The sequence below is a fragment of the Lolium perenne genome, chromosome 4 (assembly GCF_019359855.2).
Source record: "Lolium perenne isolate Kyuss_39 chromosome 4, Kyuss_2.0, whole genome shotgun sequence".
Lineage (NCBI taxonomy): Eukaryota > Viridiplantae > Streptophyta > Magnoliopsida > Poales > Poaceae > Lolium > Lolium perenne.
In genome coordinates, this window is record NC_067247.2 from 197,013,650 (window position 1) to 197,085,738 (window position 72,089).

General features: G+C 44.7%; 2 protein-coding genes and 3 long non-coding RNA genes across 11 annotated transcripts; 1 reads left to right on the forward strand and 4 right to left on the reverse strand.

Moving 5' to 3' along the window:
- Window positions 1-5,320: 5,320 nt before the first annotated feature.
- Window positions 5,321-6,030, reverse strand: LOC127295224 (wheatwin-1). The gene has a single exon (XM_051325132.2). It carries the CDS (start codon window positions 5,919-5,921, stop codon window positions 5,487-5,489), a length of 435 nt encoding a protein of 144 aa, XP_051181092.1. The 5' UTR covers window positions 5,922-6,030; the 3' UTR covers window positions 5,321-5,486.
- Window positions 6,031-34,644: 28,614 nt separating this feature from the next.
- On the reverse strand, window positions 34,645-35,175 carry LOC127348897 (pathogenesis-related protein PR-4-like). The gene has a single exon (XM_051374759.2). It carries the CDS (start codon window positions 35,113-35,115, stop codon window positions 34,645-34,647), a length of 471 nt encoding a protein of 156 aa, XP_051230719.1. The 5' UTR covers window positions 35,116-35,175.
- Window positions 35,176-39,559: 4,384 nt separating this feature from the next.
- On the forward strand, window positions 39,560-42,017 carry LOC127295223 (uncharacterized). Its single transcript, XR_007847624.2, has 2 exons — window positions 39,560-39,698; window positions 41,410-42,017. It is a non-coding gene; the product is annotated as an uncharacterized lncRNA (long non-coding RNA).
- A 585-nt stretch (window positions 42,018-42,602) lies between these two features.
- On the reverse strand, window positions 42,603-44,297 carry LOC127295222 (uncharacterized). The gene is made up of 2 exons (XR_007847623.2): window positions 43,947-44,297; window positions 42,603-42,984 (listed from the first exon to the last, which is right to left on the reverse strand). It is a non-coding gene; the product is annotated as an uncharacterized lncRNA (long non-coding RNA).
- Window positions 44,298-59,651: 15,354 nt separating this feature from the next.
- Window positions 59,652-65,617, reverse strand: LOC127295220 (uncharacterized). Of its 7 annotated transcripts, none has more exons than XR_011743220.1 (10): window positions 64,909-65,617; window positions 64,627-64,788; window positions 64,141-64,375; window positions 63,110-63,278; window positions 62,298-62,360; window positions 62,138-62,213; window positions 61,977-62,068; window positions 61,830-61,886; window positions 60,055-61,067; window positions 59,652-59,961 (listed from the first exon to the last, which is right to left on the reverse strand). It is a non-coding gene; the product is annotated as an uncharacterized lncRNA (long non-coding RNA). The 7 variants fall into 7 exon arrangements; XR_011743219.1 differs by having other exon boundaries at window positions 63,084-63,278; XR_011743218.1 differs by having other exon boundaries at window positions 63,006-63,278.
- Between the last annotated feature and the right edge of the window lie 6,472 nt (window positions 65,618-72,089).

Sequence of the window (72,089 nt, forward strand, 5' to 3'; positions counted from 1 at the left end):
GAAAGGCACCTGCTGCAAAGGAGGTGGCACCAACATCTGCGGGATCTGCGTCGGAACGGGGATCGGCGTCGAGGATGAGGCCGCCACCGAAGGCACCGCAGCAGGGGCCTTTTTCTTCTTACGTTTGTTCTTGGAGGTTGACGGCACACCAACCTGCGCCGGCGAGGGTTGCTGCTGCAACAGAGGGTATGTAGGAGCCTGAAACTGACCAAAAGACGGTGCATACAACTGCTGCTGCTGCATACGGGGAAAGAGCTGCTGCTGCTGAAGAGCCGGGAAGTATGCCGGAGGACCAGGTTGTCCGGACGGCGGTTGAAGCGGCTGGAAACCCATGAAGCTCCCACCCTGTGGCATGGCACCAGGCTGCCCAGCACCGGCCGGCACAAACGCCCCAGCCATCCCAGAGTTTGCCAGGGGAAGACCTTGGGGTGGCATGGGCTGAGGAAGTTGAGGAAGAGGCTGCACCGGTCGCGGTTGCTGCGGGCGCGGCTGCGGTTGCAGAGCAGCAGCGGGTCCTCCCGACGGAGGGCGCGGTGGAGGCCCCGACATGGATACCGCTGAATGATCAGGGATCACGGCAGCGAAGGAACGCGGGAACGTGGTGGAAGCCGAAGACCAGGGAGCGGAGGTGGATGACGGCGCCAGACGACCAGGAGGCAGAGGCGGCGGCTGTCGAGATGAGTTGCTGAAGCTAGAGACCTTCGACTTAGGGCACGCCTCCGAGCGAAGGTGCCGGATCCGACGGCAGAGATGTTCCCAACCTCCAGACCTCCTGGCATGCATGGAGGCCCCACACGCATGATCAACGCGAGTTTGAACCTCCACAGATCCCGCCTCAGTCATCGGATCCGTTTCAACTGCCGGAGCCGACGAAGTCCTCTCGAGGGGGAAGGAGACCGGGAAGAAATCTCCAAGCACCGGCGGCGGCGTGATCCTTCGCCTCGGCAACGGACCATGCCATTGACCAACGCGCAGCTTCCTTGAAATCCTGAGGCCCGTCGGTGACGCTGAGAACGCCCGTCGCGCTGGCGCAGCCATCTCCTTCCGCACAGGAGCCAGCGGCGTAGATGATCTACCGCATGTCGAAACCACCTCCAACCCGCAGCGGGCTTTATCCGGCACATCCCTGCAATCAACGACAGAAAAACCATGCGTACCTTCGGGTGTGGAGTACGGAGCTTGCCAAACCAATGGCGTCTTCTCCCAAAACCTAGACCTTGGAGTAGGGTACCCGATCTCCGACCAGAAAACGGCAGCCAACTCCTCATCGGACCTGCTCGCATCAATCATGGCCACAGTCGCACCGCCCACCGTCGTCGGTTCAGCCAACACCTGGAACGCCGCCTCAAAGGGAACCTCCGAGGAGCAGGACTCCAAATCCGATTCCTCCTCACAGAGAGGAGAGAAGCGAGATCCGGGCGGCGACACATCCCCGATGACCGCTCCGGGTGCGAGCGTTAGACGCCGGCGACGCCCGCGTCTCCCATCCATCGACTCGACCTGACCTCACCTCGGAGCACGACCACACGAACGTACGTGCGTCCAATCCAAGTGTCGACGTTTCGTCTGATAGCACAATCTAGCTAGTCCTCTTCTTGGCAGAAAGCTGGAAGCAGCTCAAAGAGAATGTTCCCTCTTTGATTCATAAGATATGAAAATCACAGGAATAGGATAGGCATAGGAAGAAGAATGGATGGCAGGTGCAAAACTAGCCTCGTTCCCTATGCATAGGAACCAAATGACGAGGTTTGAGTTCATTTTGTTTTCCTATACTTTTTTGCTTGAAATTGGGATCTGAAGGAATACTTCATATGGTTTTCGCTTCCGCCATTCGTATGAATCAAAGGAGTGAACAGTGCTATCTTTGGAAAATTTTCTAACCCTCTACTTTTCCTTTGTATTTCCTCCAAATGAAGGAGCCTGACTTCTCTTAAGTGACTGTTCGTACGTAATTTCGTGATCGTCAGTTTTACTGTAAGTAATAGTTTGCACGCATTGCTTTTTTTCTTCTTCTATAGAGACCACTTCATTAAACTTATAAGTTAGTATTTTTTTTTTTTGACGAAAAGGCAGCCTGGCCTGCTTTTCATTGATATTAGAAAGAGAGTACAAGATGTACGAAGCGGACAAATAAAATAAGAAGAAGAGGAAAAGAAGTGAAACTCAGCGTAGCAAGAAAGCTACACAGGTACAAACGCTAAAAGGCTCGATCTAGCCAGGTTCTCTTGGTCTGTGCAGCAAGTCATGTGCCTTTGTTCTTCCTGCATCCCTCCAGTTTCTGGCCTCATCAATGATGTTGGCATGAACTCTGTTGAGAGGCGCAGCAGAGTTTTGAAAAATCCTGCTATTGCGCTCTTTCCAGATTGTCCACCACGTGAGCTGAACTAGGTTTAACCAGTGCTTCCTCCACTCCTGCGGCTGCGCCTGGGTAGAGCTTAGGAACCAGTCTTGCAAGCTAGAAGTGCTTATGCTGGGAGCTAAGCTTGCAGGCAATCCTGCTGTGTTTAGGATTTTTCTCCAAAGTCTGATGGTGACTGAGCAAGAGGCTAGGAGGTGCAGCGCTGTCTCAGGCTCACTGAGGCACATAACACAGGCAATATTGTGAGGCCAACCCTTCTTCATCAGACAATCAGATGTGTGGCACTTGCCAAGGATGGCAAGCCAGGAGAAAATCCTGCATTTGAGAGGCGCCTCGCAACTCCAGATAATGTCCTTGAAAGGCCGGCGCACCGCACCTTCGAATTGTATGGCATAAGCCGAGATGGCAGAGTATTGGCCGTCGCCGGTCAAACGCCAGACCACGGTGTCAGGGATGCCAACCTGTAGCTGGATGCTTGCAAGCTTGTCATGGATGAGGAGATATTGAGAAAGGGCCTCAGGCGTCAGGCCACGCTTGAAGTATTGTGTTGATAAAATTCATAAACCCAGCTCTTCCGCTGATTCAGACAACCCATAACACTCTTGTAATGAAACGGATATAATATTTTGGAGGGTGTGAGTCGACCAAGATTTATCTTAATTCTAGGTCACATGAAGTCATCACATGATTTATACAACCTGAGTTTTTTTTTGCACTACATGAACTATTTTTTTTTGTATTGTATGAACTATTTTTCTCAATTGCAATCCACTTGCAATTTGTAACGAGCATGAATCATAGTGAGTCAATCGAGCCCTAAACTTCCTTGGTCGTACGAGAACTAGCAAAACCATATTCTGAAGGCAACTGATTGAAACAAATATAGCTTTACCATTTCATATGATAAGTCCCTTTATTTTTGGATAGTATAAATGTGTATATACTATCCGAAAAAAACACAAATCATACTCTAGGCGTTAAAAGTTTGTTATATAAGAAAACTTCTGCTCGCTTGGGTTCCAACTTCCAACCGGAAGCGTCATATGCCTGTATTTCCGAACAGGGCCAATTTGTACGACACCACATAGAGCGGTGCTCTCGTGGTCTCATCGAGAGTTCGTTCGTCCAGGCTTATTCCACAAAGCTAGCTGATGTCGTCGCTCGATTGGCTGCAACGCGACGGATCGAGATCGACCTATCTAGGTCGAATTTCCACCGCAATTTAAGGTTGGACGGCATGCGCGATACACTGCCATGGAATTCCAGCAATATCCCAGAAGAAATTCAGCTGGTCTTGGCCTTCGATAGCGATGCATGGTTGCAATTCTTGACTCTTATGTCCCATGCACTGACGAAAAAGACGACGGTTCGGATAAGACATGCACGCAGCGCAGCTGGGAACGACTTCTTTGCGCATCTGCATTTCAATGTTGCACATGTAACAGCTTCTGGGCTTTTCCTCTGACCAAGAGGCAAATTAACTTCAATCGATCGTGGGCGTGTTTGGTTCTGGGCGTCCACTCCAAACACGTCCAACAGCCAACGGGGAAGAAAAATAGCCGGCTGGTTGATCGCGAGATCGAGGCGTCGGCCCGCACACACACGACACTCACAAGCAGTATGGCTGAGTAGGATCTGATCTCGTTGATCACTCACGCCACTAATTATCCTCTCGATTGGACGAATTGATTGTCCTTTGCACCCCCTTGATGTTTCAAATCCCATCATGTATTTTTCCTGATCCCTTTGGAGCCTCACTGTTGCCCAAGGTGCTTTGCCCGCCCCTCTTCTATCCTTTGCACATGTCGGCCGGTTCCATATTTCGTCAATCCACATATATCGTGTATGAACATGCATCACACATAAGGTTGCTATTCATTATAAGATAGTAAGTAAGCAAAAAACCAGCGATCCAAACACGACACCCACCACCGAGAAGCTCAAATCGTCAGATATGCCTACACGTGAGAGCAGGCCGAGGGCCACAAGGGGGGGGGGGGGGGGGGGGGTGGGGGGGGAAGGGGGGGGGGGGGGGGTTGAAAAAAATGCCGACAGGTGGGGGCTTATTCGTGGCATATTGCATAGTATATTGTTTTACAGTTTTCTTTTACGAGATCTGTTCATATATTTTGGGCCCTTAAATCACGTTTACCGTGCCCCTTATACGTGTTTTTAAGGGCTGATGTTTACGGGATCCGTTAGAGATCAGAGATGCTCTAAAGCTTTCTTTCAAGTTTTGGAAACCACTAGGCCTTGTGGAAAAGGACACATTTGGTTGATGTTTTGGACTGGGATTATTTTTGGATGATTTTTTATTGAAAGAACAAGGGCTATTTTTTTTGGGGGTGGTGGGGGGGGGGGGGGGGCAGTTCCCACGAGAGTCGTACAGAGAGTGCAATTTGGACTACGGGCTACCTCTGTTTGGTAGGCCGGCAGAGAAAGACTAGGGAAATCGGTTGGTTTATGATAAACGCCATCACTTCGGCCGGTACGAGTACGATCCATCATGCATCTATGAATGAAGCTACTACATCAACTCGGTTGATTAATTCGGAAATTCGTCTTGGCTCCCGGGAGCATTTGCTCCCGGATTTTTGGGGAGCAAATTTTGTTTTTCAAAACTTTTCAAAAAATTCCGAAAAAAATCATGCACGTACCTGACCATGGCACGCACCACCTTGTGAAATGTCGCTGCGAAATGTCATCGTATGCGTCCTTGGCAAAAATGACAAATTTCCAGATCTGAGATTCATATTTTTGGATCTCATTTCATGTCAGAAATTTGTCATTTTTGTCCAGGGCGCATACAATGACATTTTGCAACGAAATTTTACACGGTGGTGCGTGCCATGGTCAGGTACATGCATGATTTTTTTCGGATTTTTTTTGACAAGTTTTCAATTTATTTTAATTTTTCGAAAAAACCGGGAGCAAATGCTCCCGGGAGCCAAATCGCCGCTCTTGATTAATTCCACTTTATTATTGCGATCCATGCACTATACACGTATGCATTTCAACGATGCAGCAGCAGCATGTGCTAGCTTTTTATTTAACACAGTAGTATAGCTTGCTATTCTCTGCATAGGCAGCATAGCATTTGTTGGCACAGCAATCAAGCTGCTAGCGCCTAGCAGCCGACGAACTGGTAGTTGACGGTGAGGTGGCCCTTCTGGTAGCCCTGGCCGTCGGTGTCGATCTTGCTGAAGACGGTGTCCCAGTCCAAGTCCAGCCCGCCGTTGGCGCACTGGTCCACCACTCTCGCCGTGATCTGCGCCCCCGTCGCCGTGTTGGTCACACGGAGGCACCTCCCGCACGCCGCCTGACCGTGGGCACCCGCCGGCCCGCAGAAGGCCGTCCACCCGTACTGGGACCGCCACGACAGCGGCTTGCTCGCGTCCCAGGTGCTGCAGTAGGCGCTCACGGCGGGGGCGCCCAGGTCCCAGTTGTTCTGCGCAGGGCGGTAGTAGTGGTACGTCGCGCGCACGTTGTTCGCCTGCTGCGCCACCGCGGCGGCGGCGACGGCGCACAGCAGCGCCGCCACCAGCGCGAGACGTACGGCCATCGTCGGCGACGTAGTTTTCTAGCAGAGGATGATACCACGGAGGTCAGTGCCAACCTACACCCAGAAGCTTTGTGAGCTGGTGGACCTGGAATGCGAATTGCTCTTCGCCGAAACCATTTATATAGTGGCATCGAATGGCCGCAAAGTGTGACAAGTCCGGTGGACATGTTCTCTTGGACTCTTCCTTTGTCGAATACTACTAGTAGTATTGACAATTACTCCGTATGTAGAAGGAAATATCGGTACTTAGAATACCAAATCAATATTGTTGGATTGTAGGTGTGTGTGTGGTGGCTTCAGTTTTTTCATGTATACATTTGCCTAGCCCTTTGTTAATTAAAATAATAAATAGCCGTATGCATCTTTTCGATGCAGACCACTACAAGAACGTCCCTCTGTAGTCCGTACCAAACATCTCTACTACTTATAAAGACACGAAGTGCCGTTAGAAAATTACATCTGCACCGTACATCCAATTACATCATACGGGCACGATCTCTCCATTCTCCCCACCTCCTTCCTTCCGTCAGATGCGACATCATCGCCTCAAAGCGATCATACCCTTGAGCTCTACCGTAATGCAGTCAAAACTGACTCCGCTAATCTTGCTCTGTGATGCACGCCACTGCCCACGATCGGGCCGCCGCTGCATCCCATGCCCATGCCCACCGCGTCGTTCCTGCACCTTCACGCCCGCACTTCAGCTGGCCACGATTTCCATACCAGCCTCCGTGTCCCACATCTCTATGACTGCAGGTTGCCTCACACAAGAAACAAGGACGGCCGATGCGGCAAGCAACAGCGCCACCGTTTCCCCAAAAGGAGATGCAAAATCCGTCGCGGCCGCTCTGCAGAGGCACATCTTGATGTAACAGATCGAACCAATGGATCCTATAGCATCGTGAGTATACTTCGATCTGCAAGTAGAAACTTTGATTACTAAATCATGCACTAGCATCTTATTTCATTTGCAACGTTTGCCGTGCTGCCGATGATCCGATCCACCCACACACGACTGCTTGACTGCTGTTTAGTACGAATATGTTTATGCACTTCTTCAGTTTATACTGCGTTTGGGGCACCACAAAGAAAATGAGTTCTTATTCAGTATTGTAAATTAACAAAGGCACAACTCCACGGGTAGCACTTATTCTTTTTGGATGGAACCCGGATATTCATCTTGATGTGCCAATTGACTTCTCTATTAGCCATTTTCTACTGTACCACCTGAAGGCCATTTTTGATAGGCTAACCTGAAGACCATGATTTCCCCGCCAAAGCTACAATACTTGCAGGAGTTCCGAGGGCATTAGTAGGTCTGGAAGTTGAGGAAATCGAACAGGACTATTGACACATGATATTTAGAGTTCCCATGTCGCACGAATTCCTCTCTATATATTGTGTGGTATATATCTGAGCTTTCAAATCAGTCTAACAAATAGAAGATTCAGATCTTTTCTTCTTGGATGAGCTTTCCAAATTTGTAGGAGTAGCTAATTATTTCTCTTCATAGTGTTATCTCATCAACAATAGTGCAGTCCGGTACAATGATTTTCCAGTGGAATTCCACCATAGCATATATTTTATCTGCAACCATTTGCTGATGCAGGTACAATATCCAGTGTTAAATTATTTTTTCCTTTTTTTATTAGTTCAGCACCAAATTGTTCCTACTAATTAAATTGTGAAATGCTTAGGTTTAATTTATACTCCCTCCGCTTCAAAATAAGTGTCACAACTTTTTCTAAATATGGACTTATCTACACACTAAAACACGCCTAGATACATATCTAGACAAAGTTGCGACATTTATTTTAGACAGGATTTGCATGCCTGATTTAATATACTACATATTGCATTACATAATTCATGGGTAGAAAAAATTATTGTTGTGTCATCTTCCACTTCCAACTGGGCATATTCTCCATTGCAGGATATAAGCAACACCCAGTCCTTGGATGGATGAGATAGTTGTATTCTTCTTTGTGTCTTTTATTGCATCTATTTTGAAGTTAACGACACCTAGAGAGCTTTTACATTTCTCAACAGGTTTCATATTGTTGTAAATACTGAAGTTTGTAAGACCCTGATAGATTTTACATTCATCTGTTTTCTGTCTTTCCTATATTCTTTGAGAATGAATCTGGTGTCTCGCTAAGTTAGGAGAATGAATCTGCAGAAAGGGTAGTGTTTATGAAGTTTACCATTTTGTTAACCCAAGGTTACTGCATTTGTGCTGTATATTGCTCGGTTTATTCAGTTGATGAACCTGCTTGTTATATCCGGATTGAGTTTGGAGAATAAATACTAATATTGTCTCCTTTGCTCTTTTCGTTGTTCTGGGAGGGGACTTAAGTAGCAGGAAGCAATGTATTCGGAAATTCAATTATTCATGATAGTAGCAATAAGTAGTGGTTCACACATGAAGAAATTATTCAGGTAAATTTACCATCAGGCGAACAACAGTCTCTAAACTAGGAAGTACCTTTTTTTTTGAAAGGAAACTAGGATGTACTTATGCTACTGAAGCTGATCATTTATAGCTCGAAGAGATTTTTTGTTCATATAGTCATGTAGAAGAGTCTATTACTCTCCATTAACTGTGTATCTATGTTTGTGGATTGCGATTTCTGCTTTGCACGACTTCAAGTCTACTTAGAAAGATTGAGGTATTATTGTTGTTTCGAGAAGAATACACAAGTACTCTTTTTCAGAGTTTGTTTAACATGTTGTGCCAGTATGGTGTAGCAGAATCTCAATCTATGTATCTGCATGGTGTCTTGGTGTGACCTCGAGCACGCATCAAGTATGTATATAGTATCATTTTTTTGAGAGCATGTATATATGTATCTGTTGGTACCTTAGTGTCCATCCCCTGCACATCCCTAAGTACCTGGCTTTTGGATATTTCACGTTGCAAATTAAGTGGTTTTGTCATCCGTGATTTGGTAGAAAGCACAACCACGCAGCCTTATATAAAGTGGCTCTCATATGTGTGGATGTAGGGTCGGAGCTTCTCTGTCTATTTATGTTGGGAAATCTGTGAGCTTCCATGGGTTTCATCCTTGGATAAATCTGTTATCAAGAGGCAGACAACCTGGCCATATAGCTACATGTTTCAGAGTAGTACTCTATAATTTGGCACTTGGCATCATGATTTATTATTGGTGCTTCACACGATGCATGCCCACAAATAAATATGTGTGTACATGCGTACTGATCATAGGCCCGAGCTAAAACTAATTCAGATCAGTTTGACAAATCTGTGATATACCTTTTAACAGGTTGGTGTTGTGAGAAAAGAATATTCTATTTTGGGAGTACTCAGGACAGAGGATATCGATCAGCAGTTAACACCCATAAGTAAACGGTTTTTTCTCAGCCATACGCACCTCTACACGTACCGCTTCGCACCAGCCGCCAGGAAAGCGATCTAAAAGGCGATCGGGATCTCCGCCTCCTGCTGGCGGCGCCTCCGGGCCGCCCGCCTCCGTGGCCTCAGAGCCATGGTCGCGTGGTGGTTCCCGGTCCCTGCCGGCGGGAGGGCTCCATCCTCACGGTTTTTTTTGTGTTTTGCTAGGTTTTGCGTCTTCTTTGGAGAGATCAGGCGGCGGCTGCTCTCTGAAGATGGAATAAGGTTCCCCCCACCCAGCCTCCGCTCCAACGACGTCCCTAGCGATGTTGGAGGGGGTGTGGAGGTTTGTCTCTGGTGGATCTCGTCAGATCTGGCCAGTGTGTGTCTGCGGTGGATCCGGTTGGATCCGATCGTCGTTCGTCTCCGTTTGTGTGTCAGAAAATTAGAGGCTTCCGATCTATGCATCTCTTCATCGGCGGCGGTTGCTGTGCTGGTGCGCTGGTCCTCTGTGGCCGTAGCACGACGACTTCCCGACTGTCTTCTACAACAAGATTCGCCCGGCTCTGATCATGGAGGGGTGATGGCAGCGGCGCGCCTTCGGCTCGCTCTAGTGTCTGTAGTCGTCGCTAGGTGGTCTTCGGACCTAGATGTAATTCTTATTGCTTCTGGTGTTCTTTGTATCGCCTTGATTGTTGATGAATAGATTGGATGTTTTCTTCGCAAAAAAAAAAACACCCATAAGTAAACGTACCCCCAGCCTCCCGTACCCCCAGCCTCCCAGCCCTAGCCGCCGCCGCCGGTAGCGCCGCCGGGGCAAAGTCTCACGGGGCGTGGCGGCGGCGGGGGCCCTTCCTCGTCGACGCATGGTGGACGGCGGCCGGATCTCCCTCCCTCGAGCATGGCGGACGCGCGGATGGGATGGGCGGCGGCGGCCTGCGCTGCGCCCCCTTCTCCCGTCGGCTCTCCCCTGGTGGATCGGCCGGCGCGGTTGAGATGGGCGGCGGCGGCCTGCCTGCGCCCTCCTCCCGTCGGCTCTCCGCAGCACTCCGGCAGGGGCTGGTGGTGGGCGGCGGCCAGGCCCATGGCCTGCGCCATTTCCCCCCCGCCTCTCGCCGGTGAGTGGAGGCGATCTCGGGCTTCACCCGCGACACGAGGTCGCCCGGGGCAGCAGCCTTGGGTACGACGGTGGAGGTGGCCCTCTTCTTCGCCGGAGAGGGTCGGCCTGCGGTTGGTGGTGGTGGATCTATCGATCTATCACCGCGTTCCAGCGGCGAGATGGAGATGCATGGAAGCCGGCGACGGAGTCGCCGGTGGAGGGTTGGAGTGGCCAGCCCAGGATGGTCGCCGACGTGGGGGTCCGACCTGAATAAAGGCGGTGGTCCTAGGGTCTCTCTTGCGTGAAGAGGAAGACCTACCGGAGGCCTGGACTCGTGATCTAGCCGGAGTGTTGAGTTCCGGAAGGCTCCGCCGGCGAATGTAACAGTGCTTTTTGCCTGGAGTTTGCTGGATCGGTGGTATTCGGTCGTGCGCACCCATGCTTTTATTCCCGACCGATTGGTTCTGGAGGGAGCGGCGCGAAGCTCTTTTTCTGTGTTCACATCAAGTGACTATGGATCCATGATGAAAGTCGGAAGAAGAGAAGTTCATGAAGGCCGGAGGGAAGGACTAGCTAAGGGAGGTTCAAGTCTCCGCGCTGTTGAGGGACTTGCTTGGTGTTCCGGGCTTCACAACAGCGGTATAAAAGTGGGGGTGACAACACAGGTGAAGTTCAGAGTCCTACCTTTCAGGGTGAAAACCCAAGGTCTGACCTTAACTGGTTGTGCCTGGCAATGACCTTGTTGGAGGCATTGTTTTGAGAGCGGGGACTAACTTCAGGGTGAAAACCTAAGATCGTTGATCGGGCGACGACGGTGTTAGAGCACTGTTCCCTTCTTGGAGGCGTCATTTTTAGAGAGTCTGTATTTCAGGTGTTGTTTTGGCGGTGGATGTATTGCTGTTGTTAGGCCCGAGATACTGTAGCGGGACTTTTGTTTCTTAGTTTTCTTTTTCTTTTTTTGGCTGTGTGCATCCGTAGTGCCATTAGGGTGGTGCGTTGTTGCAGAGGCTGGGTGTAATTGGTATCTTTTTGATATTAATATATTCCCTTTATCGAAAAAGTAAACGTGATTTAGCGGCCATGAAATTGACTACGATGAAGTCTTCTGGCGCTCACTGTTGTTCCGTTCCATTACTAACCAAGAAACAGTCAGTCAACCATTTCAAGTGTAGCATCCTCTGTGTGGTTTAATTTCCTACGATTTAATTTGATGTTGCTGGAAGTTGCATGTTTGAGCCATTTCCATCTTGTGATACAACTGGTCATCTGGATAACTGTAAGGAGAAAAAAACTTGTTGGTTGTCCCCCTCCACGGTAGCTCCTAATTACCGCAAAGATCCATGTTATTCTCGGAGTTCTCTTGATCTCTCTCTTTGGCTATGCTACCACGCTGGAGCTTATAATTTTTATAACATCCTTTCAATTGTTAAAGTAGACCATTATGTATTAATCTCAAGAAACATTGTTTGTTCTACTTTTTCCATTATATTGAATTCATATTAACCGAAACGTGCATGGCACGTGCAAGCTTACTAGTTTTTTTAGACAGCACAAGACGTAGTAGCGTGCTTTTGCCCAGCGTATAGCTGCTTTGTATCGTCGCAGATTAAATTACGGCGGATAATTTCGCCGCGCTAGCTAGAAAGCACCACCGATGTTCGTATATGCCTTTATACATGAACTGGTGAAGTAATTATTCCACCACGTAAAACATGACATTGACTAGTCAAGCTTGTTTCATTGAAGGGCGAGCCCCACTCCAAGGCGAGCAGTTGCCATCCAATATTACCTTCCCTACATCATGTGTGCCGCAATTGAAACCTCCCCATCTTCCCGGCCGTTGGTGATTCTGTGGTCTAAGGGTGTGTTTGGCAGCCCGGACCAGCAGAGAATAGCAATCTACACTTATACAAGCTGACCCTAGCTAAGCTGAGATGGGATATTGTCACGTGTTTGGTAGCTCGGCTATGTTGAGATATGTTGAGTGTGTCCGTGTTTGGTTGTTGCATGGGGTGAGAGATGCTAAATAATTGCACAGAAGCCCCTAAATGCAAAAACGAAAGTCAAACAGGTTCCTGTACAGAGAAAATAAAAGCAATCGGAACCCTGTACAGAGAAAATAAAAGCAATCAGAACCCTGTATATAGAAATAAAAAGCAATCAAGTCCCTATACATAGAAAATAAAAGCAATCGGGTCCCTGCCGTTGCCGTGGCCGTGGCGGCGCCGGCCCTTGCCGTGGCCGTGACGGTGCTGCCCGTGGTTGTGGCCCTGCCGGAGTTCAACCTCGCCGCGGCCGTGGCCGTCGCATGGCGCAGGCCGGAGACGAGGCGGTTGCTGGCGTCGTGGTCGTCGTGTGGCGGCGCAGCCCGACGTCGGGAGGCGGCGGCGCCGGCGTGACTCGAGGAGGCGGTTGCTGGCAGAGCTCGTCCGTCGCGTGGCGGCGGATCCCAACATCGGGGAGGCGGGACTCGAGGAGGTGGTTGCTGGCGGAGCTCGTCCGTCGTGTGGCGGCGGATCCCGGCATCGGGGAGGCGGGACTCGAGGAGGAGGTTGCTGGCGCTCGTCCGTCGCGTGGCGGTGCAGGCCATCGGCGGGGAGGCGGTAGCTGGCGCGGTGGTTGTGGCATCGGGAAGGCGGCGACGCAGGTCGGGATCGTGGAGGATGTGCTAGGCGAGAGCGTAGCGGGGGGGGGGGGGGGGGATGAGGGCTGGGGGTGGTTGACCCCTGTTGGTCTTGGCCCAGGAGGTAGGCACGCGGGGGGATTTCCGGGCGAGGTGAGCCCTGCCCAACTGTGAAGCTCGATTTCCACTTCTCTACCGGGCAGGACTGAGGGGTCTTTTTCGCACGAGGTGGGCAGTGCCCAGTTGGCCCAAGCCGACCTACCAAACAAGGAAAATAGGAAAAAGCTGGGTTGAGATGAGAATCTCTGAGGTCAGCCGGTCTACCAAACACACCCTAAGTGACCGAATCGGGGCCTCCCAGTCTCTCCTCCACACGCGCCTCACGTAGTCACCATGGCCTCCGCCGCTAGTGCTTCTGGTCAGGTGTGCCAATGACAAAACAACCATGTGGTGATTGTGGCCAGGGAGGGCTCATTCGCGACCTCCAAACTCCTACGCGTCAAGAAACTCCCTAGTCTCTATGACACACCAAAATCGGTACCATGAGGATTCCAGCGATCCCGCCAAAATCCGCACGATGTCGATTCTGAGATGCCATCCTACACGACGCGCGTGACAAATTACACACGTGATACAAGAGGAATTACCACGAGCAGTAACATTACAACATGTTTATAATAGAGCCACAAGAAAAATATATATTACAACAACGACTCCAACGAGTCGAGAATACAAATATACAATACAAAGATCCAAATCATACAGAAGATCAAATACGTCCGAGTACGGACAAGATACAAATGATACTAAGAGTCCTCAAGAAAACCAGTAGCGTCCATAACCCTGCCCAGGCCAAGCCGGAAGGGTAACCTTGCTAACATCGTCATCTCAAACCTGTGAAAGTCGGGCCAAGGGTTTCCGACAAAAGGGGAGAAAACAAAAGGGAAAGAAATGCGAGAGCAAGTATCAAGGCACGTACTTGCGAGACTAGACCGGGTGTCCTCGCCGGTGGGCAATATATGTTGCCCAGCTATATGGTGGAGTTTAGCGACAACAAAGCTTGTACTAACTAATAGAGACACGCTACAACATTCGTCTAAACAAAGAAGGCGAGAGAGCGTAAAAGCTAACAGTTCCGCACTCTGCAAACATAATCCAACCGATGCATTCCCTCTTCGCAAATGAACTAACAAGAGCACTCACACTGTTGACAAGTTTTATTAGATATGGTTATAGTAATTCTATATTACTATGCAAGTTATTAGCAACACGTATAAGGTGTAACTTGTTCTATGATCGAGTTAAATAACTCCAAGTCATCCATAACTGTGGACACGACTTATCGATTAGATGTACACCATGGAGGGGTTGCCCAAAAGTAACCATACGCATGCTCGACCACACTGAGCGACAATGAAGTCTCACAACAAGATCCTTCCCAGTTCAAAAGGAAAGTCAAGGGGGGGCACCCAACTAAGCTACGCATGACGAAGTTCAACCGTACTCCAACGCGGATTCTGGGTTTGCGTCGGCGGCTAGGCGTGCAAACCACACGCTTCGCTAAACGTCCCGCAATGGTACAATACAGAATATAAACACCCGAAGACAATATGAAGTAAAACATGCCATAGGCAAATAAATCCAAGATTGTGGCCCCCTTTTCAACTGACTTGATAAAATGTAATAGGTGACGGGTCCCTGTAGTAATCCTCATGCACGTGTAGAGCGCTCAATCTCGGAGCAGATAACAAGAACTCGGGTCCTAGGGGACATTAGCGAAACAAAAATTCAATGCTTTTGCAAAGGGGCTCACAGATGCCACTGCTTAGCAATTTTTAGTTGTTAACATTAAAGTAAGGCATGAGTATCTCCAACAACTAATATAGCATGTGATTTTTTCCGATAAAGGGAATATACTAATATCAAAAGATACCAATTACACCCAGCCTCTACAACAACGCACCACCCTAATGGCACTACGGATGCACACAGCCAAAAAATAGAAAAAACTAAGAAACAAAAGTCCCGCTACAGTATCTCGAGCCTAACAACAACCTGAAATACATACTCTCCAAAAACGACGCCTTCAAAAAGGAAAAAATCCTCTAAAACCGTCGTCGCCCGATCAAAGATCTTAGGTTTTCATCCTGAAGATAGTCCCCGCTCTCAAAACAATGCCTCCAATAAGGTCATTGTCAGGCACAACCAGTCACTACAAGAGATGGGGGATTTGTTGACGAAAACCCTGGTGACAAAAATGCATACCGTCATGGATGTGTCCTTATAGGTGACGAATTCATCTTTCGTCAAGCATTTAAGGTAATGCTTGACGGTATGATTTCTCGTCAAGAAAAAATCGTCACCCATTACCCAAGCGGGAAGGGCTTCCATCGTGTCTGTTAATAGGTGACGAAATCAAAGATCGAGGTGACGAAATAATACTAAGTTACTTTATTAAATGTTATTAGTTTTATATATCATGCGTGACCCACTTGTCAGGAACATATTTAATTAAGTAAAAATTGTGGTTTGGAAGCATCGAACAAGGGCTTCGGCGTGACCGACGCGGAGTCTTACCGCTAAGGTAGATATGGAATTTTGATCTGGATCCGTAAGTAGTCTATTCTACATATTTATTTCAATGGTGTGATCTAGATGTTACGACATAATAATTCCCTTATTAATATTTATGTCGGCCGAGGGTGCCTCGTTTAAGTCGCGCCGCTAGCAGACACGGCCTATATAGGTGCTCTTGCTAACAGTCGAATCGACTAGGGTTCTCGTCGAGGTGAGAAGAATTCCGTGAAGGCTCCATTGTGGTGGCGGCGAGACGCATCATCGGTGAGTTCTCCTGATTGTTCGTTAGGTCTAGATTTTTTAATCAGTTGTCAAGATCTGTTCTGAAGAACGTTGGCATGTTCTTAACTGAATTGTAGGCAATGGATCGAAGTTGGATAACTGATGGCACCAAGAAGTTCACAGCAAAGTACATGGCAGGTGTTAGGGATTTCATCAAGTTTGCGCGAGAACACTTGGACAATACAGATGAACCAATCTTGTGCCCTTGCAAGGACTGCCTAAATCTGATACGTCAGATATAAAAACAATCGAGGATCACCGCAATTGTTCGTGTATGTCCATGACGTATACAAGATGGACTAGACATGGGGAAGATTTTAGTGATGACGAAGGGCGGGATAGAAACGATGATGGTGCGTATGATAGTGACAACGATGAAGAGGAAGACAATGGTGATTGTTATGTTGATGATTCGTCTAGTATGATCTATGAACCGCAGAAGTCCTGGAAATAAAGGTCCTGACTGCCAAATCAGTATGCTAATCTAATTGAGTCAGCGAAAAAGAACTTTATGAGGGATGCACCTCTTTCACTAGGTTGTCGTTCATCATTAAGCTCCTTCATGTCAAATCATACAGCCAGGATAACAAACAGAGGATTTGATCTCTTACTTCAGCTTTTACGTACAGCTTTGCCGGATGTGGACTTTCCCAAATCATATGCCGATGCTAAGAGTGTTCTTTCGATGTTGGGCTTGGTTATGAGACAATTCATGCATGCAAGTTTGATTGTTCTTTATTTTGGGGAGATCACAAGGACGATACGAACTGCCATGTTTGTGGATTATCAAGATATAGAGACCCTCTTGGAAAAAAGAAAATCCCTCACAAGGTGTTAAGGTACTTTCCTATAATTAAAAGGTTGCAGAGACTATTTGTTAAAAAGGAAATGTCGACACATACTAGATGGCACAAAGAGAAGAGGGTTGTTGAGCCCAATGTACTGAGGCACCCCGCTGATGGTGAGGCATGGAAGCACTTTGATGGCAAGTTTGATTGGTTTGCTAAAGATCCTCGTAACATAAGACTAGGTTTTGCCACAGACGGCTTGATCCTTTTGGAAGTATGAGTAATCCTTACAAGATGTGGCCTGTTTTTGTGATTCCTTACAACTTCCCACCATGGATGTGCATGGATCAATCGAATTACATGATGGCATTGCTAATCCCGGAAAGTATTCCCAGTGGAAAGATTTTCATGTATTTATGCAGCCACTGATAAAAGATATGATGCAGCTATGGAGTGGTGTGGAGACATTTGATGCATGCACAGAGGAATATTTCCCATTGCATGCTGCGTTTCTTTGGTCTATTCATGATTATCCTGGATATGCCACTATGTCAGGCCGAAGCACAAGATGATTTCATGCGTGTGTGCATTGCGATGAGAATCCTTGCGCTGAACCTTTGAAAAACAAAATTGGATATATTGGGCATCGGCGATTTCTTGATAAAAATCACCCATACAGGAACAGCAGACTTTTCAATGGTACAACTGAGACTAGAGATCCACCAAGGAAGTACACACCCAAAGAGGTAGCTGCGAAGGTAGAAATGGTTAAGGATTTTGAACATGGGAAAAATCCAATATGTAGAAAGCGGAAGCGTGCAAATCGTACCCGGTGAACCAACATGGCACCCGAAAGTCAGCTTACATCATCTACCGTATCGCGTAACTTAAGATAGCTCACAACTTAGATGTGATGCATATTGAGAAGAACATATGTGACAATATTGTTGGTACACTACTTGAACTTGAGGGCAGGAATAAGGACACTGTTAGTGCTAGAATTGATTTGAAGAAATTCAAAATGTGGAAGAAGTATTGGTTGAAGAAAATTGTGAAGGATGATGATGATGCGGCAAGAACTTATGCGAAGCCCCCGCACCGTGGACGCTTCGAAGGAACAGAAGAGACATTTGTGTAGGTATTTGGCAAACACTAGGTTCCCGCATGGTTATTGCGCAACTGGGGAAGATGTGTGAATATTGATGGTTGTAAGGTTACCGGTATGAAGACGCATGATTGCCACATACTTCTGCAACGAGTGTTGCCGGCTGGGCTCAAGGGAATTGCATCTAAGGAAATGTATGTGGCTATTGCAGAGCTAGGAAGATTTTTTAGGAGTGTGTGCCAAAACCCTGAAAGTTGATGTGCTGAATCGATTGAAGGTTGAAATTGTTGTGATCCTATGCAAACTTGAGAAGCTCTTCCCCCCAGCTTTTTTTGATGTAATGGTGCACTTAGCTATTCATCTTCCTGAGGAGGCTCTTTCGAGGGGTCCTGTTCATTATGGTTGGATGTATCCAGTTGAGAGAAGATTAGGTTATCTAAAGTCTACGGTCCGTAACAAAGCAAGGCCAGAAGGTTCTATCGCAGAGAGCTACATTGTTGATGAGTGTTTGATTTTTTGCTCTAGATTTTTCAAGGATGGCACAGAAACAAGATTTAACAAAGATGATAGGAACCAAGACATTCGGAGAAAACCTGATCCTGACGAGATGGAAGTATTTTCAGTTGGAGCTAAAGGTCTTGGGAAATCCATTTTGAAACATTTTGACAAGGAATTTGACAACATGGTTTGGTATGTGCTGAACAACTGTGACGATGTAGAACGTTATATCAAGTAAGTAGTTAGCTTCACTTTAATAACTACTTCTCAATGTTGCGTATATAATTGTCCTGTATTTCATATGTGTTTTTTCTATGTTTCAAGAATTCCGACAAGAATTGGGAGGTAGGGGTGTGCGTGACATCGAGGAGACGGTTCAGAGAGAGTTTGCAGGTTGGTTTGCAAACCATGTGAGACAGCTTGGACAATGCATCGAAGATTTGAAGTCTCTCGGCTCTTTGGGCCAGACCGGCGTGTAGTAGTATACGCTGGTTGCAACGTAAAGGGTGCGAGGTTTCGCACGCTTAGTCGGGATAAAGACCTGAAGACTCAAAATTCGGGCGTAGCGACTAAGGGATCTTTTGGTGATGCAGATGAGACCGACTACTATGGTGTTCTGCAAGAAGTTCTTGAACTGCAGTACGGGACTAACAAACACGGTGACAGGTCCGTGTACTTGTTTCGTTGCGACTGGTTCGACCTTGCGAGCAAGGGTTCCAAGATTAAAGATGATGGTTTTTTTAAAAGCGTTAACACTTCTATCCTATGGTTCAAGAATTCACCATTCATATTGGCCAGTCAAGCTGAAACATGCTTCTATTTGGAGGATACAAAGTTTGGTGATCCGTGGAAAGTGGTGCAGAAGTTCAGCCATAGACATGTGTACGACGTTCCAGAATTAGAAGATGGTAACGATGATGCATTTGTACGGAATGAAGACGCATACCAGGAGGATGAAGGTTCAGTCGACCATACATTTCATGATGTTGTCGACCTAGACGAGGAAGCAGAGGTGGAAGCAGAGGAGGATGATCATCGTGCTGCTGAAGTTGTACGTATTCATGATGCTCGTACAATCCGCGAACTAGAGAATGAGGAAGATAGTCCCAATGTTGACATGGATATGAGCGAAGATGAACTAGAGAATCAGGAAGATAGTGTCATTTTGGAAGAGAACATACATGATGACGAGGGAAAAAATTCAGAAGAAGATAGTGATTTAGATTGATAGAAACATGTAATGCATACAACTATATGTTTTGTTCCAAACATTTTAAATGTTCTTATTTAGATGTTTACGATCTCGAACTTGTCATTGAATTATCCAGAAGGGTTTAAGAGCAAATTAATATAAGCAAAAATATGGACAAATATAAGAAAGCCAACAGGTCGGTAACATAACTTTGACAATGGTTTTAATTAATCGACACTTGACACGATTACAACCAAAGCAAAGACGATATGACTAACTATTGTTTTAACACAAGCAAAATCGACAATCGCATAAAGAGTCTTACAACTTAATTTAAACCTAAAGGGGCTGCATAGTTGGACACACGGGCACCATGAATCACGGACTAGCTACTCCAGATCGATTTCAGCACATGGGTAGCAAACAAGTAAACCCTGCATTTCCCGTGTAAAGCAAGAACAAAGATCTTGTCACCCATCTCAAGGTGCTTTTCCTTGTCCATGAACTCCTTCCACCCATCGACGCAGACGACCATCGTTCAAGAAATTGCGTAGGACGCATGCACCAAAGTACCGGGATGGCACACAATACCGATTGCACCATATTGTTCCATATCTTTAGGAACCAAACGGCTAGGGATTTTCTCTGCTCCAACAAGAGGGACATAGTTTAGTTAACACTTGTACGTAATGTAGGTCGCAAACTTAATGAAATGATATGATCTACCGCTTACCACGTGTTTGTTGTAATTTTCATTTGTTTGTCCAATTCAGAGTATGCAGCATTGGGACAACTAGTGCTCCTTGATCATAATCTCCAGCATTGTGGTAGTCAACAAGGTAGTCCAAGTTGTCCACCTGAAGAATGACGGTATGCATCATCCTCCAATTTATCATTGTTCCATCAGTACTACTGAGCGAGTCAACAATGTCACGCTTCGTACGGGACAACTGGTAGTAAGCTGCATAATTAAAATAATCGACATAAGATGGAATAATTAATATGATCAATCATTGTGTGCAAAGGTGGAAAATTACCTGGATGGATTAGTGGTTCAGTTCAGCTTATTACAAGAGTATCCTGAGCAGATGAGTTAACTCTGAAAATTAACTCCATGCCAACCTTAAAATTGTACACTCTAGCAAATTCGTTCCAAAATCTTCCGTTGATATAGGTTCTGCCAGCTCTGTTGGTAACATTAACAACAAATGCATGGCCATCTTTGGTTTTGAGTGCAGCTTCAAAAGTTGTCCTGGGAGGTCCGGACACCATACTTCTTAAGGAAATACGGTCTATAGTAGCAAGGGATGACCTAAATTCAGTAGAGTTAATACAAAAGTAAGTTAAATATGCGTCTACTCGGATAATCACCGAGTCTCGGATCTTGGACTTCTATCAAGACATATCTGAACTTCTATCAGCACATATCTGAACTTCTATCAGCACATATCTGAACTTCTATCGGTATAGGACTGAACTACCGATACCTCTATCTCTAACAGCTACAACTATCGTAAAGCTGGTATGAACGTAAAAGTTATCACAACTATCGTAAAACTCAACCATAAATAAGCGGTTAATACATATGGTGACCAACAATTATTACACACATCTGAATAATAGTACTAAACTAGCAATAACTACTAGGATCACGTGTTAAACTTTGATGTGGCGGCGAATTAATAAAACATCTGAATGAATTTTAAACTTGTAAGTGCATGTACCGTCTTCTCCTCAAAACCCTCTTGTAGTGTTTGGACGAAAAACCTAACGCGACTCCCCCTCCGCCGCACATCCCCTTCTTGTCAAAGCAAACTGGACACTGCAAAAAATATGAAGAAAGATTACAAATCGGAAACAACGATCGATCGCGAGACGTACATGTTATTTACGTACTCCACTAGTAGGCGCCATCGTTGGTCTCGACGCGAGCGCGAAGTCTTACAAGTCTCGCCGGCGAGAGACGTGGCGAGCTGTGGCGGCGAGAGACGTGGCGAGATCTCGGCGGCGAGAGACGTGGCGAGATCTCGGCGGCGGCCGAAGGAGGTCGTGATATGATGGCAAGTTATATCGTGGAGTAAATTTCGGTAGGTCAATAGGAGTGCAAATGGGCGGTGCTGGGTTTGGACGTGACAACACGGTCGACTGCGCGTCAGTTGGACTAGACCCGCGTCAGTTTTCTCTTCGTCTGCCGTGTCAATATTGGGACGGAGTAATTAATGGGGATGATATTTATCCCCTTCCCCTCCCGTACCGTCTCAATATTCGCACCGCATCCTGGTTTCCACTTTGCACACTTCTCGTCGTCTCCTCTCCCTCATTATCTTCGTCTCCCGCCGCTGCGTCGCCATGGACATGGATGAGCAGCAAGTGTACAATCGGACTAGCACGCGCGCAGTCCACATCCACGACGAGGAGGACCTGGAGGTGGTCTACACCAACGACCCTGGGGAAGTGCGCCGCGTCCTCGACATGTACACGGAGTGGCTCATGGAGGACGAGCACAAGTTCGTCGGCCTCGACTTCGAGTACACCAACCATCGAGCCGAGGACGAGAAGAAGATCGCCGTGGTTCAACTCGCATGCGTCGACATGTGCCGGTGTTCCACTACGCAGCGTAAGAACTAATCCCCTTTTTAATCTTTCGATTGGGGTTTTTTACTTGCCGCCGTTCTGTCTCTCTTTGATTTTCGTTAGACATTGTTCCCGAAAATCAGTACATTCCCGATCTAAATCTGCTACACATTGTTCCGTAAAAGCAAAGTACATTCCCGATCTAAATCTGCTACACATTGTTCCCGATTTATTAATTTGTTTCATCTTCGTCTCCTCTCGTAGGTTCTTGCATATTTGTAACTGATCCGTGACTAGTACATTATTTTGTTTATCGTAGTGCTAATCGGTGGGAGTCTCCGGCAATCTGCGATTTCTTTCGAGAAGGCGCTACGTTTGCGAGTGTTGACATCCGTGGTGACAAGAGAGTTCTGTGGAGGACATGGCACATGGAGATTCCTTCGAGTACTACGTCGATCTCCGTGACGAGTACTTCAAGTACACTGGTCATGCGAGGGCTGGCATGGCTACCATGGCAGCAAGACTCATAGATTCATGGTTCGGTGATATGAAGAAGAAGTTCCACCACCATCGGCACAGATCGTGGGGGACTTCCCACTTCCAAATATGAACATCGATTATGCAGCCATTGATGCTTGGGTCTCGTACGAGCTCTACCGCAAGATCGTGGTGGACAAAGTCCCGCTGATGGTGGATTGATCATCTCTTCACGCATGACCCCCTGATCTTTTGGTTTGGTCTCCCTCCTGCGTGAGGTGCTTTTGGCTAGTAGTCCGTTCTTTTGAAACTGTAAATATTTTGCCATGATATGTTAACAATTGTCTTGGGAGGTTTCAATTTTATGTTGTGTACATCCTAGTACTTGAAAGTGCTAGTAAACTAAATGTTCAGACGTAAAAATCACCAAAAATCAAAACATACCAGACGTAAATTTCACCAAAAATTGTGATTCAAATTTTCTTTATGACTTTTACTCATTTATCTGAAATTTTTCATCGAAAAAATCTCAAAGTGGTGAACAATAACATAATATGGTGTCCCCATGGTGGACATGTGTCGAACGAGGGGTTTTCGGACGAAAAGAGGGGAAATCGCCAAAAACTCACCAAACCACCATGGATCTGGGGCATGATTTGGCACCCTTGTGCACATTGTGATATGACACCTTGGTTGCTATGGGTTTTGATATTTGGGAGTTGGTGGCTTGGTGTCCCCATGGTGGACATGTGTCGAACGAGGGGTTTTTGGACGAAAAGAGGGGAAATCGCCAAAAACTGACCAAACCACCATGGATCTGGGGCATGATTTGGCACCCTTGTGCACATTGTGATATGACACCTTGGTTGCTATGGGTTTTGATATTTGGGAGTTGGTGGCTTGGTGTCCCCATGGTGGACATGTGTCGAACGAGGGGTTTTAGGACGAAAAGAGGGGAAAAACCCAAAAAAATACCAAACCACCATGGATCTGGGGCATAATTTGGCACCCTTGTGCACATTGTGATATGACACCTTGGTTGCTATGGGTTTTGATATTTGGGAGTTGGTGGCTTGGTGTCCCCATGGTGGACATGTGTCGAACGAGGGGTTTTCGGACGAAAAGAGGGGAAATCGCCAAAAACTCACCAAACCACCATGGATCAGGTCTATGATTTGGCACCCTTGTGCACATTGTGATATGAAACCTTGGTTGCTATGGGTTTTGATATTTGGGAGTTGGTGGCTTGGTGTCCCCATGGTGGACATGTGTCGAACGAGGGGTTTTCTGACGAAAACAGGGGGAAATCGCCAAAACCGACCAAACCACCATGGATCTGGGGCATGATTTGGCACCCTTGTGCACATTGTGATATGACACCTTGGTTGCTATGGGTTTTGATATTTGGGAGTTGGTGGCTTGGTGTCCCCATGGTGGACATGTGTCGAACGAGGGGTTTTCGGACGAAAAGAGGGGAAATCGCCAAAAACTCACCAAACCACCATGGATCTTGGGCATGATTTGGCACCCTTGTGCACATTGTGATATGACACCTTGGTTGCTATGGGTTTTGATATTTGGGAGTTGGTGGCTTGGTGTCCCCATGGTGGACATGTGTCGAACGAGGGGTTTTCGGACGAAAAGAGGGGGAAATCGCCAAAAACTGACCAAACCACCATGGATTTGGGGCATGATTTGGCACCCTTGTGCACATTGTGATATGACACCTTGGTTGCTATGGGTTTTGATATTTGGGAGTTGGTGGCTTGGTGTCCCCATGGTGGACATGTGTCGAACGAGGAGTTTTCGGACGAAAAGAGGGGGAAATCGCCAAAAACTCACCAAACCACCATGAATTTGGGGCATTTAACGTCACCACATTACCCTACAACAGAAGTTTCACTTGGAAAAAGGTTTGACAACCTCTTAGTGCAATTAGGTCAACCTAGGTTTCAGCAAACACTCAAACTTTCATATAAAATTGAAAATTTGTTGAAATCTTTCCAAACCTTGTGTATTGGCCAATGTGTGGCTAACACTTTCCATGGAAAATAACAAACTAGAAAAAAATTTGGCATAAGGGTGCATCAACATGTGGGTAATGACGCTAGCATGCTATCTTGGCAGTTTGGTTTGAAAATTTTCAAAAATTCATCCCCTAAACTCAAGAAGAGGCTATGTGTGATCACTAATTCGTATTTCAAATAATTTAGAGTTTTTAATACCCATACTGAAAATTCTGTGCCAGCCGATCCGTCATGCGTGGGACCCATGTCAAAGTAATGGGAAAGTGGACTGACTACATGCAGCAATCCACGTTTTCACACCCACGCGTCTGAGAGAGGAACCCAAACGGCAGCACCTAGTGTATATCCATCGGCCCCATCGTCTCTCCCACCCGCAACTTCTATTCCCCAATCTCTGGCGAAAAACCCTGCTTGCACCTCCACCAGCGCAACACCGACCTCCCCTTCCACCGAAGATCCCGAAGATGAAGCGTGTTCGCGGAGACGAGCCGGAGGCGAGTGCGGTCGTCAACGTCGACAGAGGCGACGGCGAGGGTCCGGTAGTAGTCGACGTCGCGGAGGCGGGATCTTCTTCCGGACCTGGAGCCGCTCTTCGCCGCGCCGTGACCGTGGAGGGCTTCCAAGATAACAGCGAAATGAACTGAGAGTCTCCCGCCTCTGCTGACAATGATTGCCCATCGAACCACAAACAACACAGTTCATCCTGTGTATATTTAGCAATTTTACCAAAGCTAGTACAAAATACAGGTAGGTAGGGCATATTCATAGAAATCTATCCATAGATCTGAAACCATACACACATATATCCATAGATCTGAACAAACAAGATTATTCAGAGGACAAAAAGGATTTTCAACAAACAGAGAAAAAGGAGGTGAGGTGAAGTAGTGACATGTAAAAACATATTTTCCTACCTCTCAAAACAAACGAAAATCTTCAGAGAGAAAAGAGATTTTCAGCACAAAAGAGAGAGAAAGAAGATGAAGGAGACTTGCTTCACCGCATGAACAAGTGAGGGCAGAAGGCAAAACCAACCAGGGGCATTATAAATACAATAAGTAGTACTAACTGCCTACAACCGCTATTTAATGAGGCTGTGGGGTAGATGGTGGTTGCTATCCTGTAAGAGTTCAAAAGTCAAACACAAAGTATGTCATGCAAAAATGGAGCCCACTGCTATTATGTAAACTCTGTCAATAAGTTCACAATGGCAAAACATCAGCACACTGAAAAATACATTGAATCATAACGTTGCACTTCAAAATTATTTAAAACCATATGATTTACAACTTCAAATGTACAACAAAATGTTGACTACATGCCTTTGTTCGGACTATAGGTTAGGTCAGAACAATTATGGCATGTTAGTCATTTTTTGAACATACATAAAAAACAAATGCTCATTTGTGGACGAACTGCACAATTATACCAAAGTAGGCATCACTTCAACACATCAAACTACACCAAACCTCATGAAAAATTTAAATTTGAATTTTCCACATGAATGTCACAACATTTACTCAGTCCCACTAGTTACTGATGATTTTACATTGAATTTAGCATTTATTATGAGTTTTACTCGTTTTCTGTCATTTTTTAATTAAAATATACATGTACAGTTCCATTTTCAGAGTAATATTTTTTCTTTCGCGGCAAAAACTTGTTCCCTCCAAATTGTAGTACGCCGGCTGCCAAAACGCCCAAATTTTTTGTTCCCTCCACTCCTCCCGCGCACCCCACCTATCAAATATTTCGCCCTCCCTTATATACGTCGTGCCTCTACCCCATGATTTACGAGCATCTTAACTACCCACCCCCCCGACCTCATCCTCTCGTGCTCACCCCGATCCGGTGTCTTCGCCGGACGTTCATCCATCTCGCATCTATCTCCCCGGCCGGTGGTCGCCATGGCCGGCAGTCGTCGAAACGTCGGGGGGAAGGAAAATCGCACACACACGCCGAAGAAGGCGCCCGGCTCGAAGAAACGCCAAGGTAAATCTGTCGGTGATCGGCTTGTTGTCGTGTTTTTCGGATGGTTAGATCGAGAGATAGTGTTTACATGTCTACCTCGCCCGTTTGACCTATATCTAGATCTTGCATATTTGATAGATCCAATCCCGACATCATACTTATATGGTTTATAGTTTTTATTGCAGATAAAATCATGCCGTGATATACAATCTTTGACATCCCGTCAGTACAATCTTTTGCATAGACAATTGTTTGCCGAAACACTTAACTGAACTAATTCCAGCCGTTGCGAAAACAGCCTGACGAGCTACGATGAACAACGACATTGCTTCAGACTTTTATTCCTCGGTTTCGAGGGAAGCGAGTTTGATCTAGAACAATTGTTTGCTGTTTTCTATGTAACTAGTCAGTTTGCACCTGCAATGCACGTCTTAACAATGTAATGAAGTTTTTTTAATCATGTACTTTGTTTCATCAGTCTATTTATTTCCACAATTTTTGTTTATCTATGTCTTTCAAAAGTCAAAAATCAAATTTCAGCACATATCTGAACTTCTGTCAGCACAAATCTGAACTTCTATCAGCACATATCTGAACTTCTATCAGCACATATCTGAACTTCTATCAGCACATATCTTATGTTTTCAATCAGCACGTAGACTCTTATGTTTTCAATCATTTGCTGCTGTACAATATTTTGCAAAGACAATTATTTGCTGTTTTCTATGGAATTGGCCCCCTCTTATGTTTTGTTCACGCTCCGCTCTTCCGATTATTTCAGCGGAGACACAAAACCCCGTCAAGCCGGCATATGAGCTTGCCAAGGAGAAACAAATGCAAGAAAATGTAGTACGCATGGAAAAAAATTTCGCTGAAAGATATGGACCTGCCCACAAATTTCAGAAAGATTTCTCTGGTTTTGCACGTACATTAGTGTATGGTGGGGTACAAATAGGAACTAGTAACAATCTAAAGGACACAGACTGCGAAGAGATGGAGGTCGAAGAGGACCCTTCGTATGAACCGAATCCGTAAGAGATAGCTACTGCGATGATGATCTTCATTCAGATGAGGATCAGCGCACGGTCGGCAAAACTTCAGCTGTGTCTGTGGAACTATGTCTGAACTATGATAGGAAATACGTACATGCTAAATGTTTCCTACTAATGTAGCCTCTACTTTGCTTGCAGATAGTTGCTTCTTCTGCAATAGTTGCATAGAAGAAGCGATCCATACCTGAAGTTGCACCATCCAACATTGCAACAAGATCAATGGCAACAACTGAACCCGAGGCTGGGTCATCCGATGAGCCGACGGCCACCGCTGGTCCGAACACCGAAGGAGCACCCTCACCTAACCAGATCATGACATCTGGAGGCAGCACCTCATCTCCTGAGGACAATCAAATTGTAAACTTTGAGCGGCAAGGTATGAAAATTTGTAAAAACTAAACACTGTACCGCATATTTTCATATAAAAGAGAATCATTTCGTATATCTTCTTTCAGAGACACTGACAACATCTGGCGGTAGTAAGAGAAAGAGAGGTGGACGCAGACGTACCATGGGCCATGGACTACATGAGTACACAAGAAGACATGGTGGCAATAAGATGCCAATTGAATTCACTGCTGGTGTCAGGAGACCCAAGGATTATGTCCAGTCAGCAAAGCTGAGCAATGAGGTTGGTATTCACATCCGTGAAAAAATGCCGCTTGCAACACACTGGACACAGTACAAGAAAGATGACACTCTCAAATATGTCATTCCTCATGCTATAAGTACAGTAGCGGTGAGTCCTGTACAATCTTGGTTTAACCTAATTAGTATGCTACATGATCAACTATCTAATATTCTACTGATTAATGCATCACTATTTTGAAGGGAAAGTTTAATATGGACAAAAATGATGAGGTGGCTCAAGATGTGTGCACTGATATGCTGCAAGTTAGTATTCGGCAGTTCCGATATAGGCTTAAAAAGGAGTATTGGCCGAAAATTAAAAATCTCACACTGGAGCAAGCATATCTCAAGAAGCCAGATCATGTAGAAGAGAAAAGCTGGAAAGAACTGGTGAAAAGATGGTTTGATGAGAAGTACCAGGTACATAAACGTTATTCCTTTCAATAACAGCTACTGAATTCTTACATTTCTCTGATCTGGATAAATAAAATGCATGTACTGAACATAGGGACTGTGTGTAATAAATGGAAAGAACAGAGAAGCTGTGAAACAGTTCCATACCACTGGATCTCGAAGCTATGTTGCTCACTGGGAACATCTAGTAAGTGTTCTGAATTTCCCAATACAGTTCATACTTCATCATACACAGTGTACAATGGTAATGTGCATTCTACATTTTTTCAAGCGAAGGCTAAGCAGCAGGAAGAAGAAACCTCTCCAATTGAATTTTTTAGAATCACACACACTAACAAGGATAACATTATGAGTGCTGAAGCAAAAAGTGCATATGTAAGAAATATTTCATATTAGCACAATATAATATAATCCAGTTTTGTATGTTGTCCATGCAATGATTGTAATCTTTATGCAGGATAAAATGGTGGCAAAAAAAGCGGCGCCACGCAATGAAGATGAACCTGATTTGACTGATTTGCAAATTGTTCAGCTAGTTCTGAGCGAGAAAAGCCCATCCACCACCTGCAACAGCACATTCCTACCAAGATTGGGCGTCGCAACAAGTTCCAGGAAGTCTTCTGTCTCAGCTACACGCATCCGAGAGCTACAACAAAGACTGCGGATCAAGAGCGAGAACTCCATACGAGGCAGCTGAAACGTACCACGGTGAGATGCGAGGCAAGACTACAAGGACAAGATGAAAAATTTGAAGAGATCGGGAAGAAGCAGGAGGAAGAACTTGAAGCTGTGAAGAAAGCCCAAGAAGAAAAGACTCGGCTTATGAAAAGAGGCTGGCGAAATGGATGCCGTGCTTAATTTGCTCTTGAGGACATCCCAGCCACCATCCATGTCTCAATCCCAGGGCAACTAATCTATTGCACCACCGTCCTACAACATTATTAATCATAGGTCTTTTAATTTCTTTGTGTTCCAATTGTAATTTTCTTATGAATCTTTCGGTCTGTGAGAGACATATATACTTCTTGTGCCACCATTTAAGTATGATATTTATTGTCTACTTTTTGATATTTCGCCAGTTTTTTTGTTTCCCAAATTTCGCAAATAATTCAAATGCTCTCAAATTTTGTCAAATTCAAAAGGTGACGGAAAATGTCACAACGTCACTATTAAATGAAACCACGTGGCACCAATTTCTGGTCCCACTTGTCAGAATTTGTGGGTCCCACCAGTCAGCATTATTGGGACCCATATGTCGGCAACAACCTGGTCCCACTTGTCTGAATTTTGTGGATCCCACCGGTCAGAATATTGTGGGTCCAGCTTGTCATAATATTTTGTGGGTCCCACCAGATATCCATGTCAGCGCCGTCGGACCCATGTTGTCAGAAGCCAAATGGACCCACATGTAAGGCCACGTATGCTTTTTTTGGACCAATCAGAAGCTTCCCAAGATTTAGATATTGACGAAAGTTGCAATTTTTCGTGACAAACCTGTCTGTCAACAATGAACCTTTGATGTTGACGAATTTGCAGGTCGTCACCATCAAACATTTGACGTTGACGAAAAAATGCATACCGTCACCCCCGATATTTTATGACGGAGCTTCCTTGACGAACCCCATGACGATCAAATTTTGTCACCGCGAAGTAATCCTTGACGAAAATTGGCCTTAACATGACGAAAGTGATTTGTCAAAAAAAATGTTTTCCTTTGTAGTGAGTTAAGGTCAGACCTTGGGTTTTCACCCTGAAAGGTTGGACTCTGAACTTCACCTGTGTTGTCGCCCCCACTTTCATACCGTTGTTGTGAAGCCCGGAACACCAAGCAAGTCCCTCAACAGCGCGTAGACTTGAACCTCCCTTAGCTAGTCCTCCCATTCGGCCTTCATGAAATTCTCTTCTTCCGACTTTCATCATGGTTCCATAGTCACTTAATGTCAACACAGAAAAAGAGCTTCGCGCCGCTCCCTCCAGAACCAAAAGGTCGGAATAAAAGCATCGGTGCGCGACCGAATACCACCCGATCCAGCGAACTCCAGACATAAGATGCACTGTTCCATTCGCCGGAGGAGCCTTCCGGAACTCAGCACTCCGGCTCGATGAAGAAAATCAACATCCAGAAGGTCTTCGTCTTGGCGCGTGAGGAACCCTAGGACCACCTCCTTTACATAGGCCGAGCCCCCACACAAACGGCCATCCTCGCTGCCTGTCACACCGAAGACCCCGCAAGACGAACGACCCTGGGGTGCGGGAACCAGCAGGATACATAGCCGTGATCAGGCCTGGTCGCGTCGCCACCGGCTGCACAGAGGCCGCCGCCGGCAGCAACCACCGAGGACCGCCGCTGCCGTAGCGCCTTCTCCGCAACACTCCACCGACCGATCCACCACCCTACGCCCGCTCGCGCCGCCGGGAAGACGACCGGTCTAGGCGGGCAGCCTAGACCCACGGCAGACCTCCTCCACTTGCAGCCACGAAGGCCCGGTGAAGAGCGCCGCCGCCACCTGGCCGGGGAACACCGCCCCGAACACCGCCCGCTTACGTCTTCGATGACCCAGCCCCAGCCGCATCGTGAAGATGGCCGCCACGTCCACCTCCCCTAGAACCGTTCGGTACCAGGGGCCGCCGCCATCGCGGCCGGCGCCGGCGGCAGTGGTGGAGAGGAGGGGATCAGGGGGGAAGGAGTGTTTGGGCGACGAGATCTGATCCCCCGGCGTGTGATAACCTCCCAACAACCCAACATATCCTGATAATATATCGAGATAAAAAACACGCACTCGCAAGGCTCAAACAACAAACATAGGCGATAGGTAGCGGATAGGTACACGGCTCATATGGGTAGCAATGGAATATGACATGTGACTCGAACGGAAACCCTAAAATAGGTGCAGGAGGTGGGGACAAGCCCCTAGTGTAGCAATATCCCTCATTATACCGTATTGTCCAACATAAAAATGTTCTTGTGACAAATGTTCTACATGGATTTCCTATAAATATAGCTTTGAGGAGAAACCTTGATGAACACAAATGGAATAGATGGTTGCACTTGGTAAGTCGGGTAATAGAGGTTGGCCTATCTGATACCAAGGATGAGTTTGTATGGAGCTTAACCGCCTCAAAGGATTTCACAGTTAAGTCCATGTATATTGATTTTTTAAATGGGCACACTACATACGTTCGGATGTATATCTAGAAGATTAAGGTACCAATAATAATTGGAATCTTTATGTGGTTTCTTCATAGAAAAGTTATACTAACTAAGGATAACCTTGCTAAAAGGAATTGGCATGGCTCTAAACTATGTTGTTTTTGTGATCAAGATGAAACAGTACCACATTTGTTTTTTGAGTGCCCTCTCGCCAAAATAGTTTGGCGTATTGTTCATATGGCTTTCAGTACAGCTCCACCGAAAAAATATCGCAAACTTGTTTGGAAATTGGTTGCATGGTGTTCAAAAGAGAGTTAAGAGCCAACTGAGAGTTGGTGTTTGTGCTCTCTTATGGGCAATGTGGCACGTCAGAAATGATATTATCTTTAACAAACAAAAACACGCTTCTTTTTATAGGTTATCCCACTTGCTACCCATTGGACCCGTACGTGGTTATGTCTCCAGCCGGAGGCGTAGCGTTAGGACATGGATTTTGGGTGCAACCGTTTGAAAATAGTTGCTCAGGATTTATTCAGCCGGTGCGGCTGGCAGCTTGATCGCAGGCTCACATGTTGAGACTTTGGCGTTGTGTTTTGGTTTCAGTTTGTAGGTGGTTGATTCATGTAGAACTTTGTGTGATCCATGAACTGTAATAAGGATATTTTTTTGTAAGGCTTTAGTCTTATTTTTAATAACGAAATAAAGGTTATATGTATCACTTTGAAACAGAGGCTGGGGCTTCATTTCCCCCTTTCGAAAAAATTGTTGGAAGTTTCTCAATATTGAGAAATGGAGGTTGAGGGATCATGAAGCTCCTCCACAGAAGAGGAAGAGGCTAAAGTCAAGTAGTTTGTGTACTCCCAGTTAGATAATGATATGGATGAAGGTCCAACTTCAGGGTCAAACAAGGGTGGTCTAGATGGCATAAAGAAGTCAAAGGAGAAGGTGAAAAGAGATGCCAAGGCTGTTAGTATGAAAGAAAGGTTGATGAAATGTTGAAGAGAGTAAATAGATGACGACTAAAGATTTGGAAATAGAGAAGAAGATGGCCGAGAAGAAGCAACAAGAGAAGATAATAAGATAGAAACAAGTGAAATAGAATTTTTTCAGGGAGAAGTGCAGGGCTGACTTTGAAGAAGCGTAGACTTGCTCTCGAGGAAAACTGGATGTGGCAAGAGATCATTGCCAAAGAGAACCTGATCATGATGATGGATCCAGATGGATTGGACGAGAAGGCTAGAGAATATCATGATATTAAGAGATATTGCCATCAACAATGACTTGGTTGCGTAGTTTAAAAGATCAGACCCGTGATCAAAAGAATGCACACAACCTTTTTTTTTAGATTTTCATAATCAAGAGTTTACATATCACACACCAGTAATTGTGCATCATTCGCATACCTGTAACAACTTAAAATAGATCGTATATCAATTCTCTCTATATATAAGTATAGAAAAAGGGGTATGTGCTCCGAGATCCGCCATAAAAGGCCCAAGCCAGCCTATGTTCACCCGGGGCCAAAAAAGGAGAATTCCGGAATGCCTACCGACACAATTTCTACATAACAAATCAGCGGAAAATAAAGAACATACATTAATATGCATCATGTATCTATTAATATGTCGCCAACCACTTTTGTTAAAAATGTCGTTACAGCCGTCAGCATCCGGTCCACCCAGAAACCATATGCTCGGGGAACTCTACCATGAGCAGAAGTAACCATGTGTGGATCAATGTGACTCCTTAAGGATGTCCATCAGGATGGGAGCAACCCTATCCTTGTTAAAACCAGTATCATTTCGATATTTTCATGTTTTTCAAACTAAAGCACAAACTTCCGCATGAATCTCGGCTTTTTTAAACCAATCTCGTTCAACCAATTTCTAAACGTATTAATTATGTTGGTTGAGGGTGGAAGATTAAATGTAACATGAATGATCCGCCATATGAGATGATCAAAGGGACATAAGACAAATAAATGTTGAATGGACTTTTCAGAATCACACTAAACATATTTTTACAATTATTTCATGTTCTCTTTCCTTGAAATAGACTTTCACTCCGTTTAAAAATAAAGCCACATTCGGCCCAACCGATACAAGGTGATAAGAAAAAACTCTTACAAAGTAGATCAAAGATAAACAAAAATGTACAAGAAGAGCCAGGTTTGCCACCGAAGCATATGGAGGAAGTATTTCACTCCATGTATGTATTTATTTGCGCCCTATCCTTGTTAAAACCAGTATCATTTCGATATTTTCATGTTTTTCAAACTAAAGCACAAACTTCCGCATGAATCTCGGCTTTTTTAAACCAATCTCGTTCAACCAATTTCTAAACGTATTAATTATGTTGGTTGAGGGTGGAAGATTAAATGTAACATGAATGATCCGCCATATGAGATGATCAAAGGGACATAAGACAAATAAATGTTGAATGGACTTTTCAGAATCACACTAAACATATTTTTACAATTATTTCATGTTCTCTTTCCTTGAAATAGGTTTTCACTCCGTTTAAAAATAAAGCCACATTCGGCCCAACCGATACAAGGAGATAAGAAAGAACTCTTACAAAGTAGATCAAAGATAAACAAAAAAGTACAAGAAGAGCCAGGCTTGCCACCGAAGCATATGGAGGAAGTATTTCACTCCATGTATGTATTTATTTGCGCCCGTGGGCTACGCTGTTACAATAGATACATATCTTTATCATGCTCAAGGAAATCAGTTCTACCAACAACCGTGTCCATGAGATGCAAACCTTGGTAACAGCTTATTGTTGATTTCCCTTTCGTTTTATTCTGCTGGTCTATTGATTTCATCCATGCATATTTTACTGTTCGTACATCGATCATACGTACGTATGTAAGAACACATTGTGCTCTGCCGATTAGCAACTTCGAGCATCAGTCTTGGCAGCCGACGAACTCGTAGTCGACGACGAGGTGGCCGTTGGCAGCGCCACCGCCGTCGGTGTCGATCCGCTGGAACACGGCGATGTCGAGATCTAGCCCACCGTTTGCGCACTGGTCCACCACCCTCGCCACCGTCCGCGCCCCCGTCGCCGTGTTCGTCACCTGGAGGCAGTGGCCGCAGGAGGGCTCGCCGTGCGCGCCAGCGGGGCCACAGAACGCCGTCCAGCCGTACCGCTTCCGCCACGCCAGCGGCATGTCGGCGTCCCACGTCGCACAGAAGACGCTCGCGACGCGCAAGTCCCAGTTGATCCGCTCCGGGTGGTACAGGTTGTACGTGGCCATCACGCCAGTTGCCTGCTGCGCTGTGGCGCGGTCGCCGGACATGCAGATCACGACCAACGCCACCAGAACCAGCACTGACACCGGCACCCGCGTGCCGGCGACGGAGGTCTTCATTGTCATACCACCTCTTTCTAGCTAATTACTGCTGCAACTAGGCAGTGTCTAATTGGATAATTAGCTGCTGATACCGTGGTACTTAGGTAGAGTGTATCTCCCAATTTGTGACCGGACATATTTATAGATCCTGATACTGACATGAGCTTCATGTAGACAAAAACGCGAATCACTCGATCTGACTCGGTATCATCGCCTTAATCACAATTAATATGAACAAGCTTCTAGTTTATTTGATCAACACCTATAAGTGGTTACACAAACTATGTCCTGATCGAATAAATTAAAGTTGCTACTATCGAATAAATTAAAGTTGGAGTGAATTTCTAGTTGTTACCACCCTACTTTGACAGCAGCAACTGTTCATCTATATGACACATTTAGTGAAAATTATGTCATCCCCCCCCCCCCTTCCCCCCACCCCCTCGAACGATGTGGGTCTCCCACGTCAGGGAGAACTGCAACATGGCGTACATGGGGACCACGGGGATCCATTTGGCAGACGGAGTACTAAAATGGATAAAAATGGAATAATTTTAATGAATATGGTAACTAGGATGAAAGATTGCTAAAAACGATAATTAGGGTTAAAAGGTGAAAATAGGGGTGAATACTGAAACTTTTTCTTAAAGTTGTGAGTTATTTCATAAATGGTGTAGCCTTCGTCTGTAAAAGGATGTGTCAACTTTATTAAAATTTAGATGTATCTAGACTTATTTTAGTATCTAGATACATCTTTTTTTTCGATAAAGGGAATATATTAATATCGAGAGATACCAATTACACCCAGCCTCTGCAACAACGCACCATCCTAATGGCACTACGGATGCACACAGCCAAAAAAAGGAAAAGAAAACTAAGAAACAAAAGTCCCGCTACAGTATCACGGGCCTAACAACAGCAATACATCCACCACCATGACAACACCTGAATTGCAGACTCTCCAAAAAACGACGCCTCCAAGAAGGGAACAGTGCTCCAACACCGTCGTCGCCCGATCAAAGATCTTAGGTTTTCACCCTGAAGATAGACCCCACACTCAAAACAATGCCTCCACCAAGGTCACTGCCAGGCACAACCAGTTAAGGCCAGACCTTGAGTTTTCACCCTGAAAGGTAGGACTCTACGCTTCACATGTGTTGTCGCCCCCACTTTCATACCGCTGCTGTGAAGCCCGGACACCAAGCAAGCCCCTCAACAGCGTGGAGACTTGAACCTCCCTTAGCTAGTCCTCCCCTCTGGCCTTCATGAAATTCTCTTCTTCCGACTTTCATCATGGATCCATAGTCACTTGATGTCAACACAGAAAAAGAGTTTCGCGCCGCTCCCTCCAGAACCAAACGGTCGGAATAAACGCATGGGTGCGCACAACCGAATACCTTCGATCCAGCAAACTCCAGGCAAAGCACTGTTACATCTAGATACATCTAAATTTGTTTAAAGTTGAGATATTCTTTTATGGACAGAGAAAGTAGAGTATACCTATACAACGATTTTTATGAACCTAAATTTGCGCCCACAAGTAACATAGGTGGCTAGATTGTTCATCCCACTCCCAATTTCCTAAGCCAGCTAGGCTCACTCCTTAAACTCCTGGGGGCTTGTTGTTTAGGTTCGCTGACGAAATACATATATTGGCACATAGCTAGTTTTGGTAATGTTGCATCGATGCTACGATGGGCATAGTACTGACAATGACATGTGACTGCCTAATCTTTACTTAATTAGTTGTCTATGATGGACGTTGCTAATTCCATGTTGCTCACTGGGTATGGTAGTTCAATGAGTATGTGCGAATCATTTTTCTTACTGTCGACATCACATCAGCTCCTATGTTTCTTTTAGCTGCAACTGCTTGTTAGTATTTCATATATATTTTTGTCTCAAATTAGCCGTTAGCTAGTTAATTGTCTGATTGCATGAACTGGTAAGACATGAAAGTATGTGGCATATGTATTTTCACCATACTCTCTTGTTAACATCGGTTCAGTCTGTCAAATGTCTACCACAGACCAGCCAAGAATACTCAGCTAATTAACTATCAAATACCTTGATGTGATTTCTCGATTTAGAGGTTGTAATTTTGTTGCCTTATGTGTGAAATCTTTGATCATAGTGTAATGATGGGCAATGATTGCACTACTATTGAAAAGAACAAACCAATGCATCATCGATTCTAGTGTTGCAAATGATGTTACTCTGGGTAATGGCATCATTAGTTTTATTTACCTATCTAGTTTCATAGTAAAATGATAATTTTTGTGGCATGTGCAAAAAAGACAAAAAAATGCCTAGTAAAAAGCCTTATTTTAGCATTGATTATTATCTTTTTTGCACAAGCCACATAAAAACTCACTTTTTCATGAAAATACTTCATGAACACATATGATGTTGAGATGTACACGTAACATTTTGTTTTGAATTTTTTATATTTTTAATATGTTTAAAGTGTATTTTAAATAAAGGGAACATATGCACCCATGAGCAAAAGCACCATGTCCATGAACTTTACAACAAATATATGAATTGAAATATAAGGAGTTGGTGTTCTTCTCCTCTTCCTTATCATAGCTTTGAACACTTTTATTAACGAACTAACTTACTAAACTATATTATTTTCACTTGGGTTACCTTCCATGAAGAAATTTTTTTCCGGTGGTTTTGCTTGACTGGAGTGGCATTCAACTCTTCTTTACTAGACTCCAACCCCAAAATAATTTGCCTTCAAAGTAATGACCATCGTATCATTGGTTTTGTTCTTCTTTTTCCTAGGAAAATGGACAACAAAAGGATCCCGTGAAGATAATTCAAACCTCACATTCCCTTCGTGCAAGTTAATCAAATCCTTAACAGTTCTTAAAAATGGCTTACCAAAAAATGAAAAGAGGTCTTGCGGCATGTCATGCATCAAAGGGCAGGCGACCAGACGACCACCCCATTAGCATGTCTACGCATCAGGCCCTCGCGGCCACATCTTTGTAGAAATTTGATTGAGTTTGCTTTACATAACCACATGCATTTTTTGGATTATTTATTTCAACAACATCAAATTATCTTTCGGATTTGTCATGACTTTCTATTTTATGACTCCTTCTGTAGGGTGCCAATTGTTGTTTTACTGAATTTTCTTTATTAATAGGCTAACGATTTAAATTAATTAATTTTACATTCCTGGTATACAAAATTATAAATTCTAACCACCCATATGCAGGGGTCACTCTAGTTCTAGTAAATGCAAATGAATGTTTACAAGTAAAAATACATTTGTGTTGATGAAAGAGATCATTTCGAGGAAACCGTTACGAGCACTGTCTTTCAATTGTAAGAAATAGAGCGAGAATTACAAATATCAAGGGATTGTGCTGGCTGTTGTAGTCAGTCTGCATCAACTAGGTAATACACGCTGTTGGTTTGGATCATACATGAAGGACATAGGAAGTAATACGACAGATTGATCATGATGTAAATGATGAATACCCAGTCAATGACCGGCGTCTAATGAAAACGGCCCATATGGTGTATACCACCAAGTGAAAGTACAAAGCTCGAAGCGTCATCGGTTGTACCAACTACCCAACGAGGCAATTCCGATATGTCTTTTTGTGAGATGAGACCAAACGGACTCATGGTAAGTGATGTTACTTCCATTAGCACATTTTTTAGGTTTCTTTACCTATCTGTTCAGTTTCACTTAGCATATGCCCCCTCGGTCCACAAATGTCAGAAGATTATTGGAAGGAGGTTCTTTTTCATCAGACCAGGAGCTTACGTAGTAGTCTTTGTGGTTATAATGGGAAGAAAGGGTGACAATTTTAGGACGATGTACATATAGCTGTACCACGTCAAAAACTTCACTCTGAAGTTGCTCTCAATATAGCCCTCACACTCCAGCCACCTGACGACCCTCACAGAGTACTCGTAGGATGCTTCGGGGCCTCCATCCTTAGATCTTTCCTTGTCCTTAGATCTTCGGGGCCTCCATCCTTGTGACCATTGTCCTCGACTTTACCTGATCTTTTGTTCGATGAGTTCCCTGGCTCTCTTTCAGGCTTTGAAGAGCCATTCTGAACCACGTTATCACCAGGTTTTGTGTTGAAACTCCTTCCCTCAGTGACTTGTTTTACGGTACCTTTTACCACTCCTGTTGAGGGAGAGGTATGATTGAAGGCAACGGTTAGGATTAAATGTTTAGATTAGGCCCGGCAGCCAATCATAATAGAAAAAAATTAAGTCCGGCCCAACATCGAGCATACCTTGTAAAAAATACCCATCGAGCAGACACCCCGCATCACGAGCACACGACATCCAGCGGCAGAATCGCCGATCCCTGCCGCCACTAGATCGCCGGCGACCGCCGCCGCCACCAGATAAGCCCCGACATGCGTCGCGGTCGAACACTGCCGACACCATGTCGGCCTCGTCGTGCATCGTGGGCGAGGGCCGCCGCCACCAGATAGGCCTCGTGGTGCGTCGGCGGCGAGCGCCGCCGCCACCAGGTCGGCCCTGTCGTGCGTCGCCGGCGAGCGACGACGCTACTAGGTCGACGCCGCCGCTACATCGAGAGATGCCAGAACCATTCTCGACGCCAGGTACATGTTCTTTCTGAACTGCCTACACCATGAGATTATTTCTCCCTTTTAGGTGGAAATAGCTCCTTGTTCACATTCTTCTTGTCCTGGGCCACTGTAAGACTGTTATTTTTAGCTTATGACGTTTGCCCTGCATGCAATTTATGTGTTAGTTTGGCTCAAGAATTACTATTATCGTACTTCGGTTGGCTCAGGTTTCATGTCTAGAAAACAACCGGGAGCCGATCTATCTTGCGTGCATCATCTTGGATGTTGCAGCAACCAGAAGCTTGACCTTGGAACGATTTTGCATTATACGGAAAACCGGGCAAATTATCAGGCTGTGGAATGATTTCATTGATCTTTGTGAATTCTGATTCTATATGGATGATATGCAACTTTGTAGTACTTGTTTCGTGCATCAGTAACCATGAATGTTTTGAAAGTATAGACTGAGGCCTCTTTCAGATGTTGCTTAAACTGATCTATGTGGTCAGCTGGAACATAACAATCAATTGTTTTCCCTTGTCATAATAGAAAGAGCTGAGCATTTATTGGATTCAGAATGCAGCCTACATTAGTGGGAGAAGGAGCTATATAATTACAAATTTGACCTGATGTAGTGTTTGTTTCCCACATGTATCAATATTTAAATGTATAATTTTTGTGGTTACATTGTTTGACAGTATATGAGAGTAACATGTAGCTTCAGAGAATAGAACCTTTACTAAACAGTGACTGGTAGCACAACAAAAAAATTGGAAGTTTTGAAGGAGGAAGTTACAATTGTGTTGCATCAAAAGGATAATATATACTTATCTGTTCAGTGAAATGCTAAGAAATTATTGTGAATATGTTATACTATTTGAGATAGTTCTGATTTTCAGTCAAAAATTGCATGTTAATTGATTCAAAGAATTGAGCTATGTTCTGCAAGGGGAATGCAGGCAAGCCCTCAAGAAAAATACTTGAGTTCTGAGTTTTTTGTCACAATAAGAAGCAGGTATAGCATTGTGGGGTGTAGGAACATAATATCCTTCTACAAACAGAGCTGACTTTTCTTATACTGATTGTGTCTCATAGCTCTCATAATAAATCTCAGTTCTGGTATCTATCATAGCTACACATCAATATTGATCTAATTTAGTACCAACCTGTTGTACAGCCACAACATATGTCTGAGTGAGCTCGCTATGGTATTTATATATATAAAATGCTAGTTACATATCAACAAGGATAACTGCTATTTTGGTCAACCATTCTGAAATCTGTCACAAGCCTTGAACTAAAATTATGGACACTAACTGATATATTTCATTTGAGTATGTTCAGACTAGTATCATAAGAGTTAACCTTATATTTGAAAACTTTGTCCAACTATGTAAAGTCCTTAGTGTAGATTTTGATTAAGATATCAGTGGTTGGAGGAAAAATTAAAATTCACTGTGTGTATGCCTGGAATTTCTCTAGACACTCTGGAAAGTGTCAGTTTATCTAGCATTGCTGTCTATTCGATATTCTTCAGTGAAACATCTCTGCTCCTGTAAAACAAATAATTGTGCATAACTGGCTAACTTGTGCCATTACTATAGAAACCTTGTTCATCAAATTTATCTATTGCTGAATTATTGTGTTCATACTCATTTGATGAAGTTATAAAAATTAAACCTTTAGCCTTGTGTTATCTTGATGCCATGAATTATACCTGAATATAATACTGTTGCTTTTCTAGATGCTGTCATGCCTTCAGAGAATCAGAAGTGAGGACGAAGGATATGAGTTCTATAACGAGCATGCAAAGGTCAAAAGGTTTAGTATTCGGAAGGAGGAGGTGAAATATTCTCTACCGGGGAATGGTTCGTGATGGATTTTGAGGACAAGCATAACCATCCACTCGCTATGGAAGACCAGTCTGCTTACGTATTCTCTCACCGCCGGATGACAGACAGCCAGAAGGCCGATGTAGTTGGGTATGGGATTGGTGGCCAGAAGGCCCCATGGCAAAGCTTCGCAGTCGGTACCTTTCGCTAAAATATCCGATCACCCATTGTTGCAAAGTGCTGCCCGTATTTGTACTCCAGTAATGTTCAAGATGGTAAAGGAGCAGATCATGAAATCTGATGGATGGGAGATTGGTGAGGTGACCCAGGGAGATGGTAAAGGAGCAGATCATGAAATCTGATAGAATAACTATGTTGTAATAATGCTGATGGTGTTCTAGTTAAACTGAATTTAATTGGAAGAGTGATTTCATGATGCTTGTTAACTTTTTTATCAGACATTCATGTAAAATAGTTTGAAATAAAATATATTTATGTGATCTCTCCTCATGCTTGTTAACTTGTTATCAGAAATTCATGCATAAATTATATAAGCTATGCATGGATGTTCAAACTGCATGATCACATGACATAGTTATATCCAGCTGTGTATGGTTTACTTTTACAGACAGTATACATGGAATTGATCATATACCACATACATTACAGATTTTCTTAGTCAGCACAGATCTTGTATTTGCACTGGAGGTGCTGGCCCTTGGGAGCTTTGTACTCGGATACTGCAGTTTGTGTCGATCATCGAGTTCCTAAGACATCAGCTTCTGCGATTTTTGTATGTTGATACATCAAACAGAACCAGAAAAAAAAAACCATTTCACTAAATCCAGCTCCTACTTGTGTCCGGTTTGTGTCCGGTATGTACATAGTTACTTGTTGTATTACGACTTTTCTGACCGGCCCGGTGCTTGTGTTTATGCTAGCAACAATTTGTTTTGGATGTGCAACTCAGAATTGAGACACTGTCATGAGCCATTCCAGCGAAAACCATACACTAGAGCAGTCATTTTTTTTCTCTCTACATACTACATGCCAACGATGTGTTTCAGTGTGCAATTGAACTATTTCAGAAGTAGGATAAAGAATATTCTGAATCAAACAAGATAACTAACTTAGCTGCCAGATTTCTCAATCAAACAGAACAACAAATGCAACTGAATCAAACAAGATAACTAACTTAGCTGCCAGATTTCTCGATAAACTGAAGCAAACACTGGTAGTACCAAACTCAATAAAAAAACAGCTAGTACGAAACATTATAAACTGAAGTAAACACCGGAGACAAGGATCATAGCAAATTCCAATCATGCCTCGCCATAAAGTTCAGGACCATCTTGGGCAACTGGACAATATATTATTCTTTTTTCTTTCTCTTGTTCTCAAAGGCGAGGCCTTCGTTGGGTACCTCTCCGCGCCGTGAGCCTCGCCAGCTCTAGCTGCCACCAAAGAAGAAGCCGTGGAGCTCAACTCTGGAAAAAGTTTCAGAGTAGAGTTTTAGCCATTTCGCATTGTAATTACATAGAAGATGTAGTACAGTTATGCCTCCCTTTCCCTGTAAAATCAGGTGTGCTGTTACTGAGACTATGTGCTGTAATTTTGTCAGGAACAATGTGCTGCCACCACGTAAGCTCCTTCTCTTACTTGCTCACTGTTAATCCATAATTTGAAATATACTCCTACCTGATATAGTTTTGTCACCCTGAACCATAATTTTACTCGTCTCTGCGGTCCTACCTAATATACTTTCAGAGAAGATTGTATCCAGCTCAAAACAAAACAAAACAAAAAGGCTGGAATGTGGCGATATGTAATATATAGAAGACTGTAACTTGAAACTATTATTTCCAGAACAATGAAAAACATTCAGTAGAGTATAACTATGGAAACATAAGAGGCACAAGGAAAATAGCCAAATAGCAATATGAACATTTTTCAATTGGGCAGCAAAACCAAAATAGGCTATATATTGTTAATATGAACATTGCTAGAAGTTACAGGCAGCAACTAAACGGGCTACAGCTTATTAATGGGCAACTGATTAGCCATTCAGGGCATTTTTCATGAGCTGAAAATATTAGCCTTCTGCAAAAAAATCTATCCATAACTCAAGACTAAATGACTATACTATTGCACATGCAGGAATAGTTTCACCGTGCAAACTGTTGCTTAGTAATTCATACAGATTTCAACGCTGAAGTGTCAAACACTTCAGTAATACAGCTAAAACCTGTATAAAATAATCTCAGGTTTACAGATCCATAGAAAATAGATATAGACATGCCAGAGATAGATGGCAAATATAATAATCTGAAAATTATCAATTAGTGGCTGTTACACTTCAACCATTGCAGATAGAGCAAAGAATATTTCTATATGCTAACTGGACTGCTAAGTATACTTAAGCTCCCACGATCCTAGGCAGGCAGCTCACCTGCACAGAGAAAAGTTCCTGAAACTAACCAACGCCGAGCCGCCAAGGGCGCTGTGACGCGATGAAAGCCAGGCACCTCTCCCGGACCACCGTGAAGACCTCGGCCGTCTTGGCGAGCGAAGAGGACAGGGTGAGGCCAAGGGCGCACCGCGGCCAGGACAGGATGTTGTTCGGTAAGGGGGCAGCAGAGGGGATGTAGGAAGAGATATCGGGTTGTAGGAAGCGAGGCGGCAGTGTCGCCGGAGTTGTGGATCGGCGGCGGCACCCACCCAGCGAGTTCTCGGTGGAACGAGGGTTAGAGCATCTCCAGCGCGGCGCGGTATATAGGCCGCGCGGCATAAAAACATCCGATATAGCGCGTCCGGGAGGGAAAATGACGCTCCAGCAGGCGCGATAAACGGCGTGGCACTGTAAAAAATTTAGAGCGCGCGGCGTTTTGCACAAACCGGAGCGGCATATCTGGCGCGTCGGCTACAGCGCGCGGCAACGCTCGTCCAAGCGCGAAAAATCCCCCGCGCTGAAACTTCCTCTTCCGCGTCGCTGCCCCGAGCGCCCAATCCGTGGTCTCCGCGCGCCGCCGGCGATCCCGACGATGGACGACCCCTCCGGCAACCCGCCGACCCCTCCCTACTCTGTCGCACCCTCCGCCGCCGCCACTTCCGCCGCGCCACCGCCAAACCCTAGCGGCGGCGCCGACGGCGGCAACTCCAACGCCGTCGCGTGCGCGCTCTTCGTCCCGCCGCGCGGGCACCGCACGCAGTGCGCCGCTGCAGCGTATGGTCGCGCAGGCACCGCGCCGAGGAGGGGGAAGGCGTCGTAGAACAAACGGCCGCACCTCGGCCCCGCCGCCGTCGCGCCGCCGAAGAAAGCAAAGAAGCCCGTCGCCCGCCGGCAGCCTCCTCCTCCTCCTCCTCCGCCGCCGACCCAGCCGACCCAGCCGAACCAGGCGCCTCCTCCTCCTCCTCCGCCGACCCAGCCGACCCAGCCGACGCCTCCATCCGGCAACCGCGCGGGCGCACATATGGTGGATGATGAAATGCCCGAGAGGTAAAAAAACACTAGTTTTTGTCGAATTCTAGTTTATTGATGCATACCTAGCCGTACAGTAATGAATTTCATTGCAATGTAGAGTGGATGATGCGGCATTCATGGAGACAATGAATGTTGGATCCTCGTTCTTGCATGATGAAGCCGTCGATGGGGAGGAGGAATATGAGGATGTAGATGTTTATTTGATCTTTGTGAATGCAAAATAGTCTAGAAATCTATTTTCCGCGCCCGCGCGCGCTGTATTTTACCGCGCCTGGTGGAGGACCATTTTTTCAGCCCGCACACGCGCTGCATTTTACCGCGCCTGGCGGAGGAAAAATCGGCACCGCGCGCGCTATCTGTTTACCGCGCGCAAATTCTTAGTTTTAGCGCGCCGCGATATAGCGCGCCTGTTTACCTCTCACGATTTGGAGAGAAGTATGATACATACCTCTCACGATTTGGAGAGAAGTATGAATTCTTTTAGGCCTTTGGATGGATGAAAATGGAGGGCTGTTATTGATTTAGGGGTACCACAACTCATCAATATCCTCACCATTTTCCATAACTCGAGGTGCAGTAGGTGGCATAGAGGCAGAGAATCGAGGTGGAGGGATCACCGACTCATTTACAGCTGTTGGATTTGATGCATCCTGTGATATGGGAACTTCAATTCTTGGAATCTGCTCTATCGAGTTTGAGGACTCGCGCAGTAAAGCAGTTTGAACTGTTGAATTGGGCTCCTCATCCAAAGCTGAGGCTGAGAGCCCAGGAGCTTCATCCAGTTCGATCACCTCTGTTACCCTAACTGCAGCCACCTGAATATTTCGAGAGTTATCAGTAGGCTCAATAATGAGATGACAGAAGGCCGTCTAGATTTCCTGACAGAAGGAGTACGAGTTGGACGATAAATCCGGTGGAGAACAAATTTGTCAAGGCAAGAATATGACTGTATTATTCAGTTATATGAAAGAGTATTGTCTTTGCCCGAGCAAGCCATATTCTTTTAGTCGTGGAAGCATTCAGTGATGTAGAGAGAAGCTGACAGCTCCCTTTTCCATGGATTTATCATGACTACTTCCTGAAGCATCGGGTTACGAGAAACAAACTGATCTTTGATAACGAAGCCCCACTTTTGAAATGTGGCGGCAAAACAGCAGGCAGCGTTTTTTTTTTCTGGTGTGGTATAGGGCATTAGGGCAAGGAAAAAATCCGCCCTTTTCCCTGATTGGTCACAAAATTTAATAACGATATTTTTATATTTGGGATAATATGAATTGAAACTTGCTAAATGAGTTATTAGTGAAAAAGTTGCAAAATAGGAGGTAAGGGCACCTTCGAAATGCAGGGTTAAGACATTCCATAGGAAAAAATCCTATGGGTTAGAATCCTCCAAAGTTTCTATAAAATTTCTTCAATCCAAAAAGGCCATGATCCATCTCAAAACAAATTCACCATTTAACATAGATAGGAAATTAAGCCAGCGCAATACAAGACATACCGTGTAGTCTATGGAACATATAACAATGCATACTGAATTTTTACCAAGCCAGAAAATAGGCAAACCTGATACAAGCACAGAGAGTAGATCAAACTTTTTTACCGTGATATCTTTCACCATATTCAGTGAACAAATGTAGATTAGTACTAGTAGCATGGAGAGCAGAGGCCGGGCACGTGCAATAAGACTGTTACCGAGAACTGAGCAGAGTGCAGAGCACACATCGATCACATAAGCAGCAGCAGTTTAAGAAAGAGAGCATCAGGAGGATGCTACAGTACTGGCCATTGAAGAAGCATCCCCAAGTTGCGATCGTGTTCCTCGTCTGAATGTTCCACTTCTGTGGATGCCTCAGCTCCCATTTCTTGGCCCGTTTGCTCCACCGCACTGACATGATCACTCCTTGTTTTATTCATAGCCGCAGGGAGCTTCAGAATTTCTTTGAGCGCCTGACAAGAAGAGATCAACAGGAGGAATCAAGACACTGAAGACAGGAGAAGACATGATAACGTGAGTGAGAAGAGAACAATGCAAAGACTCACCAGTGTAGACGTCAGACAAAGGAGAAATATGGTGAAGAGGGAGTTCTTCAGCTGCATGCTTTTGGTATTGCAGTAGAGAGGCAGCTAAAGATGCAAAAGACAATTGGAGCGTATGGAAAGAAGAAACGGTGGAAGAACTTGCCAACACATGGGCAAAAGTTGAGAGGGCGGAAGTGAGTAAAGAGATGAGCATGCTCGGAAGGCCGAATCTGGACAAGGCAGGAGATTTGGGCAGGAAAGGTTGGAGCTGTAGGAGTAAATTCGGAATGATCTGCCAGATTTTGATATTTGTGGTGGATAGGAGTTAAATCTCATGCTATATGCCAAGAAAGGAACGAAATATCAGCGAGAATGATTATGCCAAAAACATTAGGGACTTGCTTGATCTTCCTTGTGAAAGAAAATGTTACTTGCATTTCATTTTTCTATATGAAAACGTCCATGTAAACCTTCAACGTTGATGCCTGATCCCTATAAAAACAATTTACTACTAACAAAAACTATTGGTGTAGAAATAATAACTGCAAAAAATATATACTCCCTTTGATTCATATTACTTGCTTGTAAAATGGATGTATGTACAATTAAAATGTGTCTAGATACATATCTATGTTATTATCAAGTAATATGAATCGGAGGAAATACAAAAAATATATCCTATGAACATAGTGATAAAGAATTGAATTTTCGGTTTCCTTTTTAAGATCTATTGTCGGTTTACTTACAGTGGTATGCCGTTCAAAGAAAAAAACTTAAGGTGCTATGTAAGTCTATGCATCTATGGTCTATCGATGTTTCTTTAGAGAATCTCCACCGGCATCCCTCAAATAGGTGATACATCTCCAACGTATCGATAATTTCTTATGTTCCATGCTTGTTTTATGATGATACTCACATGTTTTATACATACTTTATGTCATATTTATGCATTTTCCGGCACTAACCTATTAACGAGATGCCGAAGAGCCAGTTGCTGTTTTCTGCTGTTTTTGGTTTCAGAAATCCAAGTAAGGAAATATTCTCGGAATTGGACGAAATCAACGCCCAGGATCTTATTTTTCCGCGAAGCTTCCAGAACACCGAAAGGGAACCGAAGTGGGGCGACGAGGCGCCGCCACACTAGGGCGGCGCGGCCCAGGAGGGGCCCGCGCGGCCCTAGCGCGTGGGGCCCCCGTCAGCCCTCCGACTCCGCCCTTCCGCCTACTTAAGCCTTCGTCGATAATAGTTTCAGTACCGAGAGCCACGATACGGAAAACCTTACAGAGACGCCGCCGCCGCCAATCCCATCTCGGGGGATTCAGGAGATCGCCTCCGGCACCCTGCCGGAGAGGGGAATCATCTCCCGGAGGACTCTTCACCGCCATGGTCGCCTCCGGGGTGATGTGTGAGTAGTTCACCCCTGGACTATGGGTCCATAGCAGTAGCTAGATGGTCGTCTTCTCCTAATTGTGCTATCATTGTTGGATCTTGTGAGCTGCCTAACATGATCAAGATCATCTATTTGTAATGCTACATGTTGCGTTTGTTGGGATCCGATGAATATGGAATACTATGCTATGTTGATTATCATCTATGTGTTGTTTATGATCTTGCATGCTCTCCGTTATTAGTAGAGGCTCTGGCCAAGTCATTACTTGTAACTCTAAGAGGGAGTATTTATGCTCGATAGTGGGTTCATGCCTCAATTAAATCTGGGACAGTGACAGAAAGTTCTAAGGTTGTGGATGTGCTGTTGCCACTAGGGATAAAACATCAATGCTATGTCTAAGGATGTATTTGTTGATTACATTACGCACCATACTTAATGCAATTGTCTGTTGTAATGCCCAATTGAATTTCACAATACTCATCATAACATGTATGTTCATGGTCATGCCCTCTTTATTTGTCAATTGCCCAACTGTAATTTGTTCACCCAATATGCTATTTATCTTATGGGAGAGCCACCACTAGTGAACTGTGGACCCCGGTCCATTCTTTTACATCTAATACAATCAACTGCAATACTCGTTCTACTGTTTTCTGCAAACATCATCATCCACACTATACATCTAATCCTTTGTTACAGCAAGCCGGTGAGATTGACAACCTCACTGTCACGTTGGGGCAAAGTAATTTGGTTGTGTTGTGTAGGTTCCACGTTGGCGCCGGAATCCCTGGTGTTGCGCCGCACTACACTCCGCCGCCATCAACCTTCGACGTGCTTCTTGGCTCCTACTGGTTCGATAAACCTTTGTTTCTTACTGAGGGAAACTTACTGATGTACGCATCACACCTTCCTCTTGGGGTTCCCAACGGTCGCGTGTTGAACGGAAAGACATACGTCAACTACGCGCAGCAAGTAAATTCCTGGCGCCGTTGCCGGGGAGATCAAGACACGCTGCAAGGGGAGTCTCCACTTCCAATCTCTTTACTTTATTTTTGTCTTGCTTTACTTTTATTTACTACTTTGTTGGCTGCACTAAAACAAAACACACAAAAATTAGTTGCTAGTTTTACTTTATTTACTATCTTGTTCTCCATGTTAAAAACATAAAAAAATTAGTTACTTGCATTTACTTTATCTAGTTTGCTTTATTTACTATTGCTAAAATGGGTACTCCTGAAAATACTAAGTTGTGTGACTTCACAAACACAAATAATAATGATTTCTTATGCACACCTATTGCTCCACCTGCTACTACAGCAGAATTCTTTGAAATTAAACCTGCTTTACTAAATCTTGTTATGAGAGAGCAATTTTCTGGTGTTAGTTCTGATGATGCTGCTGCCCATCTTAATAATTTTGTTGAACTATGTGAAATGCAAAAGTATAAGGATGTAGATGGTGACATTATAAAGTTAAAATTGTTTCCTTTCTCACTAAGAGGAAGAGCTAAATATTGGTTGCTATCTCTGCCTAAGAATAGTATTGATTCATGGACTAAATGTAAGGATGCTTTCATTGGTAGATATTATCCTCCTGCTAAAATTATATCTTTGAGAAGTAGCATAATGAATTTTAAGCAATTGGATACTGAGCATGTTGCCCAAGCATGGGAAAGAATGAAATCTTTGGTTAAAAATTGCCCAACCCATGGACTGACTACTTGGATGATCATCCAAACCTTTTATGCTGGACTGAATTTTTCTTCGCGGAACCTATTGGATTCAGCTGCTGGAGGTACTTTTATACTTCTCATGCATCCAAAATACTTGAGCCAACCACTATGCCATTTGTGTCCACCATACCTACCTACTACATGGTATTTCTCCGCCATTCCAAAGTAAATTGCTTGAGTGCTACCTTTAAATTTCTATTCCTCTACCTTTACAATATATAGCTCATGGGACAAATATCTTAAAAACTATTGTGGTATTGAATATGTACTTATGCACTTTATCTCTTATTAAGTTGCTCGTTGTGCGATAACCATGTTCACTGGGGACGCCATCAACTACTCTTTGTTGAATATCATGTGAGTTGCTATGCATGTTCGTCTTGTCTGAAGTAAGGGTGATCTACCACCTTATGGTTAGAGCATGCATATTGTTAGAGAAGAACATTGGGCCGCTAACTAAAGCCATGATCCATGGTGGAAGTTTCAGTTTTGGACATATATCCTCAATCTCAAATGAGAAAATTAATTGTTGCTACATGCTTATGCATAAAAGAGGAGTCCATTATCTGTTGTCTATGTTGTCCCGGTATGGATGTCTAAGTTGAGAATAATCAATAGCGAGAAATCCAATGCGAGCTTTCTCCTTAGACCTTTGTACAGGCGGCATAGAGGTACCCCTTTGTGACACTTTAAAACATGTGCATTGTGATGATCCCGGTAGTCCAAGCTAATTAGGACAAGGTGCGGGCACTATTAGTATACTATGCATGAGGCTTGCAACATGTAAGATATAATTTACATGATACATATGCTTTATTATTACCGTTGACAAAATTGTTTCTTGTTTTCAAAATCAAAGCTCTAGCACAAATATAGCAATCGATGCTTTCCTCTTTGAAGGACCATTCTTTTACTTTTATTGTTGAGTCAGTTCACCTATTTCTCTCCATCTCAAGAAGCAAACACTTGTGTGAACTGTGCATTGATTCCTACATACTTGCATATTGCACTTATTATATTACTCTATGTTGACAATATCCATGAGATATACATGTTACAAGTTGAAAGCAACCGCTGAAACTTAAATCTTCCTTTGTGTTGCTTCAATGCCTCTACTATGAATTATTGCTTTATGAGTTAACTCTTATGCAAGACTTATTGATGCTTGTCTTGAAGTACTATTCATGAAAAGTCTTTGCTATATGATTCACTTGTTTACTCATGTCATTTACATTGTTTTGATCGCTGCATTCACTACATATGCTTACAAATAGTATGATCAAGGTTATGATGGCATGTCACTCCAGAAATTATCTTTGTTTATCGTTTACCTGCTCGGGACGAGCAGAAACTAAGCTTGGGGATGCTGATACGTCTCCGACGTATCGATAATTTCTTATGTTCCATGCCACATTATTGATGATATCTACATGTTTTATGCACACTTTATGTCATATTAGTGCATTTTCTGGAACTAACCTATTAACAAGATGCCGAAGTGCCGATTCTTGTTTTCTGCTGTTTTTGGTTTCAGAAATCCTAGTAAGGAAATATTCTCGGAATTGGACGAAATCAACGCCCAGGGTCCTATTTTGCCACGAAGCTTCCAGAAGACCGAAGAGTCAACGAAGTGGGGCCACGAGGTGGCCAAACCATAGGGCGGCGCGGCCCAAGCCCTGGCCGCGCCGACCTAGGGTGTGGGCCCCTCGTGATGCCCCTCGACCTGCCCTTCCGCCTACAAATAGCCTTCGTTGCGAAACCCCCGATGAGAGCCACGATACGGAAAACCTTCCGAGACGCCGCCGCCGCCAATCCCATCTCGGGGGATTCAGGAGATCGCCTCCGACACCCTGCCGGAGAGGGGAATCATCTCCCGGAGGACTCTACGCCGCCATGGTCGCCTCCGGAGTGATGTGTGAGTAGTCTACCCCTGGACTATGGGTCCATAGCAGTAGCTAGATGGTTGTCTTCTCCTCATTGTGCTTAATTGTCGGGTCTTGTGAGCTGCCGAACATGATCAAGATCATCTATCTGTAATTCTATATGTTGTGTTTGTTGGGATCCGATGAATAGAGAATACTTGTTATGTTGATTATCAATTTATATCTATGTGTTGTTTATGATCTTGCATGCTCTCCGTTACTAGTAGATGCTCTGGCCAAGTAGATGCTTGTAACTCCAAGAGGGGGTATTTATTCTCGATAGTGGGTTCATGTCTCCGTGAATCTGGGGAAGTGACAGAAATCTCTAAGATTATGGATGTGCTGTTGCCACTAGGGATAAAACATTGGTGCTATGTTCGAGGATGTAGTTACTGATTACATTACGCGCAATACTTAATGCAATTGTCTGTTGTTAGCAACTTAATACTGGAGGGGGTTCGGATGATAACCTGAAGGTGGACTTTTTAGGCATAGATGCATGCTGGATAGCGGTCTATGTACTTTGTCGTAATGCCCAATTAAATCTCACTATACTCATCATAATATGTATGTGCATGTCATGCCCTCTCTATTTGTCAATTTCCCAACTGTAATTTGTTCACCCAACATGCTGTTTATCTTATGGGAGAGACACCTCTAGTGAACTGTGGACCCCGGTCCAATTCTCTTTACTGAAATACAATCTCTTTGCAATCTTTGTTCTACTGTTTTCTGCAAACAATCATCATCCACCCTATACATCTAATCCTTTGTTACAGCAAGCCGGTGAGATTGACAACCTCGCTGTTTCGTTGGGGCAAAGTACTTGGTTTGTGTTGTGCAGGTTCCACGTTGGCGCCGGAATCCCTGGTGTTGCGCTGCACTACATCTCGCCGCCATCAACCTTCAACGTGCTTCTTGACTCCTACTGGTTCGATAAACCTTGGTTTCTAACTGAGGGAAACTTACTGTTGTACGCATCACACCTTCCACTTGGGGTTCCCAACGGTCGCGTGCTGTACGCGTGTCATTTTGCTGTACCGGTTCATACTTGTGTTTGTTTCAAATAACCTTGCTAGCCTAAGCCTTGTATTGAGAGGGAATACTTCTCATGCATCCAAAATCCTTGAGCCAAACACTATGCCACTTGTGTCCACCATACCAACCTACTACATGGTATTTCTCCGCCATTCCAAAGTAAATTGCTTGAGTGCTACCTTTAAAATTTCCATTCTTTGTCTTTGCAATATATAGCTCATGGGACAAATAGCCTAAAAACTATTGTGGTACTGAATATGTACTTATGCATCTTATCTCTTATAAGTTGCTTGTTGAGCGATAACCATGTTCCTGGGGACGCCATCAACTACCCTTTGTTGAATATCATGTGAGTGGCTATGCATGTTCGTCTTATCTGAAGTAAGGGCGATTTACCATGAGTTGAATGGTTTGAGTATGCATACTGTTAGAGAAGAACATTGGGCCGCTAACTAAAGCCATGATTCATGGTGGAAGTTTCAGTTTTGGACAACTATCCTCAATCTCATATGAGAATATTATTTGTTCCTAAATGCTTATGCATTAAAGAGGAGTCCATTATTTGTTGTCTATGTTGTCCCGGTATGGATGTCTAAGTTGAGAATAATCAAAAGCGAGAAATCCAATGCGAGCTTGCTCCTTAGACCTTTGTACAGGAGGTATAGAGGTACCCCTTTGTGATACTTGGTTAAAACATATGTATTGCGATGATAATCCAGGTAATCCAAGCTAATTAGGACAAGGTGCGGGCACTATTGGTAATCTATGCATGAGGCTTGCAACTTGTAGGATATAATTTACATAATACATATGCTTTATTACTACCGTTGACAAAATTGTTTCTTGTTTTCAAAATAAAAGCTCTAGCACAAACATAGCAATCAATGCTTCCCTCTGCGAAGGGCCTTTCTTCTACTTTTATGTTGAGTCAGTTTACCCACTTCTTTCTATCTCAAGAAGCAAACACTTGTGTTAACTGTGCATTGATTCCTACATACTTGCATATTGCATTTATTATATTACTTTATGTTGACAATATCCATGAGATATACATGTTACAAGTTGAAAGCAACCGCTGAAACTTAATCTTACTTTGTGTTGCTTCAATGCCTTTACTATGAATTTATTGCTTTATGGGTTAACTCTTATGCAAGACTTATTGATGCTTGTCTTGAAAGTACTATTTATGAAAAGTCTTTGCTATATGATTCATTTGTTTACTCATTGCATTTACATTGCTTCGAATCGCTGCATTCATTACATGTGCTTACAATAGTATGATCAAGATTATGATGGCACGTCACTTCAGAAATTATCTTTTTATCGTTTACCTACTCGGGACGAGTAGGAACTAAGCTTGGGGATGCTGATACGTCTCCAACGTATCGATAATTTCTTATGTTCCATTCTTGTTTTATGATGATACTCACATGATTTATACATACTTTATGTCATATTTATGCATTTTCCGACACTAACCTATTAACGAGATGCCGAAGAGCTAGTTGCTGTTTTCTGCTGTTTTTGGTTTCAGAAATCCTAGTAAGGAAATATTCTCGGAATTGGATGAAATCAACGCCCAGGATCTTATTTTTCCGCGAAGCTTCCAGAACACCGAAAGGGAACCGAAGTGGGGCGACGAGGCGCCTCCACACTAGGGCGGCGCGGCCCAGGAGGGGCCCGCGCGGCCCTAGCGTGTGGGGCCCCCGTCAGCCCTCCGACTCCGCCCTTCCGCCTACTTAAGCCTTCGTCGATAATAGTTCCAGTACCGAGAGCCACGATACGGAAAACCTTACAGAGACGCCGTCGCCGCCAATCCCATCTCGGGGGATTCAGGAGATCGCCTCCGGCACCCTGCCGGAGAGGGGAATCATCTCCCGGATGACTCTTCGCCGCCATGGTCGCCTCCGGAGTGATGTGTGAGTAGTTCACCCCTGGACTATGGGTCCATAGCAGTAGCTAGATGGTCGTCTTCTCCTAATTGTGCTATCATTGTTGGATCTAGTGAGCTGCCTAACATGATCAAGATCATCTATTTGTAATGCTACATGTTGCGTTTGTTGGGATCCGATGAATATGGAATACTATGCTATGTTGATTATCATCTATGTGTTGTTTATGATCTTGCATGCTCTCCGTTATTAGTAGAGGCTCTGGCCAAGTCATTACTTGTAACTCCAAGAGGGAGTATTTATGCTCGATAGTGGGTTCATGCCTCCATTAAATGGGACAAGATGTGAAAGTTCTAAGGTTGTGGATGTGCTGTTGCCACTAGGGATAAAACATCAATGCTATGTCTAAGGATGTATTTGTTGATTACATTACGCACCATACTTAATGCAATTGTCTGTTGTTTGCAACTTAATACTGGAGGGGGTTCGGATGATAACCTGAAGGTGGACTTTTTAGGCATAGATGCATGCTGGATAGCGGTCTATGTACTTTATCGTAATGCCCAATTGAATTTCACAATACTCATCATAACATGTATATGCATGGTCATGCCCTCTTTATTTGTCAATTTCCCAACTGTAATTGTTCACCCAACATGCTATTTATCTTATGGGAGAGACACCACTAGTGAACTGTGGACCCCGGTCCATTCTTTTACATCTAATACAATCAACTGCAATACTCGTTCTACTGTTTTCTGCAAATATCATCATCCACACTATACATCTAATCCTTTGTTACAGCAAGCCGGTGAGATTGACAACCTCACTGTCACGTTGGGGCAAAGTAATTTGGTTGTGTTGTGCAGGTTCCACGTTGGCGCCGGAATCCCTGGTGTTGCGCCGCACTACACTCCGCCGCCATCAACCTTCGACGTGCTTCTTGGCTCCTACTGGTTCGATAAACCTTGGTTTCTTACTGAGGGAAACTTACTGCTGTACGCATCACACCTTCCCCTTGGGGTTCCCAACGGTCGCGTGTTGAACGGAAAGACATACATCAACTACGCGCAGCAATAGGTACCGATAGTTTTTTATTGGAGGCGTCGGCACCTTCTCCTCCATTTGGGAGAACTGCCCCACACCGGTGATCCCGATAAGAAACCCCCAAAAACATTTAACAATCAAATGTAACCAAAATGCGAAACTTCGTTCAAATTTACATATGCTAAAAAAGTTTGCATGAAATTTAAACTGAACTTAACTAAAATAAACCTAAATCTACGGTGGCACTAGCCCTGAAAGGGGGTGAGAAGTCGAGGTCGTCGTTGTCCGCATAGTCGGCCATGTCTTCCTGGTGGTGGTGGTCGTCGCCACCGTCCTAGAATGACGAGGAGAAGTTGTTGTCATCACCGCTACCTAGGAGGATGACGGCGCCGCTCTCTGTGGCAGACCACAACTTGGCGTACTCGGGGTCGACGGGCGCCATGTCCGCCGGCTGGAGGAGCGCCCTTGGTGAGCCCCGGTGAGTCCTCGGGGTAATCGGGAGCCCAAACTTGTGCATGTGTGGGGAGGTATTCCTACTACCAATTCGGCGGAACCTCTAGCTCCAGCTTTGGCTCCCTCTTGTGGGTGCCAATGTGCGGTGCGGGGCGACGCCAGAAGGATCCCCTACGACTGGCGCGTCGTCCAAGGTGGATTGAGGACGATGATGCCCGAGCGATGCGGTGGCGAGATAGGCTCCGTCTTGACGGTGACCATCGGTAAAAACCTGGTTGGAAGCGCGCGACGCGGACCGGGTCATGGTCGTGCCTCGCCGTACAGTGGCGGTAGCCGGCGCGAAGCCTGCTTCGACGGTGGCTCGTAGTTATACGCGGCGAGGATGGTGTCGAAGTCCTTGGCATTCCAGAAGGTGTGGCGGTCGATGCGGTTGTACGGCCCTCTGTAGGGGCTATACATTGGCGGGCTCTGAGTTGCGCCCGGCCTCGAGACGGGGCACCACATTACACTCTCATGCGCACAGGTGGGGTTGTTCTCCTCCCACGCCGTCGTGATGGGAGGAACAGTGTACCCTACCACTCTCATCTTCCAGCCATGAGGGAGACGCCAGTCCGGCGGAACGAGGAGGCGTGCCTTAGCGAGGACAGCGACCTTATCGATGGTAATGTTGCACGGGCGAGGCGCACCATCGCTGCCTCCGGTGCTACTCCCTTCGGCCTCGTGGTCATTGCGGTCCAAGGCTCGGCGGTTATCGGTTTTTCTGTGCTAAGCGGTGATTGATGATGGTTTTCTGTATGAGCGACAGCTAGGGTTTGAGGCGAGGGAGCCGGTTTATAATGGCCGGTGGTAGTTGGGCGGGGTGCTAGCGCAATAAATCTCCAGTGCCCTCGGCAGACGAGCTTCCATATGCCGACGCGTATTTTACCCGCCACACCGACACGCCTCGGCAACGTGCCCGGACGACCGGTCATTTAGTACGCTCACAACTCTTTCATTGGCTGAAAAGCGGGCTCGAGGGATTCCATCCCACACTAAGAGGCCGACATGGGGTTGCCGACGCTTGTATTGGGCTCTGAATTGTGCCAGCGCATTATTGGACTCTCCGATGTGGGTACCACTAGCTAGAGACCAACCTTCTTGAAGGGAAACTTCGTCCCTCACAATGTATCTACGGTTGACATGTGTCAGCTCTGCATGACACGCCCATCCGCGCGGGTAGAGTAGCTCTAGTACTTACGTCCACGTGCGCACAACCACGTGCGTCCGGTATAATCACGTATGTCCGGCCGCCGTGCACGAGCAAGTACAACTACAAAAGTACAACCGCTCACACGAGCAAGTACATGTACAATTACGCCAACAGGCAATTACATGTATAGAAGTACAGTCGCGGACACGAGCAAGTACTTGTAGAAGTATAATCGCGCACACGAGCAAGTACAGGTACATAAGTACAATCACGCACACGAGCAAACACAGAAGTACAGTCACGCATACGAGCAAGTACTGGGAGAAGTACAGTCGCATACACGATCAAGTACTGGTATAGAAATACAGTCATGCACATGAGCAAACTGGTATAGAAGCACAGTAGAAAGTACAGTTACCGAGTAAAGCAAAAAAATCATCAAATACACTAAAAACAAAATTACTTATCAGTTGAAACACGAGTACAGTTAGCTACACATCACGAGTATAACCATACTGGTATTAGAAGTACGGAAAAAATTATTCTGAAACTTATCAATCCAGTTTTGAAGATTTCGACACAAGGATCTCAAAAGTGAAAACGGATCGTAATTACGGTTCTCAAGATATTTCATTTTTAAAAAAAATATCTAGAAAATAAAGGTAAAAGCTGATGTCTTCTCTCTCCTCCCTCATCCCCACCTTACTTCCCCCTTACGATACGTGACGAATAGGGAGACTACTTCACATGGATTTTCTAGCACCACAACGCGCCACTTGCTACGTCTGGATCAAGTTATCTTCCCTTCACGAAGGTCGGCATTTTTTTAACGATTTCGCTGAACCTCCAAACTTTTTCTTGGAGACTTGGGAGTAACCGGTGGAGATATTAAGTAAAGTAGTGGATGGATACACGTCCTGCATCCAGTCGAGGCACGGTGGCAAGCAGGAACAGCTGATATTTATCCCACAAGTTAATTTCGCCCATGCTGCTGAAGCCCATAAGCCCAAAAACAAGAGACCAGCGCCAACCGAGTTTGCCCTCCCTATGTCTACTTTCTGCGGTCGTATCTATGCCTAGTTGGAGGCAGCATCAGTGCCCGAATGGAGACACACGCAACACTCGAGCCCGACCAAGCTCGTGAGGTGGCGGTGACGACATGTGCGGTACGCACATTTAGCGATTACAAAAGCAAAAAAAAAAAAAATAGTTGGAGGCAGCATCACGTGAAAAAAAAAAAGTTGGAGGCAGCATACGGGCATACGGCCATACGGGACGACATGTCCATTTGTAGATTGTAGGTTTGCTATAGTGATAAGATGGTCAATTTTTTGTAAACTCAGTAGTATCTACTCAAATTTCAGCGTGTTTACTTATTTCGTTTCTTATATAGTCTACATAAAAATATCCAAAACATCTTACTCCGTAGTAATTTTAAAACGGAAGGAGTACCACTCGGCACATTCTAATCCAACTAGTCTAATCTATATGTTGTATCGAAACCTATGTTTTCACAAGGATTCGGAGATCCAACCGTTGACAGCTATATATACCAGCGCTAAAGTTGAGTGTTACGTGTAAATAAACCAACAAGACAAGTAGATGTTGTTGTCGAATTAGCGATTGCATGAGGGAAATTATAGCTACTAGATTTTAGATGTGCGCCTTGGCGCACGATCCCGTGGAATCCGCACTGATTTACATTTTGTATAATAATAGTGTAAAATATTAATTCATCTTTTAGCTTTTAAAAAACAAAGTGGATATCATGAAATTAGGATAAAACAAACAAAATCACGAACAAAGTAGCACATGCTTATGTACATTCATGAATAGAGGAATATTTTGGGGCTTGCCTTGGCTCGCGGTTTTGATAAAAAAGTTTGTAAAATATTGTATTAAGTAATGTTACATGGGCTAGATCACTGATGTACCAACTTAAAATAATACAAAATGGAATGTTGCAAAATTAAAGGATAAACGGGCAACTGTGAAAGCGACACCACAACAACCAGCAATTTTCTCTTCTCAAACCCTCTTTGCTGAACTATACCGCAACAACATACATGCCTTGTTGTCTATTTTTTTTTTCTGATCAAACAGAAACCACACGTGAACATCAAAACACATCCTGCAATGCTACAACATATGAAAGCAAAGTAGATGATATATTTTTCAGTGTTCACCAGGCTGGCACTGGCTACATCATTGATTTTTTACCATGAGGCTATTAACTTATAATGCAAAGCTGAATTGCTGATGGTGAGACCAAACGTGCCACGTTGAACTTGAGGAGAGAACCTACATTTCTCAGCAGTACAAAAGTTTCAGCAAATGTGCACACAGGAAATAGAGAAGTACTCGACTACATGAAAATAGGGTATAGTTATTTACCTTCAGCAACAGTGGAAATAAATCTTTGATGTAAGAAAATCACTGAAGAGAAAGGCCTGCACATAAGGGCGACATGATAAAAATTAAATAAAATCTATGTCGTCACCTGCAATTTATCACCTCTGAGAATAAATATTTTGTCTAGCCAGTTTCTTCTCAGAATCCGAAACTCTTTAATTAGCTTTAAATTCATGGATATGAGCATATGTATCCTGTGAATGATTAAAAGATGTCAAATATGATCGTCAATTTGGAATTTCAGTTCTAGAACATGTAAAAAAGGAAATCTAAAGCATATTCATAACTTAATCATATTACTACGAAAAACTTATCTTACAGATAACTACGACTGTAGACTATTTGGTCCATTCCTTGTAACATATTTAAAGATGGTCTTACAGCATCAAGAGCAGTTTCATGACATTCTCTGACGTGCACTTCCATTGTCACAATAAATGATAGAGAGGGCTAAGAAATATACAGGTAGTGTTCCAGTTTGGTACCCAAATTTTAATGCTATGAAGTGAAACTGATAAAAATGCTAAGTTAAGTAATATGATTTCCTCTCTTAGAACTGGAACCTGCAAGTTCCAGATCCTCATCTTGCCCATTCCCTCCCTGATAAACCAATCAAACAAGCACCAATACAGAAGGACGATGGATGAAACTTAATATATAACAGGAAATTCAAAAGTCTCAAGCAGGAACCTTCATAGTCTCTCCCGTAGCCATTGCATACATATAAATGTGTATAGCCATAATTAGTTTCTTTATGTGAAGTCTGAAAGCTATCTTCTGATTCCCATGATGGCAATTCAGTTTAAGACATCAGCCCACTATGCAGCACACGAAAACATAAAAAATTTCTAAATAAAATGCAATAATATGCGCTAACTTGTGACCATCATTACACAATAAAGTAACTTGATGCCATGAGAACTACCTAATAAGTTGATGTGACTCCACAAGCTTTGTAATCCATATTGTTGAAAATTACTTACTCTAAGAAGAAGCTGCAGCAGAAATATACAAATATTAGGTTTGGGGAAGAAAACGTTAAAAAGCATCCCATGTGAACTTGAAAGTGAATTAGAAATATTAGCTCTATTTCTCTCTCATGCATCTGTCCTAAAAATCAAATTGTTCAAAGAAAAGTTAAGCACTCATATTCCTGCGGTATGTTTGCAAGGAACATGACATTGATATGCAGCATCTATTATTTTCAAGGGAACAATACTCTCAAAATTGAGGCTTCTGGAACCTATAGTAGTTTGAGGCTCAGTTCATCCAAGCCACCTATAGTAGTTTGAGGCTCGGTAACCTACTCCCAAAATTAATTGTATATTTTGAGGCTTCTGTAACCTACTTCATCCAAGCCAACAATAGTAGTTTGAGGCTCAGTTCTTATGAGTGAAGTTTATTGTTATTATCTGATATAAGATTATTATCTGGCATTTAGAGTCCACCCATTCTTATCTTTATTCAATTAATGAATCTCTGATGATACATTTGCCCTTCCGGATGTGCCAGTTTGCCAATAGACAACCAATCTGGCGGTTTTGGAAGCAAAACCATTGGAAAAATTAGACCAAAAATACAACAGTCTACCTTCCTTTTTTCCAAAATAAAGACATCCCCAATAGTCTACCTTCCTAAGAAGGTAACTATAATTTTGTAATGGGAAGCACAAAAAAAGTCCTCTGCACCAGGAAAAGCCATGAGAGATAAATGCCGAACAGTGGATAAAGCTCATCGTTGAAGAGAAGACATCTTACCTTCCGGGTGAAGCATTCAAATATAAAATATCAAGGATGCAGGGCATCTTCTGAATCCTGCAAGGCATTTGCAAATATAGGAGTTAATACATAGTTATAGTCCTGCATATTTAGCTAACGTAGTTAGTTACTCTCAACTCCAGTTACCAGATCTGATTCCTATGACTTTTAATTTGACACTAGGCTTCCAAAAACTCGAGGTTGCTGCATTTGTTGGTGCATAATGAACACTCCCTTCTCTGCATCATGATTGAATAAAACAACATGAAAACAGAGTAATCAAACTGAAACTACATTGGATAATTCACCTTTAAGGCACTAGCAAAATAGCCTAGTTCTGCAATGGCCCGGATAGCATGACATCCCCTCACATTAAGACTGCATCTGATGACAGTAAAGATCGATATAAGCTATAATACTTGAGACAAAGAAAACACAGTTTGGTAGAGGAATTAATTTGGTCCCTACTTTTCAGACACATCAAGAAGGATAATACTTGAGACCATGCGAGACGAAGATCGATAAGCCAAACTGAAAAGAAACAGCAACCATAGTGTAAATGCCCTATAGACTGCAAGAAGAACACAGTAACTACTAACCACTCCACTAAAACAAAAAAAAAACAAATTGCTATTTGGATGCAAATGAATACCAAAAAGAATAAGATGATTCCTTTATATATATATATAGCAGTAGAAAAAACTGAACATTACAGGAGCAACTTGCTCAGGCCATGGATACAACTTAAATATAGACCTTCACAGTTTGTTGCAGAGCAAAGGAAAAGCTGGTGGAAAATTACCCTCCTATTTTTTAAACATGGTAGAAAGAAATAAACCAACAAACAAATGCTTTATCTGCGAGCTTATAAACTATTTGAGGTATCCTAATCGTAGACGCGGTAAATTAACTAATACATAGCAAGAACATTTTAATTTTCTGCATAGTACGATAGTACAACCTGAATAGCACATAAGCCAAGCAGTACTAAAGTATAGCCCTATAGGTGCAAACACAAAACATGCACTACTACTTACTTGGGGAACGTGTAACATCATATAAACAGAATTCAGATAACTATGCTAGTTGATTTTAGCTGCTCAAGATAATTATAACTTCCCAGAATAGACATAGGAATAACGTGACATCTTTTTATCATCCTTGTTGTAAGCTTACCTTATTAAGGAATAGTCCTAGGTAAAGTGCAATATGAATGGACTACTATTTAACCGCTTGAACGGTACACGAACATACACATTTTCTTCAATGAACACGCGTACATGCGGGAGGGATGCAAAGTAGGTATCAGACTTAGGGTGCAAAATTAATGCTGAAGAGCATCTGCAAATAGCCGCCATGTCAAGCAGTTTTGGTGAATAAGATCATAAGAACTTGAACACTTCTAAAATTTGGAGACTTATACGAGCTGCTGCACTTTCAATAAAAGACCTGCAAGCAGACCTAAAGAAATTAGCTTCCGACTAATATGAGGTACTTCACTATCAAAAGAAGAATATGAGACATGCAAGAAGAATAAAAGAAATCGGCTTGCAACTTATATAAGCTACTGCATTTTCAATAACAGAATAACAGGGGAGTCTAGAATCGCATAATATTGATGCACTCACAGCATCTGATGCAAACAAAATCGAACACCAATTGCGCTCAGGGCATCCTATGCAAATAAATTGGAATACCAATGAATTCCATGCATCTCAATGAGGCTGGGCAGAAACTCCAAGCCAGCAATAATTTGTATTCTTACACATAGCATTATTAAGAGCGAAAAAGACATGGAAAATCAACAGTCCAACGTGCACAATCAAACTCTTCTTTGTCTTGGAAGGATGATTTTATTCTCATTTTAGCTCCTTAGAAGTTAGAACCAGCACTATATAGGGCAGCGAAACAAATGAGGTTTCTTCCTGACTCATACAAAGAATTTTAGCTTAGTGCAACACCGTATCATGTAATATTATTTTCTAACCATTAGGATTCTTTTCTACTGCTTTCCATAGTTACACTCTGCACCATACTAAGCTTTCAAGACCAAGTTAGACATAGGTATATCATAGTAGCTTTCTTACAATAGAATCGAGAGACAACATTTCAGTTTAAATGAGCATAGACCAATTCAAATTGCAGACGAAGAAAAATGACAGCAACATTATTATTCATAAATCCCAAGGAGAACATGATTTTGGTGCTATGTTCTCAAGTCCCAAACACTGCAGCATTACTACGAAAAGAACACACATAAACTGAAAAGCAAACGGTAGGCAAAAGAAGCAAGGTAACTGAGGGAACGTACCTAATAATGAAAGAGCGACACCAACCAGCGCAAGTCATCGGATATTATAAGAACCAAACATTTAGCATCTTGAAATTGTTCCGCCAGTAGAAAATTCAGTGCCCAATCTCGCCCCAACCATGACTCAATTTCATTTTGTGTTAGTTGTTTGTTCACTGCTCCATCACCTCTCCGCATGCGCATCTCCGCGTTCAGCGCTCCATCACCTCTCATTAAACTTGGTGAGCTTCGGCGGCTGCAAAATAGCAAGAAGGATAAGCTTGTTAATGTAAAAACTGGAATATATGACAAAGTGTACCGCATAAAACTAAGGCAGAATGAACTGGACAGCATAAGATTCAGATGCTTTGCTAGCCAAATCATTAGTGGAAAAACAGTTGAGCTCAGTTCAGTATTGATTATAAGTTAAAATGTTTAGCAATTTAGTGAAGATTAACATTGGAGGATATCCGGAAGTATATAAATGGGTAACAGTGAAGATTATACCTCAGAGTAATCATGGATAAAATATGCATTGCTTAATGCCTCAACAATTTGTCAAAACAAAATGTGCAAGCCATAGGTCCATCGTCTGTCTGATGTACAAAAGCTTCAGGTGATCAATCACCGCTATAACAACATTGCAGGTCTAATTCTTTGCACACAATCCTGAAACATGCAACAATGGAAAATATGCCTTAATGAGCTCTGAATGCATGGATCCTTTGAATACGTACACGGTAATTACAACAATGAAGAATATTCAGTTGGGGGAAGAGAAAAACTCACTGCGCCGACCTCTCCCGTGGTGCAGCGGCGGCTCTTCCTCTGCTGCGGCTTGGCGGCGGCCTAGCGGCGGATCGAGCTCCTCTCCGCTGAAGACGATGGCGCCGCAGCATCCGCCTCGCCGGCCTGAGGACCGGACGATCCGCGCTCCACCCCGCTGAGGAAGCGCCCCTGGTGGCGTCTCCTGCTCCTCCTACTGCAGCGTGCTCCACCTGCTGAGCCCAAGGAAGAAGCAGGCCGGAGGAGAGGAGGAGGAGAGGCGCGCAGCGGCCGGGAAGAGGAGAGACGCGCGTCGTCCTCCCTCCAGCTGAGCCTAGGGAGGAGGCACGCCGGAGGTGAGGAGACACGGCACACGGCAGCGGCAGGAAGAGCTCGTTGACGGCAGCCAGCAGAGCACCACGAAAGCTCGAGCTCCATGGAGGAGGCCGGCCGACGAGGTGAGGACACGGGGCTAGGAGGAGAAGGTGGGTGGCGGCCAGGGAGGTGGAGCAGCGCCGCCGGGCACGGGGGAGGAGGACGCATGGGGATTGGGCGTGGCGGCTGGGATTGGGTGAGTGGGGAGAAGCCTCTAGGGTTTTCACCGTGGGATGTCTCTTTTATAGTATGATGCGGTGAAAAAACTGGACGGCTGAGATACACTGAAGTAAAGATCCGATGGCTCACGTGCGAGGTTCGCTGTGAAGCCCCCATGGGGGGGCAGCTATTATACCTTCCAATGAGTAGAAAGAAGACTGACACGCGCACACACATGTCCAGGCCCCTGCACAACCATGTATGTTTATTACACCCACATGTGTATACTGTAGATCACCGGGCAGAAGAGTGGGCTAGAAAACATCACCCACCCGCTAGCATGCATCTATACCTAATAATAAAGGGAGGATTGTTTCCGTCGTCCAACATTTTTTTGGACCGTTTTACCCTCCCACCAAAACGTATAATACACACATGTGACATCATCAAAATAACGTTTCGTTCGGTTCGATTTTTTCTGTCCGCCTGGCCGAATAAGGCAGCAGTCGCGAGTCAGGACTCGCTCGCTGGCTGACGGCGGCCTCCACCATCCCAACCCCCCTCCCACCAGCGAGCTTCCGCGCTCGGTACGAGGTTCAGAGGAAGAGGTACGGGAGTCCACCACTGCCATGGCCCTCTAATTCTAGATCCGCGGTGGCCGCGGTGCAGAGAGCCGCCACGCCCCGAGACCTTCTTCCATATCCGTCGCGTGCGCAGAATTCAACTCCGCTCGCACGCCATTGGAGTACATGAAAACATGTACTGCTCGACTGCAGTGTTGCTCATGTGATTTTCTCTGCTAGATTGCACCGTCGCTAATGTAAATCGGCAGGTGGCCGCTCTTCCCCGTTCCCGCTCGACGCCGTGAGTCTGAACCTTGAACTGCGCAAGGAGTTGCAGCTGTGAGGCACCTCGTGCCAGCAGGAAGGTCTTAGCCTCGGGGTGCTGTAGGTCGGCGGCGACGTCGCACGAGCTGGAGTTGGGCTGGGCGGCGGAGGAGGTCGAGCGAGGTGCGCGCGCGACTGTGCCTGAGCGATGCTGTGCCTGAGCGATGCGCGCGGAGGAGGCCTTGGTCGCGATGCGTGTGACCTTAGCGAGGTGAGCTCTACCTGATCTCCTTTTCTCGCGTTGCAAGGAAGAATGGGGCAGCTTCAAAGGGCCGCACATGCATTAATCAATGGGCCGCAAAACATGTCTGTTCCGTCCAAATGCTGCATTAGCCATCTGACACGCCAGAATTTTGCGCTCAATAGTCCCACCTCGCTCCGTTATAACGAGTTGGGCTGATTTATATACGTCAATTTTCCTGAAATTAACAAGCCTCCAACCGCCTTAATAAAATTGGATTGGAAAGGAAACGGAATTAAGGTAGTGGTGGCCACCACGGGAGCCAAGGACTGCGAGGAATGGAAGAAAGCAAAGAAACAAAATCAGAGCCGAGCGCGTGCTGGGGGATGACCGGATGAGGAAGTCTCTGGGTCGGGGGCGGAGTAGCTCTGAGCGAGCGCAGGCTGTGGCATGAATACCGGCGGGTGGTAAAACGGTGGCGGCTCCTGGAAGGCGGCGTGTGGAGAAGGCGAACGAGGGGCGCGCGTGCAGGATTGAGAAGAGCGGCGACTGGCGGCGCGGTGCTGGATTCAGGGGACGATGCGTGGATGACCAAGTGCTCGGGCTGGACGTACTTTAGGGTTCACGTGGCTCAGGCATTGGCGAGGTAAATACACCTAAAGTCCTACAATTTGTCCTCCATGTGAAGGTTTGGTCCTACATTTTGTAGATCGTGGTACTGCAGTCCTAGAACTTGCGTTTGATGTGACGTCCAGGTCCTCAGATGCGGATTGGTCCTACGTGGAGTCCGAGTCGAGGCCAGCCAGGCGAAATCCGCGCCACGTTGAACATTTTGCATAAAACCCCCTTTGTCCTCCCGCTCCTTTCCCTCTGCTCCTTAAACAGATGCTCGCTCGTGCAGTTCGTCTTGTGTACAGGCTCTACTCGCGCCGCTCCACTCGCGCCGCTGCACTCGCGCCACGGCGAATTCTTGTCGCCGTCAATGGAGCCGCCGCCGACGCCGGGGATTCGCGAGCGGCTCTGGATGGATGACCCGCCCACGTACGGTACGGACCCTTCCTTCTTCTCCTTCCTCTCCTCCGCTCTGTGTTCGTCGTTGCTCGCCGCCATGGTGTTCATGTGGAGGGCCAAATCAAGGTCCGATTGATCCAATTTTTTGCGCGGAATCCAGCCAAAATCAACGACTCGTTCTAGTGTGCGAGCTGTTTTGTCAAATCTTAGGCTAAATCGTCCGTTTGATTTTGTCCTGTTTCGCGGAAAAGCGGCTACTGTTTCGGTTCAATGTGATGATATAGTTGTTTGATCGTTGGTTTGAGGTGTTCTTTATGTTACTGTGAGTCCGTGGCGTCGCGTAGAGCAAAAAAGTTCAAGATTTACACACGTTTTAGAAATCCTTAATTCTGAATTTAGTATCTTTTACTGTTACTGCATGTTCATAGTCTGAAACTGAATTTACTGCCTTGTTTTGCATTGCAGTGACTGATCCACTGCTTGGACCAAACCTGTTTTCCGTTGAAGTTAGCCACGATGGTAGTTTCTTTGGATTTGGTGCAAAATTGGAGTATCTGAATGACTCAATCTCAGTCTTCGACAACCTGTTGATTGATGAGTGGTCCAATGCAAAAGTCGATGAAATCCTTTCATACCTTGGATGTAGGAGGGATGAGAAGGTTCATGTCTATTGGATGTACCCTGGGAAGAGTTTGTATGAAGGATTGATGCCACTTGTCACTGAAGCTCACTGCATCGAAATGAGAAGAGCTACTGCACTTGATAAGAGTCTGGCTATCTTTGTTGATCACACCAATTGGGTGAGGATCATAAGATCTGACATTATCCTCTCCAGACCTGCATTTGCAGTACATGAGCCAGTTGCTGCTAGGCAAGGAAGAACTGATGGTGGTCAAGGATCAGTGGCAGCACAATCTACATCAATTGTTGTTGCACATGAACCTGGGGAAGAGTGTGACCAATCACATGTTGCTGATTCAGATAGTTCCAGTGGGAGTGATTGGTGTGACAGTGATTATGATGCACAGGATGGGGATGATGACTTGTTTCTGGACAATGTAGACATAGATGTTAATGACAACAATGAGAGGATTCCAATTGGTGATAATGAAGATGAAGCAGCACTGGATGACACTGACTTGAATCTGCAACAAGGAGAAAGGGACCTGTTACTAGCCAAGATGAATGCATTTAATCCAGAAGTTGACATGGATAGGCCCATCCTGAAGAGAGGATTGCAATTTGCAAACATAGAGGAGGCAAGACAAGCACTAAATGCATACATTGTCAGGGAAAGAGTGAAGATTAGGAGGATCAAAAATGATAGAACTAGACTGCATGCTGTTTGTGATGTGGGTTGCCCCTGGTACATGAGAGTTGGATTTGATTTGAGGAGGAGTGGTGGGTTTGTGATAACTCAATATGAAGGCAACCATAGATGTGAAAAGGTTTATGAAATGAGAGTTCTGACTGCTGCTTTTCTTGCCAAGCAGTTCATTCAAGAATTTAGGGACAACCAGAAGATGGATCTAACTACATTTGCAGCCAAAGTTCAGCGTGAATATCATATATTGCCTGACAGATGGAAGCTAGGAAGAGCAAGGAAGGCAGCCCTACTGGAAATTCATGGGAATGAAGAAGCTCAATTTGCTCAACTGAGGGAATATGGTGAGGAACTGAAGAGATCCAATCCTGGCTCTACCTTTTTCTTGTCCACAAATAAAGTTCCTGTGCCAGGGAGTGATGAGGTTAAGGAGCATCTAGCAACAATGTATTGGTCATATGATGCCTGCAAAAGGGGTTTTCTTGCAGGATGTAGGCCACTGATTTGTGTGGATGGATGTCACATAAAGACAAGATACAAGGGAGTCCTTCTAACTGCTGTTGCCATAGATCCTAATGACTGCATCTTCCCCATTGCAATGGGCATGGTTGAGGTAGAATGCAAGAGTGCATGGGAATGGTTTCTACAGACATTGAAAGATGATCTAAATATCACCAACACATCTCATTGGACAATCATGAGTGATAGGCAGAAGGGTCTGATCCTGGCTGTGCAAAAGGTGTTTCCTGAGGCAGAGCACAGATTTTGTGTTAGGCATTTGATACAAAACTTCCAAAAGGCTGGTCACAGAGGAGAGACACTAAAAAATAACTTATGGGCTATTGCTAGGTCGACTAGTATTCCAAAGTGGGAGAAAAGCATGGAGAAGATGAATGTTGACAGCAAGGAGGCATATATGTGGGTGGAAGCATTGGATCCCAAGTCATGGATTAAGGCATTCTTCTCTGATTTTTGCAAATGTGACATGTTACTACCCCCTCTGTTCACAAAGGTTATGGGAAGGCCGAAGAAAAATAGAAGAAAAGCACCAGAAGAGAAACTTGTCAAGGGAAAGATAGTGTTTACCAAAGCTGGAGGGCAGATCCACTGCTCTATCTGTGGTCGACCTGGTCACAACAAGAAGGGTCACATGAAGTTTATGCAAAGCCTTGCTGAAGATCAACATAATGGTATCATTGGAGAAGATCAGGATTTTGATATGCCTGAGATATTGCAGGTTAGTACCACAACATTCACTTGCTTGTCTTCTATGCTTTCTCTGCTTTCCATACATGTAAACAAATTCTGTTATTGTCCACAGAATCTATTCCCACAAACACCTGATGAAAGGCTGGACCCAAGTGTAAGACATGATCACATGGTGTACATGATGAGACAGGAGGTAAATGTTTCAGTTAGCCCATTTATACAGACATAAAATTACTATATTGTCACTATTTCAGTTAGCTAATGCACCATTTGATGTAGGCTGCAGCGCATGCACCATCTGATGTACTGCAAGTACCATTGCCAGAGAGTCAGTTTGTGGTAGCTGCAAGAGAGAGCATGCCACATGGAGCTGCAAGAATGACTACTGCAACTACAGAAGGGAGAGCAAGAATGGCTGACAGTGCAAGAGGCAGAGGAATGGCAGGGACAACTGATGATACTACAAGAGGCAGAGGAAGGGCAGGGAGAAGTGCAGAGACTGCAAGAGGCAGAGGAAGGGGGAGAACACTAGGACTAGCTAAATCTACAAGGAATGTAGGAAAGAAAAGAGCTGCACATGCTACTACAAGTGCAACTGCAGGCCAAAATGATGATGCAGCAACAGGTAACATTCAGAGAAGAGGTTACAGAACTGGCCTGGAAGTACATACTATATGCTATTTGGAGATGACAGACAACCCAGTCCCAGTTCAGTACCAGATTTAAATGACCAGTGCAATGAGGATATGAACATTGGAGAGGATCCACTTGATTTCAACAACTTCCTGTCCCTCTAGACCTCCATTCCTATTTTGTAATGCAATGTACCTGTCCTTTCTGGATGTATTTATGTTGCTGTTGACAATGTACTGTTAAATGTACTGTTAAATGCCCAGCTGGTGACAATGTACTGTTAAATGCTGTTTTCTGGATGTATTTATGTTGCTGGTAAGATTACATATTATCTCCTGTTGGTGATTCATATGTTATGTGCCAAAATGCTGCCAAAATGCTGTCAAAATAAGCTTAAAAAAGTGTACCTGTCGCCGGCGACCATAAATGGGCGGCGCCGCCGTGCAGGAGTTGACGCCGGCGACCATAAATGGGCGGTGCCGCCGTGTTGGTGTTAAACATGCTTCAGATCACTGAACAACATATGCAACTGAACAACAAAATGTAATAGAACTAAATAGTGCCAACAGGATATTCAATATCCATTTTCAATATCCATTTTCATTGCTCAAATAGTACCAACAGGATACATTGTCATGCTAAAAACTGAAGCATTTGGGTACATTTTCACTCACACAGTCAATGCTTGAGCATCACAACACAAACACTAAAAACTAAGAAGCAAGTAACTAAGATTGACACCAAAATGAGCTCTCTCCTATCTCTACTTCTAAGATCCTCCAAATGTGCCTTCTTCATTGCTATCTTTCTTGCTTTCCTCTTCTTCAACTTCAGATCCATATGAGTAAGCTTCTCCCAAAGCAACGAATTTTCTTCCTCAATGTCTCTCACAAGTCTCCTACTAGTATCACTGACGGCTGGTTCCATTTTTACCTACAATGTAGTAATTATCACATTTTTAGCTGAATTATTCGTCAACAATTTCATGGAAGAAAAACAACAGGGGATATGGCGCGAGGAGAAATTACCGGGGATCCAGTGCCAGCCGTCCTCGACGCCGTGCTCACCGGCGCCCTCGCCGTAGGCGTGTACCAAACGGCGGTCTGCACCCACTCCTCCTCTGGCCAAGTCGTTCCGCCACCGCGTCCACCATGACCGGCGCGCGAGCTGCTTCCACTCGTGGCCATCACCTCGTCGAAGCCCCTCTAAAGTTGCTCCCTGCTCGCCCCTCTCCGGCACTGCTCGCCTCTCACTCCGACACCAGCTGAACGGCAACCTCCCGCGCCAATCGCCGCAGAATCGCCGCTGAATCGCCTAGGGTTTCAGACAGGGGAAAACAGAATCCGCCAGCGCCGCAATTTTCCTTTCTTTTCTAACTAACAGGATGTATTCACAAGTACTGGAAAGTGTAGGGGGCTATCAGCAA

Bases quoted from the DNA above. Each gene is read 5' to 3' on its own strand.
- LOC127295224 (XM_051325132.2), bottom strand. From the start codon at position 5,921: ATGGCCGTACGTCTCGCGCTGGTGGCGGCGCTGCTGTGCGCCGTCGCC.
- LOC127348897 (XM_051374759.2), bottom strand. From the start codon at position 35,115: ATGACAATGAAGACCTCCGTCGCCGGCACGCGGGTGCCGGTGTCAGTG.